General features: G+C 34.1%; 2 protein-coding genes across 2 annotated transcripts in view; one reads left to right on the forward strand and one right to left on the reverse strand.

Annotated features, from left to right (window-relative positions):
• Window positions 1-32,439: 32,439 nt before the first annotated feature.
• LOC136837737 (uncharacterized) lies at window positions 32,440-36,957 on the reverse strand. The gene is made up of 2 exons (XM_067102663.1): window positions 36,939-36,957; window positions 32,440-33,610 (listed from the first exon to the last, which is right to left on the reverse strand). Exons 1-2 carry the CDS (start codon window positions 36,939-36,941, stop codon window positions 33,047-33,049), a joined length of 567 nt encoding a protein of 188 aa, XP_066958764.1. The 5' UTR covers window positions 36,942-36,957; the 3' UTR covers window positions 32,440-33,046.
• A 27,017-nt stretch (window positions 36,958-63,974) lies between these two features.
• Window positions 63,975-72,089, forward strand: part of LOC136837635 (uncharacterized PE-PGRS family protein PE_PGRS20-like) — an 18,736-nt gene continuing 10,621 nt past the window's right edge. The window contains exon 1 of the mRNA XM_067102511.1: window positions 63,975-63,992. Coding sequence (XP_066958612.1) covers window positions 63,975-63,992 — 18 coding nt within the window. The remainder of the gene's footprint in view (window positions 63,993-72,089) is intronic.

Here is a 72,089-nt window from a genome sequence, read left to right on the forward strand (position 1 = left end):
TGTCAGTCATGCGGATGAAATAGCTGTTGCCAATTCTTTTCCTATTTCTTCTTATTTTTAAATCTGATTTCGTTGCATTTCTAACATTTCTGTCAAGTTTTCTTTTTATCTTTCATTCTTTGATTCGGAAGAAGTGGTTAGGAAATGGAGCTGTTCAATTAAGTTTATTGTTTTGAATGATGCTAGTGCAATTATTTTCTTCTCTTTCACGATAAAAGATATTGTTATTATTATTATTTTCTTTTTAGCTTCGGTGCTATTTTCTCCTATCCAAGTGAACGAAGTATTATATTTAGCAATTTTCTTGTCGGTAAAAATCGCTTTTACATAATTACACTGAATTTCGGGGGATGAATTGGATTTTTATTTGCCTCATTCTGAATAATCGTTAGGTTTGTCACCTCAACAAAATTCTCCCTTCACTTAAGGCTCGGCCCTTCCCTCATTCAAAACTTACCATTTAGTATTTACTTTTACATGATAATGGGAAACCTCCAGAGAGTAATTTGAAGACTTGTTCTTAAAAGATAACTACATTCACTTCCTGAAGCCTGCATTAATTTCCCTGCATTAATTCTAAGTATAATATACTTGAGTGTTATACAAAAAATGGCACCAAGTCCCTGGCAAAGTTGGGTGCAATGAATCCCCGGGTTCTTAGTTCCTCTGATGAACTGAGGGCATACACATCAACCTGCAGTTTTGATTTAAATCATGAAATACCATCAAATGAAAAACTGTACGTCTTTCTCCTTACCTTGCGTTAATACGCTATCCTACCGGTCGTTTTCTTTCTAAATATTTTCCCTGTAACCCTACTATCAGACGATGATTTTCTTTTTGTAGTGACCGCTTTCATTTCCTCTCTATGTTTATCTATAAAGATGAAGTGTGCACCTATGGAAACACAAGAACATCTTTTGCAGAATTTAGGAATTCTGAATTTCCCAATGCCATTCAAAATTTTCTCGAAAATAACCAGTATCTTTTTTGTTTTGTTACTGTCCTTCAGCTCTTATTTCCTCTTACTTTGAATCATTCACTCCTATCATTAGTTACTGCAATATCTATACTCACCTTAATATATTCTCTGTGTTTGGACTTCGGTGTAGTACAGCACTGAGATGACAAACGCCCCCAGAATTAACCCTAATATTGAAAAGCTCTCGAAATTTCCAATCCACGATTTCCCGACTAACATGCAATTAGATACCTCCTATCTGGAAAATTGCCCCTTACTGCATTTTGTTCCTTTTTTTGCTCCTTTGGTCAAAAGCTGATTACCTTTTCCTCTTCATTCATACCTTCTGAACCTTTTCCCTATGCGACCCACCATTGGTAGTTTGAAACAGCTGCGTATGATGACATGCACTTTTACTCTTGATTAACCTTAGAAGGGATTTGTACATCTGTTTCCGAGGATCTAGCCTTGTGACGACTCATTTGGTTCAAGGGTTTTTGAATGGATAGGGAGTGTATCCCTTCTTATTTTACCATTCTCCATCCTAGAGAGAGGTTGTATTGAACTTTTATGGTCTCTTTTACTTCCATTTTTGTTGCTTTCAGAGTTTCATGAAATAACTGTAAAAGTAAAGTTCATACGACATAAAAAATCTTTTGTAGAGAGCCCATGTACTTGTATTGCCACATCTCATTCTAGTAGATGTCTCATCTTTATTCACAACTATCTCCTACACCTGCAAATCTGTTTTTCCTTTCCCATACAACCTAACAGTGCCAGAGCTCTCTCTTTCTGCGAAAGTTATTTGACTTGGCTCCTCATTAGATTCTGAGTTCATCTTTAGAACTAGTTATCTGAGATTCTTATGGGTTTCATGGCTTCTTCCCTTGGTTTCTCCAGTACTTAGAGCCGTTTACCCTGAAGGGTATCTGCTCTTATCCATCTTATTAAATTCTCTTTTAATACCTCCATTATAGGTACTTCTATTGTATTAAGTATCTCTTAACACCATCTCTGATTAAATTTAGGAATTATGTTGGTATGATAAATCAGATATCTAATGTATCTTGCAAACTACTCGTCATGCTGTCTCGCTCGGGAACTTTGGAAAAGCTATCTCGATGGTATTTTATATGGTTCAGCATGAAACCTTATTAGTGAAGTTCCTACTTTGACCTCACTGTTTCTTATCAGGTGAACACAATTCTTTTATAAATGATGGTATTGCGGCTTCCGCTTTCCCTATATTGAACGGTTTCCTTTATGGATCTGTTGTCTCACCCCCACGCTTCATTATTTTTCACCAAAGACCTTCATCTCACCTTTTCATATACAGATGATTTTACACTCCTCTAACAGACCGTCTTTCCCTCTCAGCTATATACAGTACTTTACTTTCAATCTTATTTAACACTGTGTGATGCTAACAAGCTTATCTGGATATCTCTTTAAGCGAAGCATGATAATTTCAGTCCTTCGTTAGTTTCAATGCTTCCATTTCAGTGCTTCAAATCCTGTTCCCCATTATTTCCTTACTATATTTCGTATGAGAATTGATGATTAAACCCCACGGAACTATCATTAGTTCATGCACAAAAGTTATCTGTAGAGTGTCTCAGAAGCATCACATTATTGGAATGGCTACAGTAAGTCTGACTTCTGAGATGGTGTAAGTGCTATCTAAGTAGCGTATAGACTTTCCCTGCGGACAGCTCCTTCACAGTTATATGGGACTTCCACAACATTGTGTGAAGTATTGATCACATTTCCAAGGAGGTTATACTCTCATAATTCCTCTTAACGGAGTTGAATCAAGACAGCCAGCCTGAAAATTTACCCATCTCTTAATTCGAAATGAGACAGATATTATTTTGGGAATTACTCTTGAGAGCTTCTTTATTGTGAGCTATCTGTACTTTTTCATCATCATTGCGTATGTCACGCTCTTCGATAAGTGAAGGAAAGAAATCGAGGGTGAATAGGGAGGATCATTCTGCTGTAATCATTCTTTACTGGAATGTGCAATTTTCTGACTCCTTTAACCTTCTTTCTGAAACCGGGTCTGCCATGACTCTGGGAAAAAAAAAAAAATTCCGCTAACAAGCCTTATCCCTGAAGAACAATAAAAATTAGGATAGACTTACCCCTCTCAGTACTATCACCATGAAAAATATATTGATTTTTGTGTGTACTGATGCAGAATGACAGAAAAGAAAGTTGAAACAGCAACAACCACATCCAAAATCATCAGATAAATCATGGCTTAACATACAAACCAAACCAAAACTAAAAAGAATATCACCAGCCGCAAAGTTAAAATAATCACAGAGTGAAAGACGTGCGGCTGAAAAATATATAGTTTATGTGTAATTACTAATTACATAAACACATCCCATTCTAACCTAAAGCAACCTAGTATGACACGTTCTACTAGGTCGGGGCTTTCCCTCGTAGATTTCCTTTAACCTTAGACAGATTATGGAAATGGTTCTTTCAAGAACTATCTTAACCTACTGCAAAAATACACTGGTTGGTTATGACAGTGATCCTAGCCAAAAAAAAAAAGCTTGATTTTAACGTACCTTCGTCTGTGTTTCAAATATTTAAAGATAAAACTATCTCTTTCATAATATCTCAGTTATTGATTTACGATGATTTTGGTATAGTCCTAGATTTGTTAGACGTACTTGAAACATTAAAATTCTATCTGCATAATTCTTTATAACTAACCATAACCACGAAAACTTCCAAAAGAATATATATATATATATATATATATATATATATATATATATATATATATATATATATATATATATATATATATATATATATATATATGATTATTATCACTTTTGTACACGATTCATTTATCAAACGTTACCATAAGTGAAAAATAAGAAACGGGGTGTAGGTCCTGACAGGTTTCGACTTTATTTCCAAGCCATTGACGAAGGACTGATACAGAGTATGAGAAGTCACAAATATATATACTACAAAAACAGTACTGACGAACATACACAACCGTTAGAGACTACATATCCCCCCCCTCAGGCCGGTGTCGAGGTAGGAGTGGCCTTCAAAACTCATTTGGCTAAAGATCACAATATACTCTCAGGGGACAATGCTGATAAACAAACCATACGCGACCTCAGATCCACACCTGACAGGTGTCAGGGAGGCGGAGTTTGGAAGCTCATTAACACTACTACCCCTGTACTGTGTTTACAAATATTATGATAATCCTATTTTCATACATCTCTACTGCCTACCTTAAAATTTAAACAATTTACAAATTTTTTATAATAAAGGATCAAGTTTATACATCCCTTGACTGATATTCATATTATGGTAGTAACTTTCTTTTATAAAGCTAAATTCAATGATATTCCTTTCCAGTGCATTATTAAAATATACAATCCTTTTTGCCCTTTCCTAGTTGATAGCATGATTGTGCTCACTAACATGTACAAATATACCACTGTTCCCCTGTGCATATATCACACATTTCTTATGCTGTTCAATTCTTTTTTCCAGTGCTTTCCCGGTTTGGCCAATATAAAAGTTGTCACAAGACTTACACAGAATTTTATATACACACCCTTTAGTATTGTCAGGGGAGTTCTTGATAAAGACACTTTTCATTGTTTTATTGTTCTTAAATGCGACATTAACACCAAAATTCTTAAGAAGATGAGGGATATCTTTCATATTATTATTATAAGGCAGAACAAGCAAATTTTTTGTGTTGTAAGGTTCTTTTTGGTTTTGATACATAGTCTTTTTTGTCGCTTCAAATGCACTGTTTAATACACTATCAGGATATCTCAATTTCTTGCCTGCATTGTAAATTGTTTAAATTTTAAGGTTGGCAGTAGAGATGTATGAAAATAGGATTATCATATTTAAAATAGGATTATCATATTTGTAAACACAGTACAGGGGTAGTAGTGCTAATGAGTTTCCAAACTCCGCCTCCCTGACACCTGTCAGGTGTGGATCTGAGGTCGCGTATGGTTTGTTTATCAGCATTGTCCCCTGAGAGTATATTGTGATCTTTAGCCAAATGAGTTTTGAAGGCTACTCCTACCTCGACACCGGCCTGAGGGGAGATATGTAATCTCTAACAGTTGTGTATGTTCATCAGTGCTGTTCTTGTAGTATACATATTTGTGACTTCTCATACTCTGTATCAGTCCTTCGTCAATGGCTTGGAAATAAAATCGAAACCTGTCAGGACCTACACCCCGTTTCTTATTTTTCACCTGTGGTAATATGTGATATACTCGTATATACACACACACATACACACACACACACACACACACACACACACACACACACACACACACACATATATATATATATATATATATATATATATATATATATATATATATATATATAGTGTGTGTGTGTGTATATACACATACATATGTATACATATAAAATCTTCATACTCTCTACAATCCCAGAGGTTAGGGGTCGGGTGCCTTAAAGCATCTTCTCCAGTTATTTCTATTGAAAGCATCAAGCTCTGATAAACCCTTCTTCTCCAAATAATTACTCATTTTATCACTTCATCTGATCCTTTGGTTTCATCTTGACCTTTGACCCTTGACAGGCTCCACCTAAACCCTCTTCACTCATCCTTACCACATACATAAACTGTCTCAATTTCTACTCTGTTTGTCAAATCAGTAATGTCTACCACTTTGGCACTTTTGATGTCTTTATTTTCCAGCCTGTCATGCTGTAAGATCCCTAAAATCCACCCTAGCATCCTCATTTCTGTTCACTCCGGATAGTGCTCCTCCTCCTTGTATGATGCCTATATTTCTGAACCATAAATCATCTCTGATTTGATTACGATACAATAGATTTTTTCTTTTTAGTTTATCTGGAAATATTCTGTCACTCTCTACCCCTGCCACCTCCCTCCTGTTTTCCCAAGCTTCTTTTATCCTGCTGACAGTCTCACCTTCCCACCCTACCTCATGGCTTAAAGTAGATCCTAATTACTTGAAATTTTCTACCTTTTGGAAAATAGGCTTCTTCTAAATTGTATAAATAATCTATCCCTTCCCTGCTTGCTGAACACCATACCTTATGCAAGAGATTTCTGCCACTCTTTACCCTTCTTTGCAATGCTCTTTCATTGTCTATCATAGCCACCATATCATCTGCATATAATAATTCCCACAGATTCTGATACCTAACCCCTTCACTCACTGCATCTATAACCAGCACAAACAGAAATTGGTTAAATGCCGGTCCTTGAAGTAATCCAACTCTAATTTCAAATGGGTGTTATAAATCATTCCAGCCAACTGAACCAGCTTGCCTGGTTTATAACTGCACAGTAGAACTTTCTTGTAGACAACAATCTCTTCATTGCACTGTATAAAGACAACATCAACTATGCTTCTCCTTTCTAATGAAACCCTACTACTGTCCACCAATCTTCACCATTGTTAATAATCTAGATTCCTCCATAATTACCACTCTCCATATTATAGCCCTTATATCTATGCATATTTACCTTCCGACTTTCTTTCCAGTTATTTAGCAGTACTTTCTCCTTCCAATTTGCCCTTAACAGTTCCATCATCCGTTCTTCCCCCTCTGCACCAAGTGCATTCAACATTTCAATTTCCCCCTCTAACGGTCTTGGTATGTCTCCATTCTTCACTTTACTTATAGCCTTCTATAACTCTATAGATTGCATCTCCATCACCAGCAACTCTACCCTTCCCATCTCTCCCAAATCCCCTCCTTCATTTACTGTGATGCTTATAGGTATCTGACCATCTTTGTAAGTCATTATCCTTTTTGCTAGAGATTTCCTTCTTTATTTTTGATGACGCTTGACTGACCCAGATCTTCCCTTTGCTTTTTACTTGAGTTTCGCGTTCTTTAGATATTCTTTTCATTTTCCTTTATCATTACCCTCTATTCAGCTCCTCCGTAGCTTTTCCAGTAGCTAAGCTCAGCATCTTTTTCTTATTTTTTCTTTCCTCTCCTTTATATCTTTCCTAGGAATCTTCACATGTATGGCCTTCCAATCCTTGAAAGCGAAGACTTTTACCCTTTTTGTCCACCACCACCACTTCTAGCCTCTAGAACACTCCATAACCAATTGTTTGTCTTGATGCTTCATCTGCACCTTTGACACATTGTTTCACATCATTTCAGATATTTTCTACTCTGCAAATTCAACAGTCCCCCCATATCAAATTTATTCCAAATTGATGTCTTTCTCTTACATACTTTACAGTATTTTAATATTTTAATTTTTCATCTTCTTGTCCTCTTCTTAGGTTTACTGTGTTTGTGTGTGTGCATATTCATATATATAATATATATATATATATATATATATATATATATATATATAATCACCAATGTAATATGAAGATTAGAAGTCTTCCGAAGATATATTTCCTCATGTCGTTTAATATAACTGTTAATTTGCCTCAATATTATAGATTAGTAGAATTGTATATGAATAATTTCTGATGCTAAAACAATTAAACATAAAATATTTAAGTGCAATAATCTTGTAATCATTTACCGCAAAATTGTCCAGCAAGACCAAATATAGAATCTTTTACCTAAATTAAAGAATCATTTCCAAAGGGAAAATAAAAGAAATCGTTTGTCTACACTAACTCTTGGATACTAAGTAAAAAAAATCACTACTAATCAAAGATTGAGAAAGATAACAGAAACAATACATTTATTCTAAGCGTGACGACTGAAAAAAGGCGATGTTAATGGGTAGTTAATATTTTGTTAAACGATAATATATATATATATATATATATATATATATATATATATATATATATATATATGTGTGTGTGTGTGTGTGTGTGTATGTGTATGTGTGTGCGTATGGGTATACATACATATATATATATATATATATATATATATATATATATATATATATATATATATATATATATATATATATATATATATATATATATATATATATATATATATATATATATATATATATATATATATATATATATATATATATATATATATTCTCAGTAGTTTTTATATTCGTGACTTTTATTTACAAATATGTGGCTATGAATGTTGTTTGATATGGAATTCACTAAACGTTGGGAATAACTTACACCCAAATGGAATTATAACTGAGAAATGCTTGTGCTCTCTTCCGGATAATACCCGTAGTCTGGTTTAGAAACAACAACAGTGACTTTGACCACTAGGTCATCACGAGAGATATAATTTGATATTGACCCTGCTGTACATATTCCTGTCTAATTCTAGTCCTTTACTTATAATCAATATCAACCCATCTCATTGATAGTTGATTGGTAAATTTCTAAAAGTCGGCATACTGCGAATTTTTGCCGCTTACGTACGCGCATGACTTTTTTTATATTCAAAAGATTAAACCACAAATATCGTTTAATGTCTGGTTCACTCTACAGTGGGAATAACGTATACCAGAGTGGAACTGTAATTAATAGATGCTTCTGCGATAGCCAGAATTCGAACTATGGTCTGATTTAGAGACACTGACAGCAAATGACTGTGACAAACAGCCCTCAAGAAATGTGTTGATATTGACTCTCCTATACATATTCCAGTCAAATTCAAGTTTTGTGATTAGAATCAATATCATCCCATCCCCAGCATGATAGCTGATTGGCAAGTTTGTAACCCATGTCTAATAATGAATATTTGTCACTTATACATGTGTCATATCTTTTTACATTCACAGATCTTCTGTATCGTGCGACCTTAATCCTATCTTCCAAAGTGGTCGGCCGCTCGAGTCCTTCCTTCTCCAAGAATTCTATCGTAGGCATCTGCGTGTTCTACGCCGGCGGTTTCATCTCTCTTTCTACAATGTCACGTGACAAAATTCTCTGCCAACCTCCGCTGCTTCTACCTTCCACAGCCATATCATATACTTTCTGAACCAGATCATCCTCATCCTTGAGAACCGCATACTTCATCACACTTTTTCTGGCTTTATTGTTATTTTACAAACGCCGCCCCCCCCCCACCACCCTCTTTTTTTCTTATTTGTCTACTTTAAATTCTTTCCAGCGATGACAATCTAAGGATCCATCTTGACACTCTCCTTTCTGTCCTTTCCAGGGCTCCCTCCTCTGTTCTGCACATTGTTCACATTTCTGCCACATACAGCAGCACTGGTCTGATCACTGTTTTTTGGACGTTAATCCTAAGTCTCAAGGGATTCGTCTTGTCAAGGATCACGCCTGAAACCTGTCTCCATTTAGCCTAAGCTGCTTTCAATCTCTGCCGCACCTCCATCTCACATCCACCCTCTTTGCTTATGACAGAACCCAAGTACTTGAAATTATTTGTTTGCATTAAGCCCTTGCCAGTCCTTGACCTTACACGTAGTTCCTCTCTTCCCTCTCTCTTGCTTAACATTACTTCTTTTTTTCTGCAGGATTGGCTTTGGGTCCTCTCTCCAGGCACTCCTGCTAAGCCCCGTAACTCACTTGCAAATTTTCTTCTGTTTCTGCTGTTCAACCCAGGTCATCTGCAAACAGCAGATCTCATAGCATATTTCCTCTAACTCAACACATCCATTACGACTACAAAAGGAAATAAACTTAAAGCTGATCATTTTTTATATTCACAAATAATTAAGCCAGAAATAGGCCTATCATTTAATATCGAATTCGCTATATCTTAGGAATAACCTACCCTCGGGGATCACAACTGGCATGGTTTAGAAAAATTAGATAGTGACTGATCAGTTATAGGCACGTGATTTTTTTTTTTTTACAAATATCAAGTAACAAATATCAGTAAATATCGAATTTACTAGGCCTTGGTTATGAATTACCCCTAAGAGGAATTATTACTGATTAGAACCTCGGTTCAAGCGAGGATTACAGCCGTGGCTTAGAATAGTAACAGTGATAGACAGTGACTTTATCCACCTGAGTATCAAGAGATATAAGTTGTTACTGACGCTGCTGTACATATTCCTGACAAATTCAGATACTGTACTTAGACTCAATATCAACCCACTGCCCCTATTATAACTGATTGATAAGTTTGTAACACTTGCTCAATTATGAATTTTTGTCACATTTATATGTGACTTTTTCAATATCAAAAATATTAAGCCAAAAATATGGTTTAATGTCGAATTCACCATGCCTTGAGAATAACTTACACAAAAGGGGAATTAGGATTTATATTTTTAATAAGCAGAACTCTATACGTCTGTGTTGATGGCCAGCACAGTAGCTTTGGTAATGTTGCTTCAGGTGTTCCTGAAGTTAGTTGGCAAGGTCTGGAGAACAAACTATTTGCAAATATTGATGATGCTACTCTTCTGGCAGTTGTTTCTTCTCCGTGCCTTAAATTCCGGAATCCTTGAATAGAGATCTGGCACGTATTCAAGAGTGGAAGCTTAACCCTTCTAAAACTCGAAGTTTAATAGTTAGCCTATCCAGAACACTTTTCCCATTGCATCCTGATTAACATTTAAATTGTACGGTTTTAAATGTCAGTGATTCTCATGAGATTTTAGGTGTAACTTTTGATAAGAAATGGGCGTAATATGGCTTCCTCTGTTTCTCAAAATGTTGGTATCTTGCAAAAATGTGTTTGAATGTTTCGGGATGAAGCTATTATATTCTTGTTTTAACTATTTTTTTCTTCTTTGTTTGGAGTCCTGGTTTCCGGTGTGGTCTTCCGGTGCTGACTCTTATCTCAAACTCTTGGATAGAGTTATTTAATCAGACACTTTTATTTTGCCAGCTCTCAATGTAAAGTGAGTTCATTATGTGGTTTGCATAAAATGTACTACAGCGACCAGCATCTGCTGCTTTCTTCTTTACCTGACCTAGCTGTTTTTGCTCTCAACAACAGGCAGGCTGTTGCCACAAACGGTACATAGTTTCCCAGTATCAGATTTAATACTACTCAGTTTGCTAGAAGCTTTATCTTGGACACAACTGAAATGTGGAACAGTTTGCTTAGTGCAGTTGTGGAATCTTCTGATCTCCAACTGTTTAAGCAAGGAAAACATTCATTCTTGATTTCTCCTGATGTCCCCTGAATTCAGGTGTTTCGTGTTTATTTTGTATTCCCTCATATTTATCTATTACCATTTACTATAACTTGCCTCTATCTGTAGGCTGATATCTCTTTGGAGCCACCTTGGGTTTATAGCCTTCTGGCTTTATCCATAAAGGTTTTCAGCCGAAGAAAGAAAGAAAGAAAGAACGCTAGTTGATCCTCGAGTCAGCAATTTCACAATATAACTGTGGGTTTAAAAAGCGTAACATGAGCAATAGAAACGCAATAGAAACGTGAATGTGGAAGCCACAGCCTATCAAGGCACTCTATAAAGCAATGTCTGTAGGCCTATAGACCAAACTCAGACCCAAGGCCTTGTAAGAGTTGAAGTGTCTGTGTTATATATCAGTACTGAGTGATATACTGGTAACGTACCTCGAGAGGATTCTCCAGTAATGAAAAATAATACACCATACAAGAAAAAATGAATCCCACTTTTTGAAGAATTTGTTCACAGAGAAAGTCCTCGGATATCATGCACCTGAAAAGCATACCCAGTTTCACAAGAAAAAAAACTTAGCCACGTTGTGATCCTTCCAAAACATCTTTTATTTACTTGTATATTCACCATACTGGTAGAGCAATAGGGTTCAGTTTCCGAAATTTGAAAGCCAATTCCAAAGGTAGAAAGAGTCCTGGAAAACTATTGGAAGGATATTGATATGAAATTTTGAAACAAACAAATCATTAAATTACGAGTTCTCGTTCAAAGTGTCAAAAAGGATTAAGGAAACTGTGAACTTGGTTCTGAAGAGCGAGGAGAAGGTCAAAACAACCAGCATTGATTGGTTGACTGATTGCTTTTTATCGACCTAATGTCACAACAACAAAGGTCATCAACACCGAACTGACTTATGCACGGGTAGTGCAAACGGGGACTGAGAACAGACATTTTTTATACACCAGCAGTAACAGGAAGAGGGCAAGGTATGATACTGCCTACTACTCTAGAGGTAGACCAGTATGATAGGACACAGGAAGCGAGTCTACAATATAAAGTGAAGCCAAACCAGAAAGACGTCCCCACTGGGTACCATAGATAACCAGATGTGCTTAAGTTTAAACGAGATTGCCAGTTGAGCTGTCCATACTAATTATCAAAGGAAAGGCTCACATTGCAAATAGGTACTTCAAAAAGGATAACGTTTAAAGGATGTAAAGTAAACTATCTCTAAATTATTATTGTAAATTATTATTAAAAATATTTGATAAATCAAGGCAAATGCAATCAGGCTTATAGATTTTTTTTTTTTTGCCCAATGAAATTCAACAAACTGATATGGTTTGCAAATTGAAATATTAGGAAAGGAGTTTGTGATGGATTGAATGGCAGGATCAAAAGTGGAATGGTCATCTACAAATAAGTAAAAGAAACAAAGGTCGCACCAGAACGAATTTTCGTGTAGGACTTGTATGTTTCATCTTTAGTCTGAGTAACCAGAGATCAATCGACCAGTCTTAGTCACACTAGTGATCTGGTGAAGAGAGAGCTTTAACTGTAGAATGTACATAAAAGTGCAACCAACAAGCTAGTGAAATAGGCTGTGACAAAACCTAGATCTCTTCAGATATTCCGGAGTCTGGGAATAACACAAATTTGCTTTCATATCTGGGTATAAATGGAACGCTTATAGATTAAATTTTCATAATCATTGTCAACGAAAGTTCAGAGTGGAACTCACTCTGAGCTTAGCACAGAAAATAAAGAAGGGAATAAGCAGGAGGTTTAAAGATATGAAAAGAGAGTATAGACAATTTTAGCATATTATTAGAAAGAAGAAAAAGTTCAAAGTATTCCTCTACCAAAACAGAAAAGTACTTTAGATCTTCCGGGTCCATATTGAAATCAAGTTGATCTTTTCTTGGACTGTAAGTCACCCACTCCAAGAACAAATAATTTAAATCAATGAATATTTTTTTTTTTAGCTATTTTGTGGATAGGCAGGGAGACAAAGCAAAAAATGAACAAACATTAAAACATCTGTCCCACTTGTGTGAGAATTTATGACAGAACGGTTAGACTTACAGTTTGAGCAAATGTCTAAATTTCCTAAAGGATGGAACATGTAAAATAAATCTGTAGTCTGCTTTCAGAACCGGAATTATCTAACAAAAAATGAGCAAATTCGAACATTCTCTTCCAGTCTAGAAAAGACACCAAAGTAAGAGTTTTCACTCGCTACAATGAAGAAGGAATCGGGAGAGTAGCCAGTAGAGATAATGAATAAGACAATGGAGACAAAAAGCCACAGCTACCAAGGGCCTTATTGTAAAGAAGATAGATGGATTTGAATTATATCTGTATAAACATGTTGGTAACTGTCAGAAAACACAGACACACACAGACACACACACGCACACACACACACACACACACACACACATATATATATATATATATGTGTGTGTGTATATGTATGTATGTATACATATGTATGTGTATTTGTTTGTGTTTATGCACGCTTGCGGTCGCTCGCGCGCACGTGTGAACTCCCGCTCTGTGACATGTGATACTTTGAACTATTCCTGGAGTGATTTCCCTTTCTACGTCGTCATGGCTAACGAGTTAGACCAACGCCCAGTTTTTACCTTTTTCTCCCCAGCGCCAGCCAGCACTTTGCCGACGTACCCTGATGCGGAAAGCGGTCCCCCTTACATAATGGCCGTCAGTGGATACTGACCTGCCAAGGAGGCTCTGTTTGGCAGACGCGGCCAGGAGACCCAGACAAGTTCGCCTTGCGGCAAGTGTTTCCTAGCAATGCTTCTGATGAATTGCCCGTGGAATTTCAGAGAGTTTCCGCCTTATCCTTACACATACGGGCGCTGTTTTGTTTTGTTGGTACTGTCAATAGGAGAAAAAGACTATTAATGATTTTTTTTTTCTGTCAGTTATCTACACAGTTTTACACTTAAACTAGTTCCACAACGTGAAAATGTGTATGTAACAGACAGAAAATAAAAATGCAAATGCTATTAATTCGTCTTTTTCTCTAATTACCAAATGGGACGTGATTGTTTGTCAGTTTCTATCGTCATTGCTAATATGGGCTGTCTTTTGTTTGGTTCTACTTTTCCATTCTACACATACGTTTAATATTCCATGTTTTCGTTTGTAACGAATCTCTCTCTCTCTCTCTCTCTCTCTCTCTCTCTCTCTCTCTCTCTCTCTCTCTGTGTGTGCGTGTGTGTGTGTGTGTGTGTAATCTTTACATGCATGCTTCCAATTGCCAACTCACTTTTTTCGTCAAATCGACTGTTCATGATAAGAAAGTTAGTTTTTGCACTCCAGACACCACCCCCACTGCCCCCACCCTTTTTTTTTATTTAGCTTCGTTGTACGCTGTGTGCTACAAACAAATCAAATATCAAAAACAAACTAATACGACTTCCTCCTTAAAAGTTTTATTGCATAATTTGTTTACTTAAATCACGTTTGGATATTCCCCATCTGACAGCCTCAGCAGAACAATTGTCTTTTAAAAGAATCTTGCAAAAGTTGAAACTATGTAAGTAGAAATTTCCACCGATTCTACTTTCATCAGTTCATTGTTCTATTAAGCCAAAGGTGAAAGGCCACGGTTCGAACTGGTTTCCTTTTATAAACTTGTCATTGCCTATCAAGAAAATGAGAGGCTCTGCCGTCGTTCGACTAACCCGTGTCAGCTATGTATATTTTTCTTTTCATAAGACAGCATCGTCGAATGTAGGGAAGCCATTTTTATTTTCACTTTAAAAAAATGCTATTTTTTGAGCTACGATTGTACAAAACTATTTTATTTTGAAAGAGAGAGAGAGAGAGAGAGAGAGAGAGAGAGAGAGAGAGAGAGAGAGAAGCAGTATTCTCCAAAATATAAGAGAAGCTCAGTTGGTTTATGGAAACATTTTTTTCATTCAGCTACCAGTAAGATTTGTTTTCAAATTTGAAGCATTCATTGATATGTACGAGAAGTTTATTTTTCTCATGTGTATCATATTATCTTTTATCTGTGACGAATGTATGGAAAACCCTTTTTTTTTTATTATTATTTAATGAAGTGCTTTTTCCTTAGACGTTAATGAATGCGCGAAAACATTGCATAGTTTCTGCAAGGTTTAAAGGGATACCTTCCTTAAACTTGGATGAATTTATAAAACACACGATAATCAAATATCTTTTTCGACGTCCTTCAAAAAAAGGTTGCCCTCCAAGTCCCTTTTAGGGCATCTAAATTATACCTTGCTTTTTTTTTCTTTTCTTTCCGGTGAGTGCGCGTGGACCTAAATTTTCTTGTCGTGATAGTGCAAAACTAACACTGAGGGATCTGGTATCATAAAAGACATTAAAATAAAAAGTCTGAAGGTTCTTTGCTATAAACGAGAAGTTGAAAGGATTGTTGAGAATGAGTAGATCTTAAAAGGAAAGAAAGAAGCTATAGAGACTCGGGATTTATTGATCCACTGTATTAGTCCTTCTTGTTTTATCCAGTAACACAAGTCTAGAGGCTCTTTGCTATGAGCGAGATTCTGACAGCATTTTTGAGGATATGCATACATTAATGGAAAAGACAAAAAGCTCTAGAAACTCGAGATTTATTAATCTACTTGTATACAATATACCATAGTGTAGGCTAAGCTAATTCTTGTTTGTTATTCAATTTCTCTTTGTATCGAATTATCATAAGTCACTTTGTATGAACCTCCAGAATTAGCTGATATTAATAATTACTATACCGTGAATGTAAAGAGTATATTTTATAGTGTAGGCTACGCTACCATATATGTTAGACTTTGTCTTGTTTTATCCATATGGTTCTTCTGACAAGTTTAAATAGCGTGTGCACGGTCAGTTTTAAGAACTTGATCTTTGATGAAATATTATGAAATCAGTGGCTTACGTCATTTCCCTGCCGTCTAGTTTTTTCTCTTTTTTTTACATATTTCTCTTATATAAGACTTTCGTTACCTGAGATATCTCTTGCACTCACAGCCGTAACAGCACCAAGGGCGCGTCCACACTCCGGTACAGTAAAATACGTCATAAATACAAGTCAGTAACATATCGCAAACCCATCACAGACATGTTGCATATAAGGGAACGACCTATTTGTAATCCTTACTAGTGCTTCATGCAAATACCCAGCACAGATGAAAGGTTCGTTCTCCACTTATGGTCGTTGACTTGTTATCAACCGGTTTATGACATGTATGGGATGAGGTGCCAACGTGTGTTTATGACGTTTTACTGTAGAGTTGCTGCACCCTGAGCGATAATTTGCTTTTAACGGTAAAAATGATTAACATTTTTAATTTCTGTATCTTTTCAAGATTAGCTGGAATATTGGGAATGCATATACTGAGGTCAAGAAAAGGGCAAACCACCATTATCCAGCTCGAAAACCCTAAGAAAAGTAAAAGAAAAAAATAGAAATGAAAAACCGTCTTTAAAGATAATTTTTGGTTTACCTTGGAAAAACATTTCGATACCAGATATTTCAAAACGAACTTCACATTTACATAAAAAAAGAGAGAAAAGTCATTCTGAAGATAAGATCTCCTTTCAGTAATTTTATGAAGTTAATCATTGCCCACACGGTCATCAGTAAAAGCGCAATCATATGTTAGCAAATAATCCAGTGAGTTTCACAAAAAGTAAATGTCATTCTAGAGAGTTCAATCTAAAAAGAACAAAAAATGTGACTTCCCTTGAAATGTTGTCAAAATCCAAAACCCCGTCATAACAAGCTGATTTCGTGTCTGGGATGAAATATACCTCTTTTCTGGGAAATACCGTAGCCAGAGACATTTCATACTTCGGCAAATTACATGATATATCAAAGATCGAACATATACGATCGCCTATTACGTGTGAATGAAGGTGTTCGCATGTGCATGTGTGCGCATGTCAAACGTAATAGTGAGACAGGAGTCTCAAAAAAAAAAATTACTACTGCGTAGTACCTATTCCATAATCATTCTAGCCCCACACAAAGAAGCATCAAGTCAAGAAAGCCCTCTTTAGTTCTGTCTAACTTATCCTATTTATCGGTTATCAACTTTCAGCAACACGTTTGGTAACTGGGACATGAACTTCCAAAAAGCTGCGTCATCCACTTACAAAACTGGACTACTTTTTTTTTTTTTTTGAGCATTTGGCCGATAACTTGAGAAGGATGCTGGATTTTGGAGAGCCTACTTGACATTATAATAAGGCCACAAATGTCATGAATTCACAGATGCTAAAGGTGGGATATAGCTGAAAGGTGAAGCCCTTCCTCTTGGTATTTCTGTAGGGGATCAAAAATCGGTGTGATATGAGTGAAATCATGAAATTATAATATTTTTGTTCTCTGATGAAAGTAGGCAAAAAAAATCTACTTCATTCTAAAAATGAGTGAGAATTAGCGAATGTATATGTCTTCAAAATCATTAAACTCTCTCTCTCTCTCTCTCTCTCTCTCTCTCTCTCTCTCTCTCTCTCTCTCTCTCATAAACTGGAAATTCACTCATAAGTGAACACTTACTTCCTTTTTCAATTTTTTTTATGCTCACTTATATTGAAAAATTAAGGATATCTTCCTGATAGTCACAAAATTTATTTATCCTTTACATCCACACAGGTCTTTTCTAGAATATTAAAACGACGCACATACCACGAAGGCAACGTAAAAGAATCAGTATTTTTTAAGACGTTCAACAACAGTGATGTCATTTGTATCTTTTCCTTTATTGTCTGAAGGACACAGACTGTTCTTCTAGATTTTTTTTCTTCTTCCCAATATATTTATAAATTACTGAAATACATTTACATCTTTTCGTCCTTTTGCGAGTTAGTTCACATTTCATTTATAAAAGTACCTGAGCTATTCAGGGATGGTACCATAACATCTTATTCGTCGGATTCAGAATGAAAGAATGGCAAGACCCTTTGATCCTGGCTAATCTATGCATAGTCTCCTTAATGCTGAGATGAAAAGCGAATAACCGGTTTCTTAGATGCTGCTCGATGAATTACGGAGTCTGATTAAGTTGGCTCGACACAAGGAAGTAATAATCTTACTGTTATTAAGTCTTGTGTAAGAGCCACCTTCCTTCGTCTCAGTCGTCTTTGATGCTAGTCTGTGAATCAGATTTTACCTAGCTAATATTTTAGATTGTACTGTTGATGTACCGGTATTATTCTTAGGAAGTAAATTATTTTATGCAAAGTAACTAAAACAGAATGACTGTAAACTTGGATATCTTCAAAAGCTGAAATGATGGTTTACTTAAATTTAGTTTTGTTAATCCATCAGTTATAATCTTCCATACTTTTCTCCAGCCACCTAAGCTTACTAGATATTTATTTGATGCAGTTGCTACTAATTTAAAAATTTCCATTAACTTCTGTACATTCAGATAATTACAGAAGAGTATATTCATTCCATTAACGCAGAATTTTGTGATATTTTACATAGTTTCACTTACCAGTGTTGATTACTCTAACCTTTTAAACCCCGTAGGGGGTGGGGGTTAGTGCCATCAGTGCACTTCATGCGGTGTACTGTAGGCATTACTTAAGGTTTTTTGCAGCGTGCCCTCGGCTCCTAGATGCAATCCTTTCGTTACTTTTACTGTACCTCCTTTTATATTCTCTCTTCCATCTTACTTTCCACCCTCTCCTAACAATTGATTCATAGTGCAACTGCGAGGTTGTTCTCCTGTTACACCTTTCAAACCTTTTACTGTCAATTTCCGTTTCAGCACTGAATGACCTCATAGGTCCCAGTGCTTGGCCTTTGGCCTCAGTTCTATATTCAATTCAATTCAATTCAATTCAGTTCTAACCTTTTAAGGCTTAATAAGAAAACTTTTTCATGACAGGCAAGAAATGTTTAAGGTTATATTTTGGGTGTTATAGTACAAAGTTAAGAAACAAACACTTAAACAAAATTTCGAACTTTGCAAAAGTTGAATGTAAAAGTAATAGTCAAAAACTAGTTTATTAACATCAGTGCAAAGGTGAAGAATTCCGTTGTGTGCCAGTTGAAGATTACATCGAATGTAAAAGACAAAGAAGGTTGTTAATTTATAACAGACAAAATTCAGATTCTGATTAAAAAAAAAAAATCCAATTAGTCCCTTATTAGATGTAGAAAGAGGAAAATGCAAGTCAGGTTGGCCAGATCGGAAGTCTTAGGAAAGAGCAGTACACTCTTAAGTTTCCGATACACTGATAAATATATCATGATGCTTTTCCAAAAAAGGGATAAGTCATCAGATCACTATAGGAAGAGAGTTCAATGTAAGCCCAAGAACCATAGAAAAATGAGAGAGAGAGAGAGAGAGAGAGAGAGAGAGAGAGAGAGAGAGAGAGAGAGAGAGATTAATAATTTATTAAGAAGTGTAGAGGGAGCTACATACATATATACAAAGAGTGCCCAATATTATGATGCATTTTATTTCCATTATCAATTAAAATAAGAATAATATTTAAGAAGTCACTTAGTCTTTATAAATAAACAAATCTGTATCAATACATTTGTTGTCATATTATTTAAATTTATTTGCTTATAACCACCTATCAATAGATAAAATCTAATAGGCACGTTAATCAAATTGTTTGCATACAACCACCAATCAATAGATAAGAAGAGGTGATATGTGTATAGCCATGATAAAATAAATAAACAGGGGATATTGCAATGACTGAATATGTCTTTATCAATGTCTGTACGAATTAAATATACAGCGTTGTAAAGTAACTTTTCATGTGAGGGACTTTGAAGGTATTACGCCTTTTGGTCTTTACATTCTTCTACACAAGGTGTCATTAGTCTTTAACCCTGTCAAGCAGATATAAAAATGTGATAAACAGCTGGCAGCCATTTCTTAACTAATTGAAGATGTGACAACAGCGATGCTGAAAGGGAGAGTTTTGGTTACTGAAAGTCTCTGAGAAAAATGATTATGATATTGTGAGACCCCCTTACGAACTTGTTTCTTTTGAAATCTTGTAAGTGTATCAAAAGGAGTGTCATAACGGCGTTACGAAAAACTCGTTTCGCGCAGAATGTAGAAAACCTGATTACCTGCTCCAGTGGGTCATTAACTGGAGCAAAATAATGGATTTATTTCAGGGACAAAGAAAATAATCGCCCGCTTCCAAGTGTCGAAGGGTTGTGCCTATAGTTTCATCCCTGTGAATTCACAGTTATTAAAGATAAGCATTTGTTCCATGATTTTCATTTATGCTGCTTCTTTTGAGAGATTATACGATCAGAAATAAGGCAATTTGTTATCACTTACTCCCGATGAACAGTGACAGAGCTCAAGGAGGAGAAGTTTGAAACAATATAGCGAAGTTGGAAATGAATTTGGAAAATGTTTCCGAGTCAGTTGCGATAAAGTTGTTGCTAAAAAGGATTGCAAAATGTACATTGAGAAATAACTACCGACATGCTTTTAAAACAATAACTAATAGAAGAAAAGCAACTAGTATTTCCATTGACTGAAATTCAGAAGCTGAAATGAAGAATGCGAAACAAAGAACAAAGCCATTTAGTAGGTGACTGTAATGCCTCGCCAGAAGGGAGCGGCTGAGATCACCCTGAATGAAATCAGTCTTGCAAGTAATTAAATTTCCTTCTTAGCACGACGCGCTTCATTGAGGCTAAGGTGTCAAAACAACACCAACAGAGAGAGAGAGAGAGAGAGAGAGAGAGAGAGAGAGAGAGAGACTTGTTAATTAAAATAACAAGGAAATGCCAAATGCTCACATATATACAGTTATACATTATCTATATATCTATCTGTTTATCTGTTTATATATATATATATATATATATATATATATATATATATATATATATATATATGTGTGTGTGTGTGTGTGTATATGTACATATATATATATACATGCATAATCATTAAGCTATTTCCCCTTAACAATGGCTGGCTCTCGAGGAAAAGAAAGAAAGATAATGATCACTTGTATATAAACGCTTAAAACGCTGAGCCGTTGATTACCCTCAAGCAGAAAACTCCCACAACACTGTTCGCTTCGTCCATTTATACAGGAGACTCCTCGGCAGTGTCGAACATCCCGGCCACCCTTCCCCCCACCCCCGCCCCCGAGAGACAAACTCTACGCCACTCATCTTTATCCTCATTTTCTTGCTTCCAGGATGTTTGACGCTCCACTTTTCCAATACATCAGTTGTACATCTTGGTCTACATCTCCTTCATCCTTCCAGTGCTTCTGAATTGTATACTTTTTTACACCAACATGTCATCCCTCGTTTCCTCTACATGGCCAAACCATCTTAAAATGTTCTGATCCATCCTTTCGCCTACGGGACCCGTTGCACCACTCCTGTTCTAGCTTCCATTTTCTTTAATCTACATTTAGCATCTGCACTTCACTTCTATAGAGGAGTGATGCTTCAGTAATCCCTATATATAGCCCATAGAAGCTCAAAGATACTCACAGTCTTTGAACACATCTGGCTACCTAGTGTGTGTATATATACATATATATGTGTACAGTATGTATATATATATATATATATATATATATATATATATATATATATATATATATATATATATATATATATATATACATATATAAGTATATACATATACAGCATATACTGTATATATATATATATATATATATATATATATATATATATATATATATATATATATATATATATATATATATATATATATATATATATATATATATATATATATATATATATATATCATGCACTTGGGAATTTCTGTACTTTTGTAATATAGTGATAAAGTCTGAGTATATGCATCGAAGAATTAGTGAAAAGTAGTGCTGAGAGAGAGAGAGAGAGAGAGAGAGAGAGAGAGAGAGAGAGAGAGAGAGAGAGAGAGATATTCAGGTTAGACGACGACGAATAAATTACCTTCTTTACTTAAGGCTAGGATGTAAAGTGCGTCAAGGTTTTTTCATCCATTTGGAATGTATTGATAACTTCATAAAGACTTGCAGATATGCTGACCATTGTAGGCGAGCTTCTGAAGGACTTCTTAGGAGTAGTAAAATGAGAAAATAAAAGCAACAAGGAAGCTATAAACAACGATGCCTCAAGGAGAGGCATGGAAAAAAAAATGGTGTTAGACGCAATTTCCAGCCTTGAGGAATGCCCAGTTAGGCATGAAATTTAAAAGTAGAACTTGTCCTTCACAACTAAGAAAGAATTTCAGCAACGGGATTATAAAAAAAAAATAAATATAGAATACGAAGGTTTTTTAATAATCTTGACAATAGTCTATTTCTGGCTACGAACAATCAGTTATTTAAATTATTATTATCTTTACCATTTTGTTGTTATCGTTACATCAGACGAACAGGTTTGGCTGAGTTACGCAAAAAGTTATTCCTTGATTTTTAAGAAATTTTTGCCAAAGGTGAACGTCGAGAGATAAATGAAACTGAATGAATGACCTTTTTGGTAAGAGTGGCCTGTTTTATTCATGATAGATGTTTGTGATCCTTGAGCGTCCTTCTTCTTCTTCTTCTTCTTCTTCTTCTTCTTCTTCTTCTTCTTCTTCTTCTGCTTATTATTATTATTATTATTATTATTATTATTATTATTATTATTATTATTATTATTATTATTATCGTAGCAGGATTATTATTATTATTATTATTATTATTATTATTATTATTATTATTATTATTATCGTAGCAGGAAGAAGCACATAAACACAAACCATTCCATAAAACTTTATTTAATTTTACGTTCCGCTACATTTACGTGTAGCATTTTTAAATTTATTCACGTATTTCCTTAATTGTAAATTTCTCAATTGTGACTTCTTTCTCCCTTTTTCTGTCTTGAAAATGCTAAAAGTAAAAGTAGCGTAACCTCAGAATAAATCAAAAGTTTTGGATATGGTATGTATTTAAGTCATTGCCATTATTTCAAGTGAATCATTTCATGCAGAATCGGTCAAAATTTCATTAATTTGCTAAGTTAGTTTCTGAATGATAAAATACCGATACATAAAATGTAGCAACGATCAATAAAAGAATTCAAGCATCGGGAAATATTTAAAACTATTAATTATAGTAACTCACGTAGGGAAAGCATTTACTGTTCCATTTTAAGCCTTTCTTGAGTCTACTGTGCACTTCATTTCGCTTTACTGGAAAAAATCAAATGAGAAAAAACCCAGAATATTGCTCAGTATGTCTGAAAGGACATTACACGCTCCCAACTGCGTATTAGCTTAACAGCTGCCAGGATAGAGCTGTCTATAATCAGTGGTTCATAACCGTCTTTGGCTCAGCGTCCATGGTTTCTGACCACGTAACTCGCTTTCATTGTGGAAGGAGAACGATCAAGCAATGCATTTAATTGCAACAGCGTCAATTTATACTCTTTAAATACGCTAACCCCTTATCCATCGATTCACTTATGGTACCCACTTTTCCCAGTCCTATTTCTCCTCTTACCATAAATATCATAAAAAAATGTCATCTCTAAAACTTCCACCTTCTTATAGCATCTTACCTGAATATTCCCTGAAAATGAAATACTGACTCTCCAAGGAAACGAAATCGTTGGAAAAGAATATTCAGATATGTCCAGACTTTAGGTCCCGTGGGCCTCCAGAAAACATTTCACCACGCCCTTGGGAGTCGTGCCTCACCATTTGGCAAACGTGGGTTTTGATTTAAGGTAATTACGTATATAAGAGACTTAAAAACTTTACTTTCCAGTAACTCTGGAGAGTCTAAGAAGAACTGAAATTATTCTGTCATATCTGAAATCGATATATATATGAGCCGTTGGAATAGGCCTAGTGTTATATAATTTCATCCATCATGGGAACTATAATTTATAAAGGAAAAACTGTAAAATGGACTGTACTGCACTGTGTTCTGGTGTAGTGACGTATGAATTTGGAGAAAACCGTCAGGGTCTTCATCACACCAAATGACTACGTTGTGAAGGATATTTTTAATGTCTCTTGAACAGAATTCGAGTAACGGCTGGCTAACAGTCAGTCATCTTTATCTAGTAAAAGGGATAATGAAGGATTTTAACGCAGTCCACTAAAACTGAGACTCGGGTATTTCACTAGGTTTTTATTGTATCACTACAGATTTTTTTCCCAGTGCTGGAACCTCTGTTTGCCTTACAGGTATTTTCAGACACCATCAAATTTTTAACTACACCTTCTGTCATGGTACGCCCTTGTGCATGAATCGTAAAAACCAAGATTGCTTGTTGGTACTAATTTTTTTTAAGGGGGTGGACGGTTGCCTATGGAGGAAATACTGGCTTTGATGGGACTAGTTAAATTTTTCTAAAGACTGCTCCAGTTTCTTCAGATGAGATGACGGTCATTGTCAGTACCGTGCATGCTTGTAAATGTGTAGTCGCACCTCACGTCGTGCACTGTATTCATAACTAAAGAGCGTTTGCAGCGTTCCTTCGGTCTCGAGTTGCATCCACCTTTAAGCCTTATGACTCTGCCTCCATTCACACTCCCTTTCTTCAGTCTTATTATTCAGCCTCTCTAACTATTACGCCCAGTGCAACTGTTGGGTTTTCTTCCAGTTCTTCCTTTAGGCCCTTGTACCTCATCACCTTCATTTTCAGGATATCTTTATCTTGCTGTCCAACCACTCCAACCACCGTAGTTATGCCTACAGTGTTTTAAACGCTGAATGGCCGAATGTCGCCTAGCGTTTGGCTGGACAGCCAGAATTCCTTAAGTCAACGTCATATTTTACTCAAACTGAGAGAGAGAGAGAGAGAGAGAGAGAGAGAGAGAGAGAGAGCAAAATGGCACGAGACTGAAACTGTAATCTGTTTTCAGCAAAAGTACCAGAACTATGCTTGTATACCGAAAAGTTTATTAAAACGACGTACTTGGCCAAAGGAGCCAATAAGCTAGCAAACACTATCTCTCAACACATCTAATCCTCCATAGCATAGGAATATGAGCATGTTCCTTCGTCAATTGAAGGTAATCAGAGGAATGACAGAGTCCCGGAGCACATGTATTAAACTGGTCTCTAATTTCTGAGCTAAACCAACCTCTGTGCAAAGCAAGGAATTCATAATGAATATTAAAATATGTCTCAGGATCAAGGAATTGTTCTTAGCCTATGTTTTCTGACAAGCAATGAAAATCCGTCTGGTTATTTATGGAAAGCAATGTTCAAAAATAAAAAGCATTCCCTAAGTAAGTGCTATGCTGCGGTGATCAATAAAGATTGGATTGGCGTGTTGGGACCGATAGCGAGAGATCTGCATGAAACCTGCATTTGGAATCATGCTCCAGATATGAATATTAGGTCATACTTGGAATCATGACACTCAAAGTAGAGAAAATATATTTTTAAGACATGAACATTTAAGGAAGTAGATATTTTTGTATATACGCATTAAAATGGAGCACATGACGTGATTCAATTCCAAAGACAGTGAACAGAAAATGATTAAGTTATTCTATACAAAGTCAACAAAGACGAAAACGGAACCAGTAAATTAGCAAAACCTTACAGGAACTTATAATAAAATCATTAATAAGTATTTTAAAGCACCTGATTAAAAAAGTATCTATAAGAAACCCAGAGGTAAATGGGGCAATGTGATTGAACGGGTACAACACGCAAGGTCAAAAAAATGTCCAGAACTGCCAAGTCATATATGGGTGTGGGGGTGGGGGCGGGAGACTAAAGACAGGTCTGAATTTAGAGAGTAAAAAATGGAAGAGTAAGAAATGAAATAAGTAAAGCGAAAAGCATTTTCTAGATAATCACCAAACAACTGTAGTCCTAACAGCATCCCGTCCTAGACAAGTTATTAGAGAGTGGTAAAATGGTGAAATTAAAGTGAAATCAAGCCTAAGACTGTGGAAGGACACAATGCAAAATATGTTAAAGCACATTTGCCCAGTATTAAGAATAATGGTTATATGGTCAACTGAGATAGTTTAGGTGGAATATGATCCATCAACCGCAATTATTAACGAAATTTTGATATGTTCCACGTAAACAGAATCGGAGTTTGTCCTTGGTAAAACGCATGATGTAAATTCATCACGTCTCAGAATGCCTGATCATGTCTGATCTACTTCCCGTTCAAAACTGACAGCGTATATCGCTGAAATTTTTTCACAGCACCTCGCCTTTGGCGTGATGTGAAATATGTAAATGTTCATTCGTCAGTTGAAGGTAATCAGAAGAAAGACAGGGCCCAAAGTATAAGAATTAAACTAGTCGCTATTATCTGAACCAAAGCAGACTCTACGCTAAGCAATGAGTTCAGAATAAATATATAACAAAATATTCCTTAGGGTCGAGGAATTGCTTTTTGCGGACGTTTTCTTATTCGTCTAGTTATTTATGAGAAGCAGTGTTCAACGGCAAAAACCATGTCCAGAGTAAGAGCTATATATAGGTGACTTGATAAAGATTGGACGGGCACGATGGAAACAATAGTGAGAGACTTGCATGAAGCCTACCTCTGGAATCATTTTCCAGATATAAACGTTGGGTCATACTTGGAAGCATGATACTAAAAGTCTAGAAAACTTATTTTAATCCTTTGAATATATAAGGAGGGAAGCTAATTTATTTCTATTAAAATGGAGTACGTGATTCGCTTCAATTCCAAAGCCAAGGAGTAAAACGTAGTTAAATTACTTAGTACAAAATAAACGAAGAAAAGACAAGAATCAGTCGATATACCAAAACTTTACAGACACTAGCAAGACAATTATCATCACAGATTTTAAAGACCTGATAGAAAGGGTCTAAAAAAACCCAGAAATGAAAGGGTCAGCATGATTGAACGGGTACACCACGCAAGTTCAAAAAAAAAAGGTCCAAATCTGCTAAGTCAGCTGGGGAGGAGAGTAATCACAGACTTGAAATTAGAAAGTAAAAAACAAAAAACAAAAAAATGAAAGAGTAAGCAATGAAATAAGTAAAGCAAAGAGCCTTCACTTGATAATCTACTCAGTACGGCGGTTCTCAAATCATCCCCGTCCTGCACACCTTTTGAAAGATCAGTAAAATGGTGAAATTAAATCATTCCTTGAGCTTAACCCCATCAAGAGAACTCAAGCCCAAGACTGTGGAAGGCCAGTAATGCAAAATATGCCATAACAGGCTTGCCTGTGATTAAGAATATTGGTTATATGGTCACCACTTTGCTTAATCGGAACATTTTTGATGGAATATGATCCATCAACTTCAAATTTTGTAAAAATCACGTCAACTAAGCAAATTCTGGTTGTGAGCAAATTAATTATCCCAGGAGAGCAAATCGTAAACTAAAGGCTACACAACCCTTCAGTTGTAATTATTCGGAAAAATTATGGGGAAAGTGATAGGGCTGATTTAAACTTATCAACAAATCTTGAAAATATTCTGCGCAAATAGATTCGGAGTTTGTCCTTTGTAATACGCACCGAGGTGGAATAAGCTCTCTTATACACACCTTGATTCACAATGACGTATAACAAGCACCTCTCAGAATACCTAATCATGTCTGATCTACCTGCCGTTAAATATTAATAGCACAGAAATTTTCCACAGCACCTCGCCTTAGGGCGTGCGCTGAACTATAATGGTGCGCGCGCACACACACACACACACGCGCGCGCGCACATGCCCACAGGCACACTCACACGCGCGCGTTCTATGCTTGCCTTGAACCTAACACGTCAAATGGGGAAATTTGCTTTCCATCACCTCTCCTTTTTTTCAGGTTCTTAATTTTCTTCTTCTTCTTCTTCTTTTATTGGCTCACTTTTGCACAGACGAGGTTACCTATGAGGTCACAATGACTCGTCAGCTTCTGTAACCAAACTAAGCTGAGGCACTCTTTTTTTCTTTCTTTTTTTTTTTGCTTCATAATAAACTGCTGTTTTGCAAAAGGCGTTCACCTCCATATATGCGGTTTTTTAAAGTCGAGTTTGCGAAATGTTTCACTGACCGGGTTGCAAATTTATTAATGATCCTACACAAAATATTTAGTCCCATTTCAATCAAATCTACGAAAATCAGTATATATCACTTTTTTATTTCCTCGTTAGTTTTCTGAAAAGAAAATTATTGTGCCGGCTTTGTCTGTTCGTCCGCACTTTTTTTTTTTTGTCTGCACTTTTTTCTGTCCGCCCTCAAATCTTAAAAACCACTGAGGCTAGAGGGCTGCAAATTGGTATGTTGATCATCCACCCTCCAGTCATCAAACATGCCAGATTGCAGCCCTCTAGTCTCAGTAGTTTTTATTCTATTTAAGGTTAAAGTTAGCCATAATCGTGATTCTGGCAACGATATAGGATAGGCCACCACTGGCCCGAGGTTAAAGTTTAATGGGCCGCGGCTCATACAGCATTATATTGAGACCACCTAAAGATAGTTCTATTTTCGGTGGCCTTGATTATACGATGTACAGAAAACTTGACTGCGCCGAAGAAACTTCGGCGCATTTTTTACTCGTTTCACTTTATAGCGGTCGTAATGACGGGGAAGGCGTAACAGGTGATTTATGTACGTATGAGTTACAAGAAATACTTTTTTGGGTCATGCTGAAGGTGCTTTGTCATTGCTTTAACACTTTGCTTAGGGTACAAGCTATTTTTTCTTTTATTATCATTACAGAAATCGTTCCAAACAGAGCATTCGAATTCTCCAAATGCGAAAATGTGATAATGATATATAATATAACCTAAAATAAAAAGAGGCGATGCCTTTTAATCTTTTTAGGAAGAATTTGTCGAACTAAAAGAGAGAATTGAAAGGGAAAATCTGACTTTTTTAGGGGTAACCTTCAAGAAAATATTGATTATTTTGTCTCAATGAAGATGTTAACTAATATTGATCATTTAATTACCTCTCACCATTAGGATGTCGCAAAATTAAATGTTATTCATTTTCTTGTCTGTAATTCTAAATGAATTCTTAAAGAAATCGAGAGAATGTAGACCAGTTCCTGGCAGACCTACTTGTTTCCCGTTTTCTTCGATAAGCGAAGCAAATTCGGCAAAATAGAAAATGGGAACTTGAAAGTGCTGTGTAATGATCTAGTACCGGTAAGATTTTAAATATAGGGAGTGAAATTCATTGCTGTGCAATTTTCTTCTCCATTATGTAAAATATCGCATGAAAATACATTCATAAAATATCACATGGAAATACATTCAGTTCTCTCTCTCTCTCTCTCTCTTTCTCTCTCTCTCTCTCTCTCTCTCTCTCTCTCTCTCTCTCTCTCTCTCTCTCTCTCTCTCTCGGCTCAGTAGTGACGTACCCGTCTTACAACTCGGGGAACAGGGCATTATGTACTACATGAGTGGTTAGCTGGCGTTTCTGAGTTACTCCAAAAATATATACCACCAAAATAGGATGGCCTCGGCAGTCCTCGCTCTACCTGGGTATAACCATTCATGAGATATTCATAGATACTCAACCCGCCCCCCCCTCAAACCCCCGCATGTAAAATAGATCATAAATTCAATTTCTGTGAAATAAAACTGTTAGTAATTATTCAAAGATGATATGTTTCCAGTTAAACTTTGCCTCGTAAGAGTAATTTTGGCAAATTTAAAATTAATAAAGATATTTCACGTCACATTTCCTTCGCTCGTGAGTCATAAAAAACTGCATGAATTATTAATGGTCATATGCAAAACTCCCTGTGTTACTCTATGCAAATACAGCACGGGTGTATGTTTTTGTCTATTTTTTTTTTCTTGGACCATTTATACTTTGTCTACGTGTCTCTGATTGATTATTTATGTAACTCTTTCTCTACTTTTATACAAATACATAACATACATACATACATACATTATATGCATATATATGTATGTTTGTATGCATATATATATAATATATATATGTTATATATAACATATATATATATATTTATTATATATATGCATATGTATGTATGTATGTATGTATGTATGTATGTATGTATGTATGTATGTATTATGTATGAAATTAGTGAGAGAGTTACATAAATAATCAATCAAAGACACGTAGACAAAGTATGAGTGGTCAAAAAAATAGACAAAAACATACACCCGTACTGTATTTGCATAGAGTAACAGACGGAGTTTTACCTATGACCACTAATAATTCATGCAGTTTTTTATGATTCATGAACAAAGGAAATATGAGGTGAAATCATTTTTTTGTATTTTAGATTTTCCAAAATTACTCTTACGAGGCAAAGTTTTACTAAAAGCGCATCATCTTTGAATAATTATTATCAGATGTATTTAACACAAATTAAATTTATGATCTATTTTACGTTTGCGGGTGTATCTATGAATATCTCATGAATGGTTATACCCCGGTATAATATATATATATATATATATATATATATATATATATATATATATATATATATATATATATATATATATATATATATATATATATATATATATATATATATATATATATATATATATATATATATATATATATATAATAGAGAGAAAGAGAGAGAGAGAGATGTGTGTGTGTGTGTTTGTACGTGTTGGTGTGATTGATTCTCTCTCTCTCTCTCTCTCTCTCTCTCTCTCTCTCTCTCTCTCTCTCTCTCTGAATATTAATGTGCATTCTGTCGTGACTGATAAAAGACAAAAAGTAATTGCGAGTCACCACCTTGCATTTTATTTTTTATTTTTATTTTATGTTTTTTTTTTTTTTTTTCAAGTTTAACTGCCGGACGTGTTCACCCAACTTCACCTCGACTTCCACTGTCGCTCTTGCTTGAACCCAGAGGTCACATTTGAAGGTGTTGAATACTACATGCTTCTCTTGAAAGATTTTCCTCTCTCTCTCTCTCTCTCTCTCTCTCTCTCTCTCTCTCTCTCTCTCTCTCTCTCTCTCTCTCTCTCTATGCCTTTCTATTTTTCTCTCATGCAAAGTATATCAGGTCTCTAATATGCAATGATGTACACCAGAGATGGTCTGAATCGAGTTAAGCAGTTTAAAAGGTTTCTCGTTTCAAGCTAGTCATTCATGATCGTGTTCAGCTAAACGCGATTCTGTTACGACACTCATGCAGTTACATAAGAATATACAGTCTCTTGTGCTTCCCCACCTCTCTCTCTCTCTCTCTCTCTCTCTCTCTCTCTCTCTCTCTCTCTCTCTCTCTCTCTCTCATGCCAAGCTCAACTAATCAATGATCTTTTTGTGAAGCTTTCATTTTCAAATTATGTCGCGCTCTAGCGTCCAATGTTTGCTTTATCGGATTTACTCTCTGCCTCGTTTAATGTCGATTTCACGCGTTTTATCCATTTTATTCATTGGTTAACTTTCACTGAGGCACAATTAACCTCCTTTCTAATTTCTCTAATCTGGTTTTGCTCTCATTCAAGATTCTTGGTGCATAGTGACTTTATGAACAAATAAATTATTTGTTTATTTTATTTTTATTTAGTTTAGATGCTTAATATCATATGATGAATAGATTATCATGGAAAGTATTCCCCCAGTGCAATTACATGATGCCAGTTTTTCGAGAAAATTAAACTTAAATCACGACCAAATAATTTCATATTCTTTCAGTATATATTTATAAGGATGTCAATTTTGTCATCAAATTTCTAGGCATTCTACTGCGTTTCAATTGTGTCATCTAGTTTCGTACATTCACTAATCTTCGTACCGAATTCTATCAAGTCAAGAACGATTCAAACATGATTATAACATCCATTACGACACGAGAATGGTAGGAAAGGCTTCATAAAAGACTCCTTGTGGCGTTTCGAAATAATCTTGACAACCCACCAGGGAGGTGGGTGCGTTCTTTTCGGGAGTAAAGACGTGATCAGCATTGCGAGGAATTCTGGCGTTTTAACGAGAGATTACAGAAATTCCTTTGTATCTCCTTGTCTTATTTTTTTGTGTTTTTATTTTACTGTGTTTTATTAAATTGAATTCCGTTATTTTTTTTATCTATTTTCACACTTGCATTTTCTGGAAGTGAAAGTCATTTTCATAGAGTCTTCGTCATTTAGCTTCTCATGATAACCTTTTCTTTTTTGTTGATAATGACGACGAATTCTTTTTTTTTTTTTTTTTGTACCGGCAAGAGCTGAATTAATTTTTTCTTTTTTAGCACTCATACTTATTTGTTCATCATTGACCATATTAGTCGTACAGACGCACGTACATACATACGCACCACGAGTACAATGAGAGAGAGAGAGAGAGAGAGAGAGAGAGAGAGAGAGAGACAGACAGACAGACAGACAGACAGAGATTTTTAATATATCATGTCATCTTTTTAACTATGGATTTGTTTCATTCTGACTTTGAACTTCATTTAAAATATCCGGAAGTAGGTTGAACACTATAAGGAAAACAACCATTCAAAGTCAAACTTTTTATTTTTTAACAAAAAAAACAGGGATAAATTCATATTAAGTGTTGCATAATAATTTACAATTGGGAATAAAACTTCCATGGAAAATATTAACAAAGAGAATATTTTGAAGGATAGTACAAAATATTCAGTACCATTTGACTAATATCACACTGGACACACGAGTAGAGAGACAAATTTCTCAGTATATCAGTTACCTAATTTAATGGAAACATTCTTATTTTCAGGAGTTAGTAATTATCTTCGTGAACGTTATCAGTACATATGTGTACATCTTTATCATGCTTTGTGGCTGTTCATTCGTCAGTACCTGAAAAAAAAAACACACATTTCTCCTTACTGGTGAAGAACCTGTTCCTAAATATGACTGCCTTGAATTTGGTTTTCTTATTGAATATAAATTTAACCCCGACAATTTGATAACGACAGCAAAAGACAAAATATTCAACAATTAATAAGGCACGGCGACGATGCAGTGACGAGAAACGTGATATTCTGACCCAGGAAACTGAATCTTTTAGACGCAGCCTAAGTCAGAATGTCCCATTTCCCCAACCACGCTGGCGCGGGAGCCTCCTCCCGATCGCTTCACTCACCACCCGCCGAGGTACCCTCCCCCAAGGACACCGCTGCGATGAATCGCGCGTCCCCCGCCGATCGAGTTGATGTGGCCGCCGCCCACGAAAATGTCACCCCCGTGGGCCAGGCCTCCGCCCAAATGCCCGCTGCCCCCGAATCCTCCATCGTCGAGGAAAACACCCTCACCGTGATGTCCTCCTCCTCCTCCAACCAGTACGCCTCCACCGAGATGTCCTCCGACTCCTCCGAGGTGGCCACCTCCAGAGATGATGCCACCCCCGTGGTGACCGCCAATGTTCCCTCCTACCACGTGGGGAATCCCGTCTGGGTATAATCCCGGCAGCCGCAGTTCAGATTTCACCAACTTGGCCGACTGAATGCCCGTGACGAACTCGTGAGGAAAGAGCCCGTGCACGTGACCGCTGTGCTTCAGACCGCCGCCGTGCCCTAAGACTTCCACGTCTCCGCGGTAGAGTCCTCCTCCTCCGAAGCCTCCTCCATGCACGGCTCCGAGTTTCACGCCGTCGGCAGCAACGAAGGAAATGAGGAGGAAGCCGGTGATCGCTCGGAGGAATTCCTGTGTGAAGGATGTCTCTTTACTGCCATTTAATGTCTCATAACAGTCTCCTATTTCTTATCTTATGAATAACACACTAACTATTAGGAATATAAATATCAAAGTACAGATAAAACATACGAATTTCATTCGAAATCTGAATGCATTTTACCTGTCATAAACATGAGAACATATATTAACAATAATAACAGATAATCGAATAAGCAAGTCGCTTAATTCCTTTTTTAATTCCTGAAGACTCGACAAGTAATTGATAATTTTACTTAGGCTCTCTTCATGTTTGTAAAAGAAATGTCATTGTACAGTCAGTTACCAAATATTTTATCCTATATATATATATATATATATATATATATATATATATATATATATATATATATATATATATATATATATATATATATATATATATATATATATTTACCAGTTGCCACCTAGTCTAAAGTGCTTCCCTATTTATATTCCTGGATTCGTATTGTTTAAATTTACAGTCAATTAGATCATTTTTTACAAAAAATTTGCAGTATCCATAAGCAAGTCAAATATATTGCTCTTTTTAAAATTTATTTTTACATTATTTTACAAAATACTGATCCGTATTTGTATTTGTACTAAACAAATCGAATATATATTATATTATATTAAAAGACACTTTTATGCATTTAAGTATATTTACAGACGATGACAGCTGATAACACATTAGAAAGGAGAGAAGTTCAGCCTTCGAGAAAAAAAAACGATCGAACTGACCTCGTCATGCTCTCAACTATAAAGATCTAGTCTTACAAAACGTTTCTTCCCATTTTTCTTATCGCCCTTCTTTCTTTCTTTCTCGTTAGATTAATTTTTTGCGTGGAAAGCTGATATTAATAGAGCTTCAGTATGGGGTATCAGATTTAATTGTGCATGACAGATGATAAGGTTGGTTACATTGGCTGCTTCTCGTATTCACGTAATGTTTAAGTGAAATTGTGTCTGACGAAGAAGCACAGAGAGAGAGAGAGAGAGAGAGAGAGAGAGAGAGAGAGAGAGAGAGAGAGACTTTGCTTTATTTATTCTACCGAAAGAAACCGGTTCACGGAATCGTGCTCTTCGTTACGAGATCTCGTCAGTTTGCAACATTGCAACAGGCATTTTAAAAGGTCAAATTAATCACGTTGTTGGCACAGAAGCGCACACGAATGAGAACAACATCAGATGGTTATAAATAGTTTTTTACCTTTTATTTTTGTTTATGGTGCATGTTTGGCGTGGGAGCGCAACCGATTTAAGTAGACGGTTTGCATGAAGGTATTTACGAGAATAAAAAGACAGGCATGAAAGCTTGCAATAGCTCATCCTTTACCCTGAGTTGATGATGCATCAAGCATTTCACGAAGAGAGGTACTATACGAAAATCGTAGGTAAGATTTCATTTTTTAAGCGACGTGCGCATGGTAATACTAAGTTTATTTTAGTGTTTTTCACAAGATAATAGATTATCTAGATGGTAATAGCTATTTCGCTGCATTCATGATCTAATGACTGAAGAATTTTCGTATGTAATGGTAGTGTTTTTCCTTGATATTCCGTTTTAATTTATCCACTAGCTCAAGATGAAAAAGATGAATCTTTGACCTTTGCCCCTTGATATCCATGTTGCAAATGAGGTTTGCAGATCATTGCTTTGAAAACCAGCTCTCTCTCTCTCTCTCTCTCTCTCTCTCTCTCTCTCTCTCTCTCTCTCTCTCTCTCTCTCTCCTCCTTCTAGATAAGTCATTATGAGATCCAATCCTTTTTAATCATCTTAGAAATCTTGGCATCATGTTTTTAGGAATATAAATGAAAATAGGGATCCTGCGTAGAAAGCTGCCTATTCTTGTTTGTTACTGTAAAGATAATTCACAGTCCCCAAATAGTGCAACAACAACAAAAAAATTATTAAAAGGTGCCCTATCCTGTAATGCCGCGAAATATACGTCATGAAAAAACAACAGCATTAATAAGCGAAAATTATACTTATTGCTTCAGCATAGCCCTTATTTTCACAGATAATTACGTGTATTGAAATAATAATACATTATAAAAATGGTGATGAAGCTAGATTAATATAAGAGTTATATTGATAGAATGCATTAACATAACATCATGACAATGAGAGTGAAGCCAGATTGATATAAGAGTTACATTGATAGAATGCATTAACATGACAGCATGACAGTAAGGAAGAGAGAGAGAGAGAGAGAGAGAGAGAGAGAGAGAGAGAGAGAGAGTGAAGCAAGATTGGTATAAGAGTTATATTGATAGAATGCATTAACATAACAGCATAACAATAAGGAGAGAGAGAGAGAGAGAGAGAGAGAGAGAGAGAGAGAGAGAGAGAGAGAGAGAGAGAGAGAAGCTATATTGATATAAGAGTTATATTGGTAGAATGCATTAACATAACAGCATGACAGTAAGGAAGAAAAAAAAAGAGAGAGAGAGAGAGAGAGAGAGAGAGAGAGAGAGAGAGAGAGAGAGAGAGAGAGAGAGAGGTCAGAGGCAAAGAAAAGAAATTCTGAAAAATCGTAAAAAATTACCCGATAAAATCAAAGTCTTACCAAGTGAAATGTTCACATTTATGAGACATGAAGTAAGCGGTAGCACAAGATCAAATACTAAAAAAAAAATACCTAAAAAAGAATGGGAAAAAAATATAGGAGCAGAAGGTAATAAAAAACGTAATAAAAAACTGTTCTGCTTAAAGCTGAAATCACCTTAAGAGTCAGTAATATATTACATAAAAAAAGTGGAAGTATGCTGGTAAAGGCTATGGTATTTGCAGTACATACTAGGCGAATATTGAATGAATGCCATTTTTACTTTTTACAAATGTACAGTAAAACTGCATCTCTCTCTCTCTCTCTCTCTCTCTCTCTCTCTCTCTCTCTCTCTCTCTCTATATATATCTATATATCTATATATATATAATATATATATATATATATATATATATATATATATATATATATATATATATATATATATATATATATATATATATATATATATATATATATATATATATATATATATATATATATATATATATATATATATATATATATGCTGTGCTATATATATATGTGTGTGTTTGTGTGTGCAGTGTGTGTGTGTGCGTGTCCCTAAATACAGTATGTATGTATATGTGTATGTATATATATATATATATATATATATATATATGTGTGTGTGTGTGTGTATGTGTGTGTGTGTGTGTGTGTGTGTGTGTGTGTGGGAATGAATCTCAAATGTCCGATGAGACCCATAAGTCAAGCGGCCCTTCAAGCCAACAGAATACGCTCCTTACCATGTTAAGGTCGGTCAGATACTCAACCTGGAATGCCAACTTCTTCTTCTTATATAGACGCTCACGACCCACGAACCGAGAGAGAGACCGGTTTCGAGAAGACGAAATTCGAGAAAGACGACTCATTGGAGGCCGCATGACACGCGTCATCTGTGGAATACGCCATTGCCAATGGCATATTCCGGTATCTGCTTGGATAACACCCAGATTAGCGTTCGCGTCTGGGTGTTCAGACATCTGCTAGCTAAACGACAGCTTCCTTATTCCAACTGTAGGCAGTGAAAGGGATAATAAGTGATGTAGAAGGTAAGATGAAGTAGTCAAAGGTCAATTAGTGCAATCTCACTGAGTCTATATTTGTCTTGAGCTTTTTGTGTTGGTGAGTGTGTTGTAATAAGCGAGAAATAACGTAATGGCAACATTAACGTAAATAACAATAATTCATGCAAGTTTTCTCATTTCCGGCAACAACAATTTTCAGTCATAAAATCTCAACTAACAGCATGATCGAGGCATTGGCCTCTTGCTGACTCTCTTTCTTCATGGAAAATTACTCTTCCCTGGACATTTTCTCTCTCTCTCTCTCTCTCTCTCTCTCTCTCTCTCTCTCTCTCTCTCTCTCTCTCTCTTGCACAATAACAACCACCTACGATCCCTTAATTATCGAATTATATCGGTCATTTGCTACTTTCCTTTCGCAATGATTCGACCTGGTGTCGTCTTCGTTTTTAAATTTCGTTCAGGGTCTTATTTGGTTATCTGGATTTCATTCTGGTTATTTTTCCTTCGCTCAGACATATATTGCCACTTTCATTATTTTTTTTCTTTCGTTCAGTATTTTTTATTATTTTCCTAGTTTCCTTAGTCTTTATAACTCGACGTTAAAAGTGCTACTGTCATTATTATTGGTCCGCCATAGCCCCTGACATACAGAACCAAAAATAACAAGGAATAAAGTGAAAGGAGGAGATACAAGAATAAATGAGTAAAAAAAAGAGTTACATGACCGACAAAATTACTTTGGTGGCCCCCACCCCCCCCCCCAAAAGGTGTCACTTGCTAAGTAGAGGCTAAGCCCCTTTTGCGTTCAGCATTCTCAGGATGGTATGAGATTACTAAAGAAAGACACAGACGGACAGACAGACAGACAGACAGACAGACGAAGAGAGAGAGAGAGAGAGAGAGAGAGAGAGAGAGAGACAACATCATTCTGAAGGTTTTAGATAGAGTACCCATTTCCAAAATTGAAATAAGACAGTGGCCAAAAAGAGCAAGGTCAGTGTGGGAGGTATATTAACTGATGAATTTGCTTTTCAAACGTCATCGTCAGTGACTCGATCCATTACTTGACAGGTTCCTTTCTCTGCGTTTTCTTGAAGTAAAAGGATGTTCAACTGAAAAAATTAGGGGAAAAAAATAATTAAAAATTGGCACTTTCATAGATATTTTACTGCTCGTCCAGCGCAAACATTTATCTCTCTCTCTCTCTCTCTCTCTCTCTCTCTCTCTCTATATATATATATATATATATATATATATATATATATATATATATATATATATATATATATATATATATATATATATATATATATATATATATATATATCCAGATAGATAGATATACCTAAATACATCAATATTTCATGTATATATACATACACACAAACACACACACTCACACGTATATATATATATATATATATATATATATATATATATATATATATATATATATATATATATATATATATATATATATATTTCTTTATCTATAAAATGTTTAATTATTCAAAGTGTATCCGTACTATCCGTTGGTAAATGATATTCATTTCTCTAGGTAATCTACTGAAAATATTTTTATCTGTAATATTTAAAAGTACCCTATCTAAAGACATTACTGTTGATCTATACAGTCATTTAGTAAAGGGTCTTTCATGCAAGATAGTAGGCAAGTACGTAAATTTTAACAAACCAGCAATTGACCGTGCTTTAATTACTCCAATTTATGAACTTAAGAAAATAATTCACGCACAGAGTATTTCATAATATTGCTTTAATCTACCGAAAGTCTATGGAAATGAGTGCTCATTTGGTATAAATAGGCTCAATGACAAACTACGTGATAATTATTTCGATTCAGACAATACTGTAATGACGAAAGAATTACTCTCTTCTTCATCGTGAGATACGAATTCACGTAAAAAAAAAAAACATTTTTAAGAAAATACTTTTCTAACATGAAGTGAAGTAAAACGACTGTAAAATTAAACTAAAGAAATGAAAGACCTCTTGTAAGTTACAAATCTCCCATAATATACTATATTATGTGAAACCAGTTTTAAGATTAAATCTTCGTGAGCTCCTTGAGTTTGGTGATAAGATAAGTCCTGAATGAAAGAATAGTTAAAATCTTCGCCTTACTTCATGAAATTCGAAAGGTTTTAGACAAAAAAAAGTTTAAATTACTTAACAACTTTCTCTTATTGCAAAAATCAGTCCGATATCCCCAATGAGTTTTCCGTTTAATTCTAACGTAGTTTTGTAGAACAGAATAATACCTATCACACTATTGCTGTATGAGAACAAAGTGAATAATCTAGAGAATTATATTAATTCGCAATGCTGTTCACATGCGGAGACGAGGGAAATAATGGAAAGTCATAATTACGAATTATTGATCTCGTATGGCGAATTCTTATAGGGAACACGAAGAAAGGCGGAGAACACCACCCTCACATCCTTTTTGGGTAAATATTACAAATGAGGGAATCTGGTAAACTGAACGAACATTAGTCAGATCCAGAAAATGGATTAGACCAGGGATTCCACAACTAGAATTCCAAAACCAGAACTATAGATATTAGGCAATATCGAAATTACCGTCTATTAATTCAAAAACGTCTTAGGCCATGGTAATGCTTGGTAAACAGTACATTATCTTTTCGTATGCAGGTTTGGTTTAGGAAGCAGAAAAATCTGAGGATGTTTCACAATCTTAGCAAAAGACTTAAAAGTAGATTTACGATCAGGAAACGCGAAGCTATCTTCTGAAAATGGTATGGGAGCTTCACGTCAAAGAAACATCGGCCGGATTCGAACCCTGCTTTTTTCTCGGGTGGGGGCCGGGAGGCTCATTCTTCCGGTGACCTTTGTTCATGATTACTCCCTTCTGGGACTTTTCGTTTTCTTCTTAGAGCGGCCTTCTTTTACTGTTAAGAAAGCTTTTTTTTTTTTGGTGTTCTACTCATTGACCTTTTCTTCTTCTTTTTCTAGTGCCTAAACCTGAAGTTATGCAATCTTCTATTTCTCTAGCGCATGAAGTCCAAAATCTATCTTTTATCGGTAACTGTAATTAATATACTTTTCCTTACATTGCTTCACTGCTGAAAAGATTATTGGCAATCAGAGTTCTTAGCCAAGGGAGGAAGTTTGAATACAGACGTGACCAAGAGATTTGCTGCAACAGCTTTCAGGAATGTACGCTAACCTGGCAACAGATTTCACTTTTATATAAGTAAAAAAAGGAAAGTTACCTTTTCCACAAACAACAAAGTGAAATTTTGCTACGAATAATGAAATCTTTCTTTTTTTTTATTTCACACTTCGTTAAAGACTTTCACTGAACAATGGGAAAGACATCATGGAAACCAAAATGAAAGTCTAGAGCTCCGTCAGAATCTAAGTGGACAAAATAACTAGTGAATTCAGATAAAATCATCGTTTTAAGTAGAAGAATTGAGGACAAGTGGAGAGGTCCATATTTAGTCCTGTCACTGCAAACGAGCTTATACCCAGAGATGTTTATGAACTTTTTTCCTTGCGTGATGACTTCCCTGCCTCTGAAACAACAAAAGCAGTTTTTACATTACCCAAGAAAAAATTTAAAACTTCCTTAATCTTACAGCTAAAGTAATCTAAGTGAATTAAAATGGCATCACCGTTTTAAACTGTGGAGCCGAAAACATACAGGAGGTCCACTTATTGCATGGACATAGTAATGACATGAAAATATACGATAGTTTTTTGTCTTCCCGTTACGTGATGTCATTCCTGCCCCTAAAAACAGGCATTTTCCATTCCATATCCAAAAATGATAAAAACTTTGGTATCTTCCTATATATATATATATATATATATATATATATATATATATATATATATATATATATATATATATATATATATATATATATATATATATATATACATATATATATATATGTATATATATATATATATATATATATATATATATATATATATATATGTATATATATATATATATATATATATATATATATATATATATATATATATATATATATATATATATAAATAAATGAGCGTCTTCGCTACTTCCTCGACAGTTTTGCAATCGTCACATAAAACGGATCTTTAGAATATTTAACTCTGTTTCCTTGAGGCTATCAAAAATGATAGCTCGTTCCATAAAGGACTGAATGGCCGAGAGCGTCCCAGTGCTTCCCTTGGGCAGCCTGAATTTCCTAAATCATTCAGTCAGCCGCAGCTTCTTCGATTACCAGATAAACAATTAAGATTTGCAATACTAATCGATGATTCGTCTAGGCTATCACTCCATGATACGGCATTTAGTTGACCAACTGCAGGTAGCCAGGAAGCAAATGGAAATTATCGATTGCCGACAAAAATTACAATAGAAATTGGAAATAAAATGCATGAAGTAGTTCAACCCCATCTCTGGTAAATTGAAGAAAATTCCATTCCTACATTTAGAATAGTATTCAGCCCATTTAAACCGTTTGGGAGTAAGTTATTCAAATTGCATAATGAATTAAATATTAATGGCTATTTATGCTTAATGTTTGAAATGACAAAGCAAAATGATTTGCAAAAATAGTGACTAGCGAACGTGCGCCTCCTTACTTCATTAAGCTCCATTATATTGCCATCTTTGGTTAAGCTTTGACCTGACGTTAATCACGTAATCGATTTGAACTAGTTGTTGATGTTTCCTTACGTGCTTTGGAAAAGCACACTTAACTTCTCAACCAGGGAAGCTAGTAACCAGGCATCTGGCTCACTCCCGAACTCAGTGGGCCGTTCATACGAGTATCTAAAAAATCATACATGCTTGTCATGATGATCATATTAAAAAAAAGGGAGCTCTGCCAACGCCATTTGTGATAACTTTGAAAGTCAGTACACGCAATAAATAGGAAATTTATAGATCCTGATTTTATGAACCGCGGGTCAAGACAGTTTGCATGATTTGGTAAAGTGAGAGAAATTAGATTTATGCAAAAATTAAAGTGTATTGCAGTTAGAAAAGAAAGTGAAACAAAGTGTCCTACAAATAACTACGGTATCGTGAGGCAAAGTTTGCATTAACTAGGGTAACTGCTGAATCAGAGAGTGTTCATGTTTTAATAGGAACGAAAATTGGAGTTACAGATCTATATACGAAACTTTCTAGCGCTGGGCCACTTCAAGTGTACCCTGGTGGATCGAAAATGTCAGTGAGAATAGTCAGTGAACGCTGACTATTCTCACTGACAAATATTGCTTTATTTCGTATATAAGTAATTGATAAACAAAATGTAACTCTCGTTTTCCTTGTCTGATTAAAATACAGACCTTTTTCGAGTAAGAGGAATCTATTATGAAAAATTTTCTTAAGCAAGTCCCCAACACTTACTTACCAGAACCAGTCGCAGGAAACTGTAATTTTGTCTTGATCACAACCGGTCACTGAGTGTTCCGGAATCCAGTATATCAGGTCTGCTTTTATTTGTGAATCATTTTACTAATTGTTCTCTTCGTATTACCAAGGAGTTTTATCTGTTATCATTATTAATATTAATAGTATGCTTTATGCATACTGCTGCCATATTATCGTACCCTTATGTTTGTTAGATAAAAAGGAAAGTCGGTGTTGGGGCACATTTTAACAGCTTAACTACAGTCAGTGCACAGTTACAGTTACAATTTAGACAGGTTACCTTTCAAACAACAACGCAAAAATTTTTTGTCGGGTCTCGATGAGGTTGCTAGCTCCAATGACCTCCTTCAAGTTAAATCTGACTAAATGATTTTGGGTTTAAAAGATTAGGAAAAATATTAGTTCAAAACTACACTTAGTCTTGTATCAAAAAAAGTCATTCCAAGACTGCAATAAGCACTACTGTAAGGAGCAGAAAAAGGAAGAGACGAACAACTCGAAAAAAAATAATCGAATTTCGTTCTGTACAGATGAAAGGACGGCAGCAATTACAAAGTACGGAGTGCCTCCGAATAACGACGGTCCATAATGACCGTATTCCTATTAATGCCTTTGTATGCATTACGGATTTACTTAGAATTTATACATGACTAGTTTAAGCACGGAGCGCTAGCCTGGACAAAGTAGTTAAAGCCAAGAAGGAAATATTATTATAAATATTTCCTTCTTTGCTTTAACTGCTTTGCCTAGGCTCGCGCTCCGTACTTCAAACTAGTCATCTATAAAAACTAAGTAAATCCGTAGTACAAACAAAGGCATTAATAGGATACGGTCATTATAGCCTGTCGTTATTCGCTTTCATTGATACCACTGTCAGTTTTAATTAGTTTTTTCTTGTCTATTTAGCACTGGTTCTTGTTTAACGTACATTCAGTTTCGGAATTCAAATGTTTGTTACTTCAAAGATGCTATTTTCATCATGAAATATCAAAACCAATGTTTTATTTGGACTGAGGCTGTGTTTTGTGTGTGTGTGTGTGTTGTGTATATGAGAGAGTGAGAGAAATAAGGGGAGTTCTGCTGTAATGCGCGGGTCAATTAATATGTGTAAAGTGAGTTTTGAGAAAAAATAATAATTCTCTACGAGAGAGTTTCTTGGAAAGTGTAACTGAACCCCATTTAATGAAAATTTCCTGGCTAGATTAAATTGAATTTTATCATGAGTTTCGGGTAAAACTGAAGTATCCTTTATTTGGGCGCCATTATGTTTGTGACTCTGTAGGGATAAGAGGTAATTTTTTTTTTTTTAGGTGGGTATAAGTTAGAGAGAATTTGGATGTAACATGAAAATGAATTACATAAAAAGAAAAGACTCAGGAAAATCAAAATTAAATATAAAAATATATCCTGATAAATTATTGAACTTTCTGAAACGATTTTTTTCTTCAAGAGACAATTTGTATGTAATGCTAAAATGCTCTGTAAGAAGGAATATCTTAGTAAACCTGAGATTAATCTTTTTTAAGATAAGTTAAGTAAAATTAAAGCTAATATCTAATATCTTAAAAGAGGAACATATAGTAAAGCTAAAATTCTACTTGCTATAGACAATCATTTCTGTCTTATGAGAGGTTACTAAAAAACTGAGTGACCACTACAAGTAGGAAGTCTTATTTTTTGTTAGAGATGCTTCTACTTAATTATTTCCTTGGTAATATTTAGGCTTTTAGCAACTGTACTTTATAACAATATAATGTTTTAGCATTTATAATATATTAATCATTATATTGTTATATATTTGTTCTGCTCTCTAGAAAGTCGAATTACTTTTTTGAGTTTTTTTAATAACTATTCTTTTCGAGCTTACTTTGAAGAGTTTTTCATTATATTTTCTTAATGGTGCGAAAGTTTTCTTTATATAAAATTGAAATACCATTATTATCCTTCTCCACAGTAATCCACTAAAAAATACGGGATCCTTCAAAGACAGGTAAAATGGTCTGATGTTAGATCCCTCTCTAGGTATGGTCTTTTCCATATGCCCTCATACACATTGAATTCGAAGACTCCTGGCCTACCTTCTAGGAAACCCCCTCACCAAACACAAATAAATTTCTTTTGTAGAAAGTACCACAGGCTCTTTACCATAGCCTTTCACTGTCTATGATTAGTTTTCTAGGCTTGAGGGTACTCTCAAGCAGATGTTTCTGTCAACTTCCTCTGGGTTTCAAATGGTGTGATAGGCAGGCGTCCTTGAAGGGGTAAGGACGCCTGGTGGATTTAATAAGAAGTTTCCTTAATCTTTCTTTTTCTTTACCATCATCTTTGACCATTTTGAAAACCATCGCCACTGCCCTTCCTTCAGTCGAAGTGGCTGTCTTGGAGGGGGTTTTGTATGGTATGGTATGCCGGCTCCAAGCTGACCATTTCTTCGGACATGGATTCTAACTATCACTCTTATCCACGTTGATGTTAGGTTGTTTTTGTTACCATTACTGGTAAGTCTGTTTTTACGTATGACATAACAATGCTATTGATTTTGATATTCTCATACCAGCTGGGCTTATTGTCCAAATCCTGTTTCTGTGCATTCTAGACCTTACCACTATCGTCTTATGAACTACGATATTAATAACTTTTAGTTGCCAATTGACAGTATATTTTATTATATAAAGAGACTTTGGTTTTTCAGACGTGGCACTTATCCGTGCTCCTCGTTCCGTGCTTCAAGATCTCATCACTACTAAAACGTAACGTCATTCATAGGGCCAGGGTGATGACGGAGTATACTAGGAATTCGTACCCAGCTTCTCATAAGACCTCAAAGGCCCGGATTCCTTTGGTGTTCTACTTTCAGTTTCCAGTGGTGTAAAGAAATGCCGTTATTTTAATGAATTTGTGACTTTTGATTAGCGAATGAACATTAAATGAAACAAAAAAGGTAGAGCTACATAGGTGTTATAAAAGGAGAGTCATCAGTTACCTGGGTCATACATGTACAAGATGATTCACACAAAATACAAGTTGTCAAGTCATCCATTGTTATCACTTGTGATTTAACCAACAGAATTCTTTTTTGATCATCATTACTCTAGCTCACAAAATATAATAATCTTAACAGTAAACACGGAAGATTCTCTGGTTAATCTGGAATTGTCTTTTTAGTTTAAGCTTATATATATATATATATATATATATATATATATATATATATATATATATATATATATATATATATATATATATATATATATATATATATATATATATACATATATATATATATATATATATATGTATATATATATACATAATTTCTTTTATGATTGTCAGTATCACTCATGTATACTATATACATACATAATTTCTTTTATGATTGTCATTATTGAGCAAAATGGATGAGCAAGTTCTAGGTGAAAATTAGTGAAACCTGAGCTTTTCCACACACGTTACTTTACAGCTTATATATACAGTATATATATATATATATATATATATATATATATATATATATATATATATATATATATATATATATATATATATATATATATATATATATATGTAAATGTATATATACAGTATACACACATATATATATATATAAAACTGTAAATTAAGGTGTGTGGAATACCTCACGCTTCACTAGTTTTTACTTAGAACTTGCTCATCCTTTTTGCTCAATAACTCGTGTGTAGACATGAGTGATAACTGAGTCATAAAAGAAATTATATATATTTATATATATATATATATATATATATATATATATATATATATATATATATATATATATATATATATATATATATATATATATATATATATATATATATATATATATACATACATATATATATATATATATATATATATATATATATATATATATATATGATCAACACACAATCACGTGTGGAACAGAAATAAATTTTTGACTCACATCAGGATCAGAACCCAGGTCTTTCAGTTTGAAGGCAAGGGCGCTGCCCACTAGGCCTAGTGGGCAGCGCCCTGCCTTCAGCTGAAAGACATGGGTTCGATCTGATGTGAGTCAGAAATTTATATATATATATATATATATATATATATATATATATATATATATATATATATATATATATATATATATATATATATATATATAAAATTTCTGACTCACATCAAGATCGAAATATATATATACTGTGCGTGTATGGAACGCTCACGCTTCATTGCATTTACCTGGAACTTGCTCATCATTTTTGCTCAATAACGCGTGCTCAGACATGAGTAATAACTGGCAGTCATAAAAGAGATATGTGTTCGAGCATAACACATCTGTGATTTTTTTTTCAATTACGTTTTACTCAAGCAATACAGGGTAATTTACCTTGTCTTTTAATAATGCTGCATTGTCAACCTTTTTCTCAGCAACGATACTTTCTTGCTTGCCTTTTCATCTCAAGCGTAATTGGTTCATCTTTCCCTATCAAACGATAGTTTTCTTTTCAACTTTTTCCTTCAAACTATGCTTTCTCTATCATTTTCTCCTCAAACGATTTTTTTTTTTTTAGCGTTACTGCCTAAAGATGGTTTCTCTTTCATTTTTTTTTTCTTGTAACTGAACTTTTCTCTCACGCAAAGAACTTTGTTGTAAACTTTCATAGTCACCGTGGTCTGTCAAACGACAGAATCTTTTCTATCATTTGCCCTGGTACGATAGTTTGGTCTTTACCCTTTTTCTCAGACAATACCTTGTTCATTATGTTCTCTTAAAAATGATCCACTCTGATATTCTTTTTTTATTTCTGACGTATTTCTCTGAATCTGAAATAATTTTCCCAAGCCAGATAAGTAAGTCCAGCACATCTTTCGCTTTTTAGTTTTCTGAAAAGAAAACTATTGTGCAGGCTTTCTCTGTCCGTCCGCACTTTTTCCTGTCCGCCCTCAGATCTTAAAAACTACTGAGGCTAGAGGGCTGCAAACTGGTATGATGATCAGCCACCCTCCAATCATCAAACATACCAAATTGCAGCCATCTAGCCTCAGTAGTTTTTAGTTTATTTAAGGTATATGTAGCCATAATCGTGCATCTGGCAACGATATAGGCCAGACCACCACCGGGCCGCGGCTCATACAGCATTATACCGAGACCATCGAAAGATAGATCTGTTTTCGGGGACCTTGATTATACGATGTACAGAAAACTCGATTGCGCCAAAGAAATGCGCCAAAGAAACTTCGGCGCATTTTTTACTCGTTTCTTCTCGTAATGAAAGAAAGATAATCTCTCGGTGTACTTTTATTATCTTTGTTGATAATTCTGTTTCTCTTCTATTTTTATTTTCAGCTTATGCAAGTATATATCTTAATTTGGTATCTATTTTTATCTCTATATGACTTTGGCTTTTACAATAGTGACTGTCATGTTCTTTTTCAACCATACCTTTTTTCTCATTTCATCACTTTCACTCCGGTCTGTTTTTTTTTCTCTGTAAATTTTTTACTCTGTTTTTTTACGTATGCATTGAAGGTGAAGGAGAGCAAATGGCTTTTGGCTGTTACTAATTTTTTTCGCACATCGCTGGAGAAGACAAGTATTTCAGAATTTTCAACGCCGTTTCTGCGTCTCAAATATCGTGGCTGTTCACTCAGTGACATAAATTTGCCTCTCTCTCTCTCTCTCTCTCTCTCTCTCTCTCTCTCTCTCTCTCTCTCTCTTTCTATATATATATATATATATATATATATATATATATATATATATATATATATATATATATATATATATATATATATATATATATATATATATTATATATATATATATATATATATATATATATATATATATATATATATATATATATATATATATATATATATATATATATATATATATATATATATATATATATATATATATATATATATATATATATATATATATATATATATATATATATATATATATATATATATATATATATATATATATATATATATATATATATATATATATATATATATATACATATATATATATATATATATATATATATATATATATATATATATATATATGTATTATATAATATATACATAATTATATATATATATATATATATATATATGTGTGTGTGTATATGCATATACATATATATGTATATACAGTACATACTGTCACATATATATATACATACTTACATACTTACATACACGGATGGGCCGGAGCTGGAGCCCAGAATACACAACACTAAGGAAAAAGTATGGGAAGGCGTCTTCATCCTTCAAGAGTTTATTGACTTTGCCGACATTTCGCGACACGTCCGAAGTCGCATTTTATAAGGAAACAGAATATATTTTGCGACCATTAGTATCTTATGTCGAAAATATTCTGCCATGATCTGATATGTTAACAGCTCTTCATGAAGTAAAATCGCTTAAAGCTAAATGATATATTTATAGACAGACACACCACAATAAAAGCCGTTCATTAAAACCCCAAAATAACCCACCTGTACGAAAGACAAAGCATATAACATAAATATATGAAAACAAAATGAGAAAAACCAGTTGCGTACGGTACGATATAATTGTAGTGAACAAGACTGAGGTTTGTTCACTACAATTATATCGTACCGTATGCAACTGGTTTGTCTCACTTTGTTTTCATACATTTATGTTATATTCTGTGTCTTTCGTACTGGTGGGTTATTTTAGGGTTTTAATGAACGGTTTTTATTGTGGTGTGTCTGTCTATAAACATATCATTTAGCTTTAAGCGTTTTTACTTCATGAAGAGCTGTTATCATCTCAGATCATGGCAGAATATTTTCGACATAAGATACTAATGGTCGCAAAATATATTCTTTTTCCTTATAAAATGCTACTTCAGACGTGTCGTGAAATGTCGGCAAAGTCAATAAACTCTTAAAGGACGAGGATGCCTTTCCTTTACTATTTCCTTCGTGTTTTTATGTGTGTGTGTATATATATATATATATATATATATATATATATATATATATATATATATATATATATATGTGTGTGTGTGTGTGTGTGTGTGTGTGTGTATGCATGTATGTATGTATATCCATATATAAATTTATGTGTGTATATATATGTTTATAAATATGATGTAGAAAGAGAGAGAGCAATATTCCTAAGAAAATTTTATTATGAAAAGGTTTCCATGAGTGACATCTTACCTAACTACCTGAAAAACACCAATGGGATATAAAATTCTTAAGCTTTTTAAAGCCAACTTTCAATCCCGCATGTCCTTACTTCCCTGCTGACTAATATTTAAGAGTATTGCTTGGGACTTACATTTCGAATGACAATTTTCATTGCAAAGATGTATGCGATACTGCTTTCATATATCTTAAACATCAGGGAAACCCAAAAGACCGTGAAAGTAACTAACATTCTACGCGTTTTGAGTAGTGACAAGCCGTGTCACTAGCAAAAAATTCTGCAAAAAATGGTCAAAAAAAAAAACATTGTGGCCCTATGTGCAAGCGAGCGCATTTGTGCATAAGTTCTCTTTGACTCTGACCTTACTATTAACACCTGCAATTGTTATATACAGATAATAATGATGACTACATACCTGCCTAATCATTTGTGATAATTAGTAAGCGTTATCCACCCAAGGAATGTTTTGGTTGTCTCACATGTCAGGCATGTGAAATACTTCCCGGTTTCGATAATTTCTGGGTTTATTTTTCAAGAGCCAATTCAAGTCACTCTCTTATATTGTTTTCTGTTCCGCTTCATTTTTGGTTTTCGTTTTTCCTAACTTTGTGGCCTCGTGACCTTGAAAAGAGGTATATTTCATAAGTATTTGAGTCATTTAGTAATTAATAAAAATAATTTAATTAATTAAGAGACAGATAGTTAGACAGATAGAGACGGTTGCCTATTTATTCGTATGTATCCTATTCAGGCACTAGACCTGCTATAACACACATAAACGGCATACCTGTTCATTAAAGGAAATAATATACAACAAGAACATGAACAACTGTCTAAGAGAAAAAAATACGTTGGAAATAGCTAAGGAAGTACAAGAGTAAACTAAAAAAAAATATGACAATGAAAAAGAACTTTTATTTGGTCGTGATGCAAATGTCACACAGGAAAAAGAATTAAAACTGATTTTTACTAATTGGCCAGTGTTATATCTATAATTACGTAATGCTTCAGAATGTAGAACCACAAATGCTTGATGCAATTCAGTTTAAACTTTACAATCCCAAAAAAACTGTAAATTACATTTTACTATCCATTTTATGGACCGCGAGTCATCGTTTTTCTCAAATATCTTTCAAACTAACTACTTGATCGAAATGGTACTTTGACACAGTGTACAAGACACCTTCCGCTAATTTTTGGTAATATAGTGCATTGTCAAATGGTCTTGGTTAAGGCGTTTACTCTTGACTTACATGATGTTGCCAAGTATCGCCAAACTATGCATTCGAACGTCCTTTATCCCCGTCCCGTCCCTCCCTCTCCCTTCCCCTCCTCATCCCTCCCCCAACCCACTTTCCTGGCCTCCTCATCTCCGGCTCCCCCCCCCCACCCCCGTCCCTTTCCTGTCTATGAGGGATAGCGGACGTTCGATTACGTAGATCAATCCTGCTGACTCATGCGACTTTGCCTTTAAAAGTCAAGAGCAAACGCCTTAACTAACACCATTTGATAATCCATAATATTACCAAAAACTAGCGGGAGGTGTCTTGTATACTGTGTCAAAGTACCACTTCGATCAAATAACTAGTTTGAAAGATATTAGAGAAAAACGATGGCTCGCTTTCCCTGGAATGGATAGTAGCCTGTTAATAAAAAGGTAGAAGGTCAGTCATGGCATTTCTCGTATTGAACATTCACGAGCGACGTCAAACACTTTGAAAATATGTCAGTATATGTATATGAAGAAACTTCAGCAGGGACTATTTGTAAGTCTCAAAATTTATCAGTTGAGGTTTTTTATTCCCTTTATTCGTAGATGGGAAGGATGTTATTATCCTTTTAGCCGATTTAAATATAATAAAATAACAGGTCTTAATAATTGTAGTAATGATTATTTTGAAATTGGTTACAGACTAAACTTCTCCCATAACAAATGCATTCTGAATTATAACTGAATAAGTGACAGAACATTTAAGAGACAGCAAAGTCTCTGTAACTAATTTGATATAAAGCAAAACATTTTGCATTTTATTAGTTCCTCTGTATGCTTCTCCATTTAAATAACATTATTATTATTCATTATTATTCAGCCATAAAACAAGTGTGTCGGAGTAACTTGATAAGCTGCATCATCTGTACATAAAGTATGAATTAACCACACTACTAAATTTTACAATAAATGATTCATGGATTAGTATTCCAGCGATAACAGAATCGAAGCCTTTAGCTAGAACAAAGGAAAGTGCAGTAACAAATGATATCGTAGGGTTAGCATTTAATGTGCCCCTGACTACTTAAAGATAGCTTACTTGTTGCTCTTACCCCTCCTAATTTCTTACTGTATATCTAGAAAATCACTATTTTGCTCAATGAATTTTATCCTTCTCCTGTATTTGATATTATGTTGTAGGTTAATAGGGCAGTTACGGGTACGTAGTTTAGTACCTTCGTTGAATGTGTGCGGGAGAAATTTGCTTCTGGGAATGGACTGGCCCCCCGATTTTATTGTTTATAGTTATATTATTACAAGCAATGGTTATGCTCTTTGTCTTTCCCAGACACGGAAAATAGGGTGGATTTGATTCAGGAAAGCATCCGTTTCTAAAACTGACCAAAACAAATTATGAAATGAACCCTACAATAATTGTTAGAAACACCTGGACAAGATCGACCACGACTGGGGATTAAGCTGACAAGAACAGGAAATTTGACCTTTGTTGATACACCAGATTTAACCAAGGGTGCTAAAGTTTCCTGGTGTTCGACTGTGCAGAAACCAGTATTTGATAATTATCCAAATGTTTCCTATAAATATAGGCCAATTGTATTTTCCACAACCAGTTTCCTATAATCCGACATCAAATGATTTTAAAAATTTCGTTTTTACCTCACTGAATCAACGCCATTGTGTGTTTCGAACAGCTGTTTCCATAATCTCCTGTCAGACCTTTCACCTCAAATTCTAAATGACTAGGTTCTTAAACAGAATGGGGTGAAATTACTTTTCCTCCTGGTCTGGTGATTAGGATCTTTCATTTTATTTATAATATAAATCTATTTCAAAACAAAGAAACATTATTGCAATGAAATTTCACCATCTCAACATTATCATTTCATGGCCCTAGGTTTGTACCTCAAGGGCAAAATATGATGGAGAGAGTTAGATGTATGTGCATTTTAAGGCAATATTTTAAGTACAAAACTAAAATCGAAAAGAAATCTCTTTCGTTGATCAGAGTTTTATTATCTAGACACGGACTCCACCACCGACGCTGGATTAATGCAATAACTTTAACACTAAAGACCAGTCGAGGTAATGATTCAGGTAATAGTATAAGGTGTACGTTATGACAGTATTACAACTGTTAGGTTAAAACATGAAAATAAAAATCGTAATGCTTACTTTATAGTCTGAACATAGATGCCGAAGCCAAAGGCGGAGGTGAATTTAGATTACATAGCATTGGAAACATTTAAATTTTATATAAGTGCCCTATGACTTGGTGCACTGTGACTTGTGCAAAAGTATTCAAGTCTAGAAAAATTATATCTGGTTTCGCAGTGGACAATGAGTAAGACGGAAGAACAGGCTCAATACTGTTCGCTTAAGTTAGTTCATTCATTTAAAAAAATATATATCCACACCCCATTAATCATTTCTCAGATATCAGTCAGGACTTTGTAAGTCGTGCCCAAAATCACAATCTTTACTTTGACTATCGGTTTTACTACCTTCCCCAGTAAAACTGATAATTGATTTGATATCTAATTTTCTGGCATGTCGTAAGTTTTCTTTTATGAATTCGAATTCACCAGAAAAGTGAACAAGGAATCTATCTTGGACTGACAATTGTTCCAGCTCTCATAATCAGGTTCATCAGCTGGTGACTTTGCATTTGTGAAAATCTGCGTCCTTGTGATAACTGCCATCTCGAGGTTCCGGTCCACTAATGTCGTCGTTGTTAACCAATCATGCCTCCATATACCTTTAAGGAAATAGAATCACTTTCGCTTTACTTAAACTTTACGTAAATTCAAAAAGTCCTCAGTGTAAAATTTTTACAGAAGTGACAATTTTCACTGAATCTTCGGCAGGCATTTAAATTGGTACGAGTTACTGGACTGAAAGAGACATAAGTATTCGTTTTTTCTTGAGACTATTCGCGTATTCTCAGTTAAACAAGTACTATTATTATTATTATTATTATTATTATTATTATTATTATTATTATTATTATTATTATTATTATTATTATTATTATTGTTTTTGTTGTTTATGTTTATGTTGAATGAGTGTTTTTCAGAACTGAAATGTGAAAATATTGTTAAAAAATTCAATGTTTTGTTTCCTACAACGAAATGTTGTAATGGGTCTCAGGTGTTGAATGCGAACTTCTTAGAAAATTATTTATTGGTTTTGTAAATTCACTGTAAATTCTCAGAAGATATATAATATATATATATACATACATACATACATATATATATATATATATATATATATATATATATATATATATATATATATATATATATATATATATATATATGTCAGTGCTCTGGAATGTGTATAACTACTAAAGATTGCATGGGATATTTTAGACAAAAGAATGCATGAAGTCTCATTAACTTCAAAGCCTTCGTTTTTATTTCGTATGACTTGCAGGTAAAAACGCATTATATAATTTATCGCAAGCTACTTTTGTATAGGAGCAAAATGAGTTTTGGAAATAAGAAATAACATAACTTTAACGTCACACATTTTTATATGATACATGAACAGATACACACTACAGTATATCTGAATGTAAGGTAATGTGCAGTCGCTGACCAAAAGCAAGATGCTGCTCGGAGATCATTCATGGTCGGTTTCTGGGTTCATAAGTTCAGCAGGAACTCCTGAACCGGCTTTGGTTGGAATTTTTCGTTATTTCAAGCCTCATGGAATACAAAACGCGGTACTTTCACTCTCGACATTGAGCGCGCGAGAAAGGTATCAAGAAATAACGATTTGCTTGGGCAAGTGACCGTGCGACTTTCGGGCAGGTTCTGCTCTTCACTCTGCACTCTCACAACGGCAGTTAGGCGAAAGTAGTTTTGGGCGATATTTATAACGAGGCATTGAGTTCAATAGATTTTGATGATACTTGGTTTTACTTTGGACTGGAGGAAATCAATGCATTCCATCGCGCATCCATATTAGTGAAAAACAATCATCATATTCGGTAGGTCATTTAAAACTATTATCTGATTAATTTCATATTTACATTACGCTTTTAATAGCCCTTACTTAATAGCGAATGAATTGCAACCTACAGGAAATAGGCAAATTACTGAATAATACTAATCAACAAATTAAAAATAAACAAAGTGCAATAATAATAATAATAATAATAATAATAATAATAATAATAATAATAATAATTATAATAATAATAATCCTATCACCACTTTCATTCATATTTTTCATAAATATCATCATTACTAGTACAATTAATCGCTATGGAATTTTGTCGAAGTTACCTTAAAAACAATTCAAAATTTCATGTACATTCAAGAAAAACAATAAAAAAGGAGAAGAGAATTGGAGACAATTAGTAAAACCCATCTTTTCTTAATTTCATACTGTAAATTCACACAGTTCATTAACTTTCAATTTCTCTTAAAACTCAAGTCTTTTATTTCTATGAAAAAAAAATCAGAAGTCTTGGAAAGCAGTTAAAAGGAAATTCCAAAGAATTTTCTTCTTCACTAAAGATAAACAAAAAATCAAACACGGAAGAGAAGAAATGAGAGTTAACATGACTAATGCCGGAATTTAACTCGAGGTTCGGGTTATTTCTAGTGAAGTATGACATAGCGACTGACTACTGCGTCATACACTGAGATTATGGCATAGCATTCAACTGACATTTGTATTTTTTTTTATCTTTTGCTTCCAGAAAGATTCTGCTTTACCTTTTGATGTTATATTTGACTGAGGTAGATCGTCAGTCCATTCATTTTTCTCTAGCCACTCTTCGATTTCTTTTGAAATAGCCCTTTCAATTATTTTGAAAAACTATGACCGTTTTTATTTTCTGGATGACATAATCATAATGGACGATAGTTTTATGACTTAGGATGACACTGCAAGATATGCTTTTTTCTTAAAAATAGAAATTCAGTCATTAGCAGTTTATATCCAAGTTATATTGTGAGAAATAAGACATCCGAACAGCTGAAAGCCACCTTCATTAAGAAAATCTATTCCCATTACATAATGATTATAGGTATAAACTGACGTGGTGAAGCACTTTTATCAAAAATAAATGGAAAGACCTACTTGTAATCACTTACTGAGCTTTATATAGAAAATGCTTGCTTAGCTGTTGTAATAATCTTGTAATATTGGTTTTGTATGCAAAACTTAAAAATTAAAGATGGAATTTACCCTATCACTCAAGAAGTATTATAAACTCAAAAAAAATGTAACTGGGTTTAAATCAGTTTTAATATGGTTTAATTCTCATATCACTTGGGTTTTTCTATGATATAATGTGGCCTGAACTGAAAATGTCGCTTAAAAATAAAAGCAATCACTGTCTAAAAGGATAATAGCTCTTGCAGCAAGTTCTGCAAGAACGTACGATGGCCATCGTAAAACATGGCCGCCATTCTAATGTTGAATATCAGAAGTCTTCTTTTTATTTTATTTCTTTAAATTCCGTGGTGGCAATCTAACGTGGTCCAAATTCCTTAGGTTTAAAAACTTCTTTGTTAAGTAGTCTTCCTTCATCCGAACAACAAAGTATGTTGGTGAGGAGTTCCTCCTGTACAGCAACGATTCTTAATCCGAAAATAGCTGATGTAATCGTTAGGAAACAGAAAGCCGAATTTTAATTCCTCTTTGTTACCTCTTTTCCTTAAGAAATAGAATGAAGTAGCTAACTGAAGAGCAGAACAATGCCTCTGGAAGAGCATAAGAATGCATCTGGAAAATATATGCATAACGATTATCAACAATGTCTTTGTTAATGGAATCAGTCACTCAGTATTTATTATCATTACTGTTGTGAACTTATTGCTTTGCTCTAATTGCAACCATTACTGTTACTAATATTTCAAATATTAAAATGAATTGTGGTAGAAGAAGTATTGACAGTAGTGTTAAAATCCATTTACTAGGACGAATTCGCTAAAATTTATCAATGCATCATCTTCACACAAGAAAGGAACTCGGAGATTTCAATGCTACGTGAGAAAGTTATCCCAGAGAATTTTTTCTTTTGCTAAAAATAAATCACAAGGGTGTTTACTTTATTGTCTAGTGAAATAATGGTATTTTTATATATATATATATAAACACGTTAGCAATAGTTTTATCCAAAGTTGAAAAACACAGAATTCATCACAAATTTATAAGATTTTCCTACCAATCATTGTCTCACATAAACGCCCCACACCCTGTGTGGAATCTGTTAAACTTGTCACTCCCTATTGTGCAATGCATTTTATTAAAAATTCTATTAGTTTTAAAGTCCCTTTATCACAAGATGTTATCCTGGTACTTATCTTAATTTCCTGTTCTTAAATGTCGTATCTTTGCCAACGTTTTCGTTCTTTTTTCTTCTTTTCTCGGAGGGTTCCCTATACGTTGTGGCGTCATATCTGCTCATTTTAGATCCCTCTAATACATAAACCTGTTCCTACACTAAGTAAGTTTTCCAAGAAAAACAAAGCATGATAATGCAATTTTCTCGCGCATGGCCCTAATCTGAAATCCGAAGTCCCTGCGTCATCTAACTGTCCTAAGACTTAGAGTGTTCTGTCAAAGAACTATCAGTCTCTCTCTCTCTCTCTCTCTCTATATATATATATATATATATATATATATATATATATATATATATATATATATATATATATATATATATATATATATATATATTAGAAAATTATATATGTACAAAAGTTTTCATGTATGTATGTACAGTATATACTCATATACTCGTATGTGTGTACATTTACATATAAAATATTATTATTATTATTATTATTATTATTATTATTATTATTATTATTATTATTATTATTATTATTATTATTATTTTATGAAATCCTTCGCCTACAAGGATAATTCCATATCATATATGAACTGAGATAATAGTACGGTGCCACGGTCCTTTATTAGTAACAAAAATAATCCATACAGCATAATAATACGATGTACAAAATAACTTACGTCGACAATCGGATCAAGAGAAAGTACTGAGAACAAAACTGAAAACTAACTAGCATGGTGAAGCAAACATATTAAATGAGAAATTAAATAAAAAAAAAAGCAATTGTGCATGTCCTATTTGCGACAATATTTGAAGAGCAGAAAAGCATAGTGATTCGAACCAAATAGCATTCAGTTCTCAATAAATTTTGAAAGAATATGACCTCTAAATCACGCAATAAAACTTTCCTGAAAATAATTTGAAGGTAAGAGGGCATATTTAAAAAGTAAAAGCTGGGCTTATCCCTCTGTTCCATTTTGCCCAGATATAATCTCTATTTTTTTTTTTTTTTTTAATAATCTCGAACTCCTGATGTGTCATATTTTTTATTACCTCACAGATGTAGACTGAGACAGTCTACATAATAATAATAATAATAATAATAATAATAATAATAATAATAATAATAATAATAATAATAATAATAATAATAATAATAATACAGGTTTTGTTAAACAAAGTGGCAGTTTCAACAGCATTTACTTTACATAGTAAACGCTCAATTCGTCTTATCAATTGCTTTTCTTGCGCTGGAATGGTTGCAAGCAATTGTCCGATATTCATATTCGGTGGTTTAGTGATGTGCAGGAGGTAGTTTTCGTGGGGTGTCGACTAGTATGATGCCCTAACGAGAAGGGCGAAACTAGTCGACACCCCACGAAAACTACCTCCTACGCATCACTAAACCACCGAACATGAATATCGGACAATTGCTTGCAACCATTCCAGCGCAAGAAAAGCAATTGATAAGACGAATTGAGCGTTTACTATATAAAATATATAAAATAAATGCTGTTGAAACTGCCATTTTGTTTAACAAAACGTGTATTAAAGAAGGTCTTTTTCCTAATTTTACAATAATAATAATAATAATAATAATAATAATAATAATAATAATAATAATAATAATAATAATAATAATAATAATAATTTCTCCCCATTTGTATTAAGTGATATAATCTCTCCCTATTCGTGTTAAGTGTTAAAATTTCCCCCTGTTTTTATTTGTATTAGATAGACTTTAAAGGCTTCGTCTGTGCCTTTTCCCTAGAAAATTAAAGATAGCGATAACTATACACTTACACATACTCACTCCCGTTAGGTGTGCAGACCGCCCCGGCTTTCTGTCTACCAGTCCACGCACTTGTAAATGGTTGCTAAGGTCTTCTGTCATGAAGAAAAATTGCTCGGTATCAAAATCTTCAAACTAGAACGGAATTCATCGAAATTTATTAATGTATTATCTCTGTACAAGAAAGATATTTAGAGATTTGAACGCTGCTTAAGAAAGTGATCCTAAGGAAATCCTTTGGTTTCGCTAAATAAAAAATAAATCGAAGGGGTGTTTGCTGTATCATCTGGTACAGTAATGTCTTTTTCCGTAATCGCAGGAACAATGGATTTATCCATCGTTGAAAATAAAAATAATACAGAGAAAAATATGATTCATCCCTGAAGACTTAATGAAAAATCGGAAAACTGTACTCTACTGGTGCCACCCTGCCCCCTAGGGGAAAGAGCATATGATGAAAAAATACATATATTAAGCGCGTGCGTTCGCGTGTTTGGTATATAAGAATGTTTGCTTGTATGTATGTGTACACTGCCAAACAATCAACGAAGTATTCGATGTAGAAAGCTGAAATTGGACATTGTTTTTTACTATTCAAAAAATAACTTAGTGATTGTCCCACATTAATGATTTGCATGGCAATCAGTTCTGATAACTTAGAAAATTATATATTTGTTTATACTAACATCTAAATCCTAAACTTCTCTAAAAACACCTTCAACAAATTCAGTCAGATAAAATGAAGCAAACATGTTTCACCCACCTCCATTTCCTAAAAGTTTCTAAGTAAACTTGAACCAGGAAGCGCAAATTAGCATACAGACTTATAGCAACAAATCTCAACTACTTTTCCGTCCCCAAACGTTTTTTTTACTTACCCCATACAGCACTATTAACCTTTTACGATGCCAGGTGACTTCATCTCGCGCTCTTATCCGGCTGCCAGGCATGGGGGTGGGGGGGGAGGTGGCGGGGGGGAAGGTTTAGCTTATGACTCAAAGAAACTTTCGTTATTTGTTGTTATTGACATTCAGTTCGTTACTGTTTATTATGCTGATATGGTTACAGAGATAGGAAATGTAGAGCTGTGACAGGTGGCCATGACAAGTGCATTTCGCTTCGTAACATTCTGAGATAATGATAATTGCACCAGACCGACTGCTTGTCAATCAGTAAATTTCACAATGTCATTGCAAACTCATTTTCCCTCTACGGAGGTTTCCTCCTGAATAGACAAATAGTTTGAAATATTTGTGAAAATTGCCACAGATTTTTGCCTAGCTCTTCAATATCATTTTTCACTTTTTTCAAGGTTGCCAAATATTCTTCGAGCCATTTTAAAATTAGTGCTGGATGTACTTTTCAGTTTTGTACAAACATGCATGATACTGAATGGAACAAACAGTGTTGTTCTCGGTTTAACCGTATCTTCGAAAAAGTTGGTAATCACGAATAACAAGAGCGATGTGTTCCGTTATCTTGGAGAGTGCCTCAAGGACTGACAAGCAAGCAAATTGGCTTTTATTTTTCACAATAATTTAGCCAGCACTTCATGTATAATATTCAGGAAATTTAGCATTTTTGTGACCTAACATGGGTAATAATCATTTAGAGGACATGCACCACCTTACTTCAAAATTATATATGTATATATATATATATATATATATATATATATATATATATATATATATATATATATATATATATATATATATATATATATATATATATCACAAAACCAGGCATCAGTGGCCATTAATAAACAAGAAAACACTTCTATTTTTCATAATTTAAAGCAATTCTTATATAATATTCAGGTAATTTTAGTATTTTTGTGACCTAACACAAGTATTAATCATTTAGGGAGATTCGGTACTTTACTTCAAAATCTTATATATATACATACACATATATATATATATATATATATATATATATATATATATATATATATATATATATATATATATATGTGTGTCTGTGCGTATGTATATATACAAACACACAGACACACACACATATATATATATATATATATATATATATATATATATATATATATATATATATATATATATATATATATATATATATATATATATATATATATATATATATATATATATATATATATATATATATATATATATATATATATATATACAGTATATGTATATATATATATAGTATATATATATATATATATATGTGTGTGTGTGTGTGTGTGTGTGCGTGAGTATCACAAACCAGGTGACAGTGTCCATTATTGTCTTGACGCCAAATTACTGTCATTCAGTCAATATACCAAAAGCCAAGTAATCATTTGCTCATCAGTCGTACCCGAGGCAGACCGAGCGACTACAAAATAATCTACGTTGGTCTTACAGCCTTTTGTATATATATATATATATATATATATATATATATATATATATATATATATATATATATATATATATATATATATATATATATATATATACATACATATATACATATATACATATATATGTATATATATGTATATATATATATATATATATATATATATTTATATTTATAAATACCTGCATACACACACACACACACACACATATATATATATATATATATATATATAAGCAAAATCCTCTCGAATAAGTTTCACAAACCTCAATTAAAGAAGGAATTTCTGCCCATTAACTTCATATAAGGATTTAAATTACTGGAAATAGCCTAGTCAATATGTACTGTTTAAGCGCTCAGAGAAACAACTGCATTCAAGTTGATTTTCAATGTAATCAAAACAGTAAAGAAAGAAAAAACATATACAACATATGAAATGAATTACAAAAAGAATTGTTTATTTGATAAAATACTGCACACGTGTAATGAGTCGAATATTTTTAACAATGTAACAGCAAAGGTACACTATTATCAGCAAACACACACACACATATATATATGTGTGTGTGTGTGTGTGTGTGTGCGCGAGCGCGCGCGTGTGTGTGTGTGTGTGCGCGCGCGCGCGCGCGTGTGTGTTATGTGTTAGTGTACCTTTACTGCTTTATTGTTAAAAAATGTTCAATTCATTCCACGTATCCAATATTTTATCAATCAAACAATTCTTTTTATAATTCACTCCATATGTTGTATATGCTTTTTTATTCTTTATTGTTTTGATTACATTGAAAATTTACTTGAATGCGGTTGTTTCCTTAAGCTCTTAAACAATAAAGATCGACTGGGTTATTTCCAGTAATTTATGTCCTTCTAATTCCTTCTTTAAGTGAGGTTTTTAAAGTTTATTCGACTGGACTGCAATTAAAGTCTGATAGGTTATACTAAAGGCAACTACTGAGGTAACTAAAAAAAAAAGTATATCTTAGTTTAACCAGACCACTGAGCTGATTAACAGCTATCCTAGGGCTGGCCCGAAGGATTAGATTTATTTTTACGTGGCTAAGAACCAATTGGTTACCTAGCAACGGGACCTACAGCTTATTGTGGAATCCGAACCACATTATAGCGAGAAATGAATTTCTATCACCAGAAACAAATTTCTCTTGTTCTTCACTGGCCGGTCGGAGATTCGAACTCGCGACCAACAGAGTGGTAGCTGAGAACGGAACCCGCTCACCCCGAGAGGTAACAAGACAGACAGACAGGTATACAAGAAGAAAATGATGAAGTGCCTGTTAACATTTTTTGCATTTGTAAGAGCGATTTCCCATTTTCTATCATTCCAGAAAGTGAAGAACATACCTTGAGCAGATTTTCGACCATAACAGAAGTATAGTTACACTATCAAATGCACTCAGACATCTCCTTTTTGTTACTTACAATACCAAGGTGATATAAGGAAATACATGATTGAAATCAATATGTGCATTATGGGTATTTATGTACTCTGTGTATGTATGTTTTAAAACACTGAGTGCCAAATAAAACATAAAACACTAAAATTTGTTACCGATAAGATGTTGGTATTCACCGATTTCACGTGGTTAGCATTCCTCTAGGAACTGAGTTTCATATACAAGATACAACCAGCAGTAAAAAGCAGTGCTTAGCTAATGGGAAACCTGTTTTCATCATCCAAACACCTCTGCCATTTACCAGTGATCCTTAACTAGTCCTTGGAAGTTTGAAGGATAGAGCGTACAGCGCTCCATCTAAATAGTTTTTTTAGTCTCTCTCTCTCTCTCTCTCTCTCTCTCTCTCTCTCTCTCTCTCTCTCTCCAAACCCAACAAGAAATCTAGCACAGTCATGACTGACCCAGTTATGTAACCTTTCGTGGGGATTTCCAGACTCAGGTCAATCTCTCTATGTTATATCACACTGACCTCTGTAATGCACGATCATTTCAAGTGATGCCTTATACAGGAGGGAATATGAACAGATGATAGTCAAAAGTAATCGTATATTTTAGCTTTTAATGATCGGCCAGTATATCTGGAACACCGCCGGAATCATGAAAACATTTCTGCGTTAAATTTGGTTCTTCTCTCTCTTTCTCTCTCTCCGAGGTCTACGCAACCACAATTTTTTTTTCATTCCTGCGGATGAAGAGAAATAAAACTAAAAGCATACTCGCTGCTATCCTTAGTGTCAATTCACAAATGGCCGGATTTACAGCTCCATCCAATATAAGATTATTGCCTACAATCAGAAAAACGGCAACATACTAAGTTTCAGGTTTTAACATGTGCAAAAGAGGAAAAAATGCGTGATAGCTGATTTTGTTTAGAAGAGGAAGCCTAATATCGTGGCACTTGTGAGGCAAAATCAAAAGGTTTAGGGAGGACAAAGAAGGATTGTGTTCGGGATGGCAGAGAGACGCAAAGTAAGGTGTTAATCAAGAACTATACAGTTATGATTTAGTGCTGCAGATTGTTTTTAGAAGAGTCCTTATCCATGCCTGACTGGGTTTGGAGAACGATGAATGGTAGCTGTGCTGGGTGATTTAAATGCAAATGTAGATACTAGAAAATGAAACATCATAGTTGAAAGGTATGCTATAGTAAATTAGCATGAAGAACATCTTGTGGGAATGTGGTCGGCAAGGGGCTTAACTGTCTGAAATGAATGGTTTGCTCTTTTTCTCATAGATACCAAGGAAAGAGAAAAAATTTAGAAAAAGGGTTGTTAACATGTGTGTTAGTTCACAGTAGATGGAAGAGCAAGTTTTGAAATGGTGAGAAAACAGGTGGCCTGGGATGCATCTGCAGATTATCTTATTGGCGCAAAAATTAATTTAGACATTTTGAGTGAAGAGGGGAGGTTGAAAATATGGCTAGAAATCGATTGAGAGAAGTAGATCTGAAAAGAAAAAAATAAGAATGGAATATTAGGAGTTACTGAATGAAAAACTGAGCATTGGAAAATGTGATGGTATACACATACACACACACACACACACACACACACACACATATATATATATATATATATATATATATATATATATATATATATATATATATTGCATATATATATATATATTGCATATAGGCCTATATAGATGTGTGTATGTATATATATATATATATATATATATATATATATATATATATATATATATATATATATATATATATATATATATATATATATATATATATATATATATATATATATATATATATATATATATATATATATATATATATATATATATATATATATATATATATATATATATATATATATATATATATATATATATATATATATATATATATATATATATATATATATATATATGTATATATACACATATATATGTATATATATTTCTCTCTCTCTCTCTCTCTCTCTCTCTCTCTCTCTCTCTCTCTCTCTCTCTCTCTCTCTCTCTCTGCTTTAATAGCTTTCCAACGACACTCAACGCGTATCTATTTCAAAATCAAAACCCGTCGAATCTCGAGCATGAGTAAGTGGATGTTTAATGGGTTTGAAGCCTGTTTTTACTCGGTCTGTTTTTTTTTTCCTCTCTCTCTTTCTCTCTCAGGTTTCCACATGAACTTTTCTTCAGCAACCTGTATGACTAGCGCTGCCGATCATGACTTGCTTCTTTTCCTGGCGACCTTCAGGTGCACGGGGCACGAGAGAGAGAGAGAGAGAGAGAGAGAGAGAGAGAGAGAGAGAGAGAGAGAGAGAGAGAGAGAGAGAGAGGTTGCTCTATTTATGTAGGGTGGCATCACAACTGTAGTAATTGATGCAAAGAGAGAAAGAGAAAGAGAGAGAGTGAGACAAATTTTCCCTTAGTTAATTCGGAGGCATTATAATGGTGGAACTTTTACTTATTTCTTCTGCCAAAAGAGTTATGATATGATATCCTCAGTAACTCTACAGTTTAATTCAGTTGCAATTCGATGTGTTTATTTGATAAGACTGTTTTACTTAATTACTTTATAGTGAGTGTTGATTTACACAACCAAAAAATGCTGCAGTGTGAATTGCACGATGCTATAGGTGAATTGCAAAGCCAAATGACTCAAAATTCATAATCTAATGCATCAGAGGTCCTAAAACTTCCTAAAATTGCTTTTAGCTTTTGCAGGGAATAATATCCCTAAATACCGACGATCAGTGTTAGAATGAATCAAGACATTCATTTTACTTGCATTCTTGTGAGAGAAGCTCAGTTAACAAAATAAAGAAAAATCCGTAGATTGTATTAAGGGATTTATCTTTGAACGCAGAATTGTCACTTTATATCTAAGCAGAATGCTAAGGTGTGTACGTGCATAGGCAAACTAAATCAATGGAGTCTGGTTTAGGAAAATTAATGGGGTACGAACTTAAATGAATAATTGGTAAAACACTTAAGTCACTGACAAACCTACCAGGCTACATCAGCGACAAACTAACTATCTTACATAATTTGAAACCCGCGAGGGGGAAGGGTAAATCCCGGTTTCTCACCCCAGTTTACTGATAGAAAACTACGCCAAATAAATCAATGGGAAACTCAGCTGAAATGAGCCTTTCCAGCATTGCCTCCGTAACCTTTTAGTAGAAAGTCGTTTTACCTTGCAAGACAGTGACGCAGCGAAAAGCTTCTCAAGGAGGAAAAACTGGATTTCAAGCAAATTTCATGCAGAATCCATATTCTGGATTTCAGCGTTTTTTTCTTCTTCTCCCTTTTTTGGAGTTGTGTGTCTTTCATGAGCAGGGTACGAACGTAAAAGATTATTAATTTTATGTACCCAAATACTTAACCTCTAGGTAATAAATTGATATAAACATTCATTAACCTAGTTTGTTCCTGGAATACATTCAGCTCTGGTTAAATGAAAATGTCATTAAGGAGTGAAAGAATACTACAGTACTCGTAATTATAACCATGACGTCAGTGAACTATTCTTATCATTTATATTGTTAATACTATATGTATTTACATTTGCCTGATTATCAGTAACTGCCCATACCTATCCATAATTCTCTTATTGCCACGTTGTTGATATTTACAGTTGTTTAGATTTATTATTTATGCTTTCAGTTTCACAGCAATAACTTAAGTAACGCACCCTCTCCCCCACTTCCTCCCCTCCCCCACCCACCAATGGCACCAGCTAATAAAAGAAAAACTTTAAATCAGCTGTCAAAGTCGAGTATTGCTTATACTTTCTCCCTTTTACTGTTCGTTGTCTACTGTCTTTCCTTTCCTGTTTATCATTTTTTTTTTTTCTTTCCTTACCTTACTCTAAATCTGACCTCTTCCTGTTCGGCCAGGTCACTGCCCCTCATATCCACCAGCCACTAAAGCACAGGACAATTTTTTTTTTTTTATGACTTCAAATTTTGAAAGATATCAGAATTATGACGAAACATACTAAGACATTGCATAGCGCGAAACATGTTTTTTTTTATTTTCTTTTTTTTTACTTCATGAATTTCGGTGTCTGCATAGGAAAAGTATATTAGGAAGGTTATGAAATCACATGAGAGGGATTCGGTAAGTAGCAGATACATCTCAAAGGAATTATGTGTAAATGATTTGTTTTTCAACAGATAATTGGCATTTCTATTTCTATATACCAGAATGTTCCCATTTTTTTATTTTCACTTTTTTCAATCGTATAGGCACAAAAATTACTTTTGTATTTATCATACATACATACATACATACATACATACATACATACATACATACATACATACATACATACATACATACATACATACATACAACAAAAGTAGGCGACAGTACCTTAAAGATGTATAATTAATAATGGTGACAATTTTTACTCTTGCCAATATTCTTCTCATGAAACAAGGCATGTATTCTCAATTGACACGTGACTTCAACTCCAACCATGAGTGCGTATTCCATACTACGCACGTTAAAAATGTGCAATATGAATGGATTTCCATTTTTATCAAGGCAATGGTGTGTTATCTGTTCGGAGAAAATTCTTGCAAGGAAAATGTAAAAAGTCTTCATTTGATGCTTGAAGGGATAAAATAGAAATAGAATTACGATTTGTGAGCTGAGACAGAACTGTAACTAAGTACTGGAAATCTCCAAAATAAAAAAAGAAAAAGATCGTAGTGGTGGAAAATAATTACCAGAATGTTAATCCATTCACAATATTCATAGAAACTGAACAGTACATCCTTGAAAGTAAAGTTGTATTTAAATTCATTATCTCGCTTAAGCACAACTTCAAAGGAAATAACAGGATAATTCTGACTTTAAAAGAAAATTCCATGTCCACTGAACCAATTCTCCTCCAGTTCCGGGGCGAAAATTCCAGGAAAATTCAGCGTTAATTGCAGCAATTCCGCCAGTCTATTGTCAAAAATTCCAGGGCAGCTTACCCATGAAAATTCGAAGGCAACTATACGCCAATTGCGCTTCTCTGCCAGTTCCACTGAAAATCCCAGGTCAAGTCCGAGGTAATAAATAGAGCTAATGGGATACAAAGAACACATTTAAAAGAAATGTTTTTGTTGCTACTTAACACATTGCTAATAACGTATCTCTATGCCAAGTAGCTTTCATCGGCGAATTCTCAGTGAGAATTGCAACGATTTGCATTGAAAATAAAAAAGTAGTCTTTATAAGAGCATTCTAAAAGAAGATTTGGAATTGTAAGAACAATAAAAACGATGGAAGTATAAAAACTTGAACAATGTAGCGTTTTTGTACCTTTATTACATAAGCTTTTGGCTGCAATTACTAACCTACTTACGTTTCCACTTCCTTTCATCATTTCTATCATAGAAATGGTTTTTAATCTTTTATTTGTAATATATATATATATATATATATATATATATATATATATATATATATACATACTGTATATATATACATATATGAGTGTGTGTATAAAAAAATTAACTCACTGAATAGCTTTTTGATACATACATATATATATATATATATATATATATATATATATATATATATATATATATATATATATATATATATATATATATATATATATATATATATATATAAAAACCTTACAAAAAGTTGCTACGGTAACTCACTTGCAGTAAATGTAATAGAACCGCAAATGTGACGATTTGAGTATATAATCACAAATAGTCCAAAAACATTTCACCTCTTTCTCGGCGTGTTTTATGCTAGTTATTACAACATTCCGCAAAACTAGTAGGTAAATAGATAGATAGATAAGTAGATAAATATACTGATAGATAGATAGATAGATAGATAGATAGATAGATAGATAGATAGACATGTATTTGAATGAAATGCATGATCGTTGGTAAAAAGTGGTAGTTGTTACTACTCGGAGTAATGTATTGTGTGAGTATCAATTATCGACTGGCAATTTTAAGTAATTGTGGTGTAAGCTTAAAATATTACCCGGCAAGGAACGCCACGTTAGTTATATACTCTTTAACAGTTATCAGTACCCATTAATCCTTCTCCCAGGTAATTGCATTACTCACGTACAGTGAAACAGTCAATTTTAAGTATCGTTGCTTGTGAATAACAAGAAATTACTGGTGATTGCATGTTGCACAGGCAATAAGTACCCTTTCATCTAATGTCTTACCGCAATTACTAATGCAAAAGAATTATCTATGGCCAGTATGTCTGTCTGTTAAGATGTTGTTATAAGAAGTACACTGTAATTCCTTTACCCAGTAGATATGTTATTAGTCTTTGGAAATTTCCATCTCACGTACTGTATTTAGTAATAAAATGTTTTATAAAAGAAGAATTGAATATTTGTAAATTATATTAAATATCTGAGGGCTTTATCTGTTACTGCAGTAGATTTACGAAGACAATTTTTTTCAAAGATTAAAGGATACCTATTTTTTTATGTTTTGATACTTTTTTTGTGATGCACTACTATGTTTTGTTAAGTACAGCTCAAAAAATATTTGAGTAACTTGAACGTGTGAGTTATGATATAAAAACTTTTTCTTTTCTATATGATTATCTCTCTCTCTCTCTCTCTCTCTCTCTCTCTCTCTCTCTCTCTCTCTCTCTCTCTCTCTCTCTCTCTCATGCAGTTCATTAAAAGTACATGTATATTTGCTTGTATATACATTACATGGATGAAAATGAGAATGGTTTTTTAACATTGTTTGCACGTGAGATTTAAATTTTACCTTCATGTGTTCGGTCATCATTCTGTAATAAATCTCAGGAAAAGACAGGTAAAAAATGCGCCGAAGTTCTTTCGGCGCAATCGAGTTTTCTGTACAACCGCTACAGCGTATAATCAAGGCCACTGAAAACAGATCTATCTTTCGGTGGTCTCGGTATAATGCTTTATGAGCCGCGGCCCATGAAACTTTAACCACGGCTCGGTGGTGGCCAGTCCTAAATCGTTGTCAGAAGCACGATTATGGCTAACTTTAACCTAAAATAAAATGAAAACTACTGAGGTCAGAGGGCTGCAATTTGGTAGACATACCAATCTGCAGCCCTCTCGCCTCAGTAGTTTTTAAGATCTGAGGGCGAACAGAAAATGCGCGGACAGAAAAAAGTGCGGCACAATAGTTTTCTTTTACAGACAGCTAAAACCTAAACCATTTTAACGAAAGTTGATTCACCCACGACACTAAAATCAGGGTTGTAATGTAATCAGTGGGACAAACCAATGACCCCAAAAACTGTAATAAGAGACCTAATTACTGAGATTTATTGACAAATATATGTTTTTTAAGGTAACTTATTTTACCCAGAATTAGTTTCGTTTTTGCAACTAAAAGAAACCGGTTTTCAACAGGTATTTTCAAATTCATGAGGATGATCGTTTCTAGAAAATATTTCATAAGTACGTTTTTATCAACATAATTTTTTAATGTTATTTTAAAAAGACAAGTCGAATGCTTTGGGTATAACTAGAAACAGTTTGAGATATTTTGTTTCATCATCAGTGAAAACGTTTCTAAATTTTTTGTTAAAGGTTCTCAAATTCATCACGTGATTTCAAAACATCATTATAATTTCATTACAGTTTTTGCCCCATAGGAATATCTGTAAAGACTTTCCAATCAAAATTTTGAAAATAAAAACATTCTCTCCTAAGTGACCATAAAATTATATATATATATATATATATATATATATATATATATATATATATATATATATATATATATATATATATATATATATATATATGTATATTATATATTTATTTATCTATATATATACACTCAAATACACACACATATATATAGTATATATATATATATATATATATATATATATATATATATATATATATATATATATATATATATATATATATATATATATTTTTACATTTTTTGTTTAGGAAGCATCATGGGAAGAGACGGTAAACTATCTGTTTCCCATATTTAATGGATAACGCAACTGATACTCCTTAAGAAATATTGGTAAACTTTGGTGTAAATGTACCTGTAATACCAGTAGTTCATCTTCCCTTGGAGTAGTACAGTTGTCTGGTCGTGCTCTGACTCTAAGCGATATCCTTAATGTGAAGAGTGAGAACATCTGGTAACTATCATAACTCATCAGTAGCCTGACTGGGTAAATTAAGGATAAGAGTCTTGCAGATATAATACTGATAGCAAAAGGATAAAGGAAATGCATTATCTTGAAAACCTATAGCGATTAGGATATTCTTCTAAAAAAAAAAATTGCGTAGCGTACAAACCCAACGAGAAATAGAACAATACTTAGAAAACCTTCATGATATAACTAATAAGTACTTAACAAGTTTTCAGTAGCGAATTGTCAACATATGGTTTAGTTCCCGATGAACTTGGGTTAGAGCGCGCTACTTGGCTCAAAATTCTCAGTGCTTGTTTCGTAGAGGCGCCTCGGCAAAACACCGGCCAGTAAATGGGGTCGTTCACTTCCCTAAATTCAAAACTAGAAATGTTTTCTTCGCTGTGTCCTGAAGCTTAAAGTTGGTAATGTTCATGGTACCATGGTACCTTAAAGGTATATATTCCGATAACACAATGTGCATGTGCTTATAGTTGTTTGGCGATTTATCTGTTTAATTCTGTTTCGTTGTGCATTTATTTTAATTAGTCTCCTCGACTCGCTGAAAATTTAGAATGATAATGCAATGTTAAATTAAATAATTATCCTAAAGAGTTGAGCTCTCTGTAACAAATTCACTAAGAGTAATTGCTTTATTTGTGACGAATTAACAAAACAGATGAGCTTAGTAGCCAGACTTCTTTACTTTCTTCATAAAAAAAAGGAAAAGTAAATGAGAAAGAAATGTCAGTATGAAAAGAGAGAGGGAGTCTAGATCACCTTTCTTATCAATAAAGGTAGAGAAACAGAGAAACAGAGTAACAGCCAGCCAAAGTGAGAATGTGAGCGCGGGAGACTGATGTATTTGAGATCGTTCAACTCGAGAGGGAATCCCGAACACAGAAAACCTGTTTTCTCTCTGGGTCCAGACGGCTTCACTTGCGTTGCCTGGCCACCCCC

The sequence above is a fragment of the Macrobrachium rosenbergii genome, chromosome 59 (genome assembly GCF_040412425.1).
Source record: "Macrobrachium rosenbergii isolate ZJJX-2024 chromosome 59, ASM4041242v1, whole genome shotgun sequence".
Lineage (NCBI taxonomy): Eukaryota > Metazoa > Arthropoda > Malacostraca > Decapoda > Palaemonidae > Macrobrachium > Macrobrachium rosenbergii.